Genomic DNA, 70,341 nt, shown 5'->3' with positions numbered 1-70,341 from the left:
CAACCTAGAAATAGAATACCTTGAAAAGAGTCCCCAGACTTGGCTGTAACCGAGGACTATCTGAATACTTGAGGCTACGATTAAAGCTCCTTGTATAGCTCGCATTGTATGTATAAATCTCTGCAAACCAATCACACGGCAAGATCTCTTTCAATACCCTACCAAATAAAAAATTAATAAGTATATTTCTAAGAAAACTCATTATTAAGATATATGCATATCCCTTAGTTATTTTAGGTTGCCATGCCAAGGTCATCTAACCAAAACTCATTAAAATATATAATCAGATCCCTGAATCATTTTGACATTGAAATCACGTTTCAAGATTTGGGACTTACCTAATTACATTTTGCATAAACCATTGGATTCTCCCCTTTTAAATTCATTTACCAGATCATAACATGGATCTAAAGTCGGTAAAGGACACTTTTCCAATTGATCAATAGTTAGCATATCTGCAACCAAAATCCTCCTATGTTCCATTCAGAATTATTATTATTATTATTATTAAAGTTTGTCCATAATATTTAATCATTTTTACAATGGTTGTTTCCCTAAAAATGCTAGAGTAGGTAAATCACACATCCCAAATTTGAATGTTGTCCTATATGCACAACAATGAAGAGAAGGAAGCATTAAACTTACTTCGTGAGGATCGTTAATTTGTTGCAATGACGAGTCACCAATAATATAAGCAACTGGAATTACATATGCAAATGAGCCTCCAACAACTGCAGGTAGTCTTGTTCCAAAAAGTGCTTGGAGAAGTGTGTTAATTCCAGCTACAAAGAGAAGGGTTTGTATCACCCTTGCCTTGTCGCCCTGGTTGAAAAATAAACCAAATCATCACCAAAGGACTGTCAAAAGCAACAAGTGCACACATGGTGATATTAACATATTCTTCTGATAGAGGTTTTTCAGAGTCTCACATTAGATGAGATATGGTATGAAAATGTGTTTAAAAGTGGAAGGCATCCATCACATTAAACTCGGCCAAAATGAATTGTTCAAATACTTTTCATGATAAAAAATGTCTTAGTGAACGAATGAGATCTAAATATAAGTATAAAGATTGGCTCTTTGTGAATGAAGGACATGATATCTAAACTAAGTATAAACTTTTAGGTGATAAATAAGAAGTCCAATGAACGTAAGAACATAAGGAAACCGAAATTCAACTTACAGAACTTCCTCCCATAGCTGGAACGAGCAACGAAGGTATCATCACACTTGTGCCAAGCATCAAAATGTAATTTTGAAATGCTAATAGAACAGTTTCAACTGCAAGACGACAAGGCATTCACAGTGAGGGGAGAAAATGATAGATAATGTACGACAAAATATGGATATGGTTATACAATAATCTACACCTGCGCATACTGTCTAAATACACAATGTTCTATATTTCCTTCTTTAAACATAAATTATACACTTTGTTCAATGTTAAAGTAGTTGAACTTAGACGATATCAAGAAAATAACACATGTAAGATAAATCCTTGAAACTCATAACCTATAAAGCACCGATACAAACACGACCAGGACACAGACACATAGACATCGGTAATAATTTAAGAAAATGGAAGTAATTGAATATAACTACATAGGTCATAGCTTTCACAATATATGCCATCTAAATCATGCAGAAGATTAGCTTGACAAAAAGTTTCTCTTGCAATGCAGAAAACTTCAATTCCTCACATTGGAATTGAAATAATGAAGAAAATGTTTACAAACCTCTAGCACAAAATTTAAAGGCCTAATTTCCAAAATCTGAAATAGCACTATAGACTTGCTTCTTCTCATTATCAAGATGTCATGGCACCTTAAGTTACACCAACTTGTTGGTCATCATGCAATGATATCAATATCATACAATTCATACCCCCCACAATTTTTACTTTTTTACAGCTAACAAAGTATATTAAAATTTATATTGTACAGTATACAAGCAAAACAAATGTAAAGGTGCCTAGAATTTAGTGTAACAACTGTTTGAAACCAATGTAGGACATGTCAAATGGACCCGGATTCTCTTATTTAGTGAAAATAGCAGAAACCAGATAGGGTCCTCAGAGAGAAAGACACAAAATTCTAATGTATAAAAACTGTTGTTGGACCCCAACATTATTAATATTTAATAATGGTGGGTCATATCACCATAAAAATTGTGCCTTTATATCTTGTAGTGTAATAATTGAGTAAAAAGACGTTACTGCCTATGGAGCATTTAATAGTAGAGTTATACAAATTAGGGCGATGCTCATCCAACCCCTACAATTCTCAGAATTTTCCTACGTTCTAGTAGTGAAAAAACTCAATCCAATAGTGAAAAATGAGATTAATTATGATACCAATGTTTTTTACATATTTTGAGTAAAAGTTAATATCTTCATCAAATATAGTGACAGTAGCACAGCAGTAGCAGTGACTATATCATTCAGTTCAGTTCCTACTAGTTTCTCTCAGTTCAAACAACTAGCTTCAGTTTCAAACACACTAACTCTTTATTAAGCCTACGAACTAGTATTAACTAAACAAGTTGGTTGGAAAGACATTGCCAGATAATAATTCAATGACCCCAGAAAAATAAAATATAAACAGTAGTAATGGATGTAATTAATTCAGATAAATTATGAAGTGAAAATTATAAAATATTGTATGTGGGACCAAATTTTTTGACCATTAATATTGTTATTGCAAATTTCCTTTTTAGGAGGAAAAATTAATTTATATTTGCATCATAGTATTAAGTAAAATAATTATGAAAATGTTGGTAAATAAATAATTAATGCATTTAAAAAATTAAAAAGAGACTATATTTAGGTAGGGAGTGGTAATTGTTACTAGTATTTGAGTTGCCACAGAAGAAACTATAAGTGTTACAATGACATGTTATTAAAATGGAAAAAATTAGAAGAACAAAAAAAAAGGTAAAAATCATATAATGAAAATGATTACTAGCCTTGTTGATTATTGTTTTTTATTTTGGAATTTTTGCTATGAATATTGTTGCAAGTAGAAATGATAATAAAAGAAAGACACGTCTATTAAAAAAATGATTTTTTTTTTACAAAAATATTATTGTGTATATTTTATTTTCAAATAAAAAATTAAAGTCGTTGGGAAACAAAACCAAAAATCAATGAAAAAAGTTTTTTTTTTTCAAAAAATGAAGAAATTAAAAAAAAAAAAAAAAAAAAAAAAAAAAAAAAAAAAAAAAAAAAAAAAACTAAGATTTGAGAGTCCCACATTATCTCAACAAAATAAAAATTTTGAACTTTTAGTCTCCATTTTCGGAGCCAATATAACAAACTAGTCTCACTCTTATACAAAACTTTAGGAGCTAAACAAGTAACAACCCTATAGAAAAACCAATCATATTAATACCTTATAAAATAAAATAAAAAACCTTTTGTTATTTTGTTAAACCCATTTGAATGTGATTGATAAAAGGAAACAACTTAAAACAAGAGAAATGCCAAAACATTGTACATAGTACTTCAAAACTAGAAAACAAAGCTCTTTAATTTTTTTGCAGATAGAGACAGAAGAAGATTGAAAGGAACATAAAAAACAATAAAAAGTAATAACAAAAAAAAAAAAAAGTGGAATGAGGAGTGATGAAAGAAGCTTTGAAACAATAGAAAGACTCATAAGCCCTTTATGCATGTGTGTGGATTAAGAAAAGTTGAAAACAGAGAAGAAAAAAACAAAATGAGAGAAAGAGAGAGAGGGTATACCCCATGGAGGATTAGAGTCTATGCAGTATTCAAGGTCTTGAAGCTGTTCCATAGGTGGATGAGTAATGTCAGCCATTGTTGTGTTGATGACAAAGTGTGTCTATTAGGAAGAAAACTGAGAGAAAAGAAAGAAAGGAGGTGGAAACAGAAGAAGAAGAATTCAGAACAAAGTAAAGTGCAGGTATATATATAAAGGGAACAATTAAAGCATGAATATATATTTATTAAAATAAATAAAGAAACAGAAGGAAAGAGATGTGCCAGTGTAACGCTCTCTTCTTATTCTCTCTTCTATAAGCTTTTTTAACTTCTTTTTTTTTATTTTTTTGTTGCTTTTTATTATTTGTTTTCAGTTATAAACATGGTTCATTTACTGAACTATCCCTATCCCTTCTAGTACTAACGAACAAAAAAATAGTAAACGCCCAATTTTATAGTACTGAATGTGTGAGTGCCGATAATAGCGATTTAGAAAAAATAGAGTGCAAATGTATGATTAAACCAATATCTCAACTATATCAACATTAATCATGTATTAATTCAAAAATATTTAATATATTTTAAAGATTATACCAAAATTCAATAATATATTTTGTAGATGAAAAATTTATATTTCGTAATTTTTGATCAAAAATTACAAATCATACTTAAATGTGTATTTTGTTATTTATTTTGATTTTTAAATATTAGTATGTTTTTTGTTATTTACTTTAATTTTTAAATATTAATATGTATTTAATTATTCAATTTAATTCTTTAATGTATTTTTATTAATTAATTTAATTTATAAAATTATTAAAAAAATATTAAATATGTATCTATAATTTCAATATATTTTTAGGTTATAGCCACAACACAATGATTATTTATTAGAAGAATTACTTCTTTTTTGTTTTTTTAAAATGATGTACTTCTTAAAAAAATATAAACTACTACTTGTTGTACTACAAGTAAGTAGGTGGGACCCCATAAATTCTCAACTGGTGAGTGAAGCAAGCAATTAAGTGTGGAAGTTCTTGTTGGGAACACAACAAAATACACTCGAAGGAGTTACTATGTTATTGGATTTCTTTAAATTAAACAATTCACTTTAATTTTAAATAATATTATTAATAGTCAAACTTATCATTAATATTACATATATATGTATAATCAATTAAGGTTGAGTACAATCCCAAGTATTAATTTATTGACTTTGAGTCAAATTTTATATTTTAATATTTGTTAATTAAAATTAAGGGTTATTTGTTACTGATTGTAAAAAAAATAACTTTTGTGTTCAATAATTTAAATTTTTTAAAGAAAAACATAAATTATTTTTAAAGTAACAATGTCGATTTATAAAAAAGGGGGGTTTGAATTGTAAATATACATTTTAAAAATTTATGTTAAAAACTTAAGAAAATAATTCAAGATTGATCTTGGATGTGAAAAAAAAACGGAGAACGTTCTTGGTTTTAACCAGAAAACGAAGAACGTTATTGGTTAGTTAAAATCAGTAATTCAGTTTATGTATTTAACTTGATAATCAATCAAACTGAAAGTAAATAGATAAGAGAATAAATACCACACAACGATATATCCTGATTCATCCAACCCGGGTTACATCCAGTCCTCACAACCGTGAGATTTTCCACTAAGTGTTTAAAACAAAGAACCTTCTTGATTTTACATCACCTAGTTCAGATCAACCTTGATCTGCTACAAAGTTAAAACATTTTCCCCCAGAAAGGAGTTCAATCAAGTCACTTATCAACCTTGATAGGATTTCTTATAATCTACCCAAACTATATTAAACTCTTATAGTTTGAGTTTTACAATAATGATGAGATTGCTTTGTTAGAATTTGAGAAGACGCAACACTTGTTTGAGTTCTGATTCTTTAATAGAAAAATACATGAGAATGATTCTAAGAATCCAATGGGAAAAATCAGAATTAATTCAATGTATGTGTGTGTGAGAAATTCAAGTATGATTGAAATGAGTAATGAATTTTCTTAGTACTTGAAGCTCTGATTTTTCGTTGAGCTTGACCTTCCTTTTATAGGCTTTTTGGAGCATTTAATATTGGTCAAAGAGTTGTTGATAGTGCTCTGTCAGATTTGACCAAAACCAATATATTTGAATAAAAATATTCCAGCATTTGAATATAATTTAAACTTTGTTGACTGGGCTGATTTCTTTGTTCTTGATCAGATTTATCTTGTGTTTAATGATCCTTGAAGCTTCATATGTAATTATTGATGTTACAACTTCGATCTGAAGCCTTGATTTTGTCCAAAACAGCTTGGTGAATGATTATACATTTCTATAGAAATAAGGAGATCAATGCTGAAATTCTGCATAAATGAAGATTGATAATCAATCTGGAGACTAGTCTGGTCATTCTGGAGAAAAATATTTGCTGCTGAAGATCAAGTGTAACAAGCTGGAGAATATTTATCAATCTGGAGACTGATATTACACTGCTGTCCAGAATGATCAGAATGTTGTCAAGAATGTTCAGATCTGTCTGGTCTTGCTAATTCGTGATCTTTTCTCTTTCTCATTCAAATAGTTTCTTTGAATCTAATCATCTCAGTTTGTTCCTTGTCAAATGTTGATGATATAGATGTAAAATCCAGATGCTGAAACTTCTTTTTACTAGTCGAGATTGATTGGTTTTGGAGCTGTTATGATCATTCTGAAACTGAAGAACATTCTCCCTTTTCCAAATTTTGTTGAGAATGTTATCAATTCTTGTCTGTTCAGTTTCTTGCCTTTTTATGCTGATTTCTTTGTTTGTTTAAATCATATCTTTGAATTAATACACTCAAAAGCACAAGTTAAATTAACATAACATTTAGAATCATAATTAACATTCTTAATTAACTTTTTGTTTGTTTTCATCAAAATATTAAATTGAGATTTTATCTCAACAATTTTGTGTTGATCTGTAGTAATAAAAGTCATATTTTTTTTTTTAAAAAAAAATCAATTATGAAACTTGATTTTTTTTTTAAGATGTTAAAAACAACTCCTCATTTGAATAGTTGTTATACTTTTTCTTCCAACTTTTAGTTTTCTTTTAAATTATAACAAATAGACTAAAACTCGCAAAAGTAATTATTTTATTTAAATAAAAATGGTTCTTTTAGAAAGAAAAAGAAAATAACATTTTTTTCCAGCTATTTTTAATTTTATTTGAAATCTATTCTAAATTTAAACTTAAAAATGTAACTTTTAAAATAATATTTTTACTTAAATTTATTATTTAATCTCACAATTAAATTAATTTTTTATTTTCCTTTTATTTGTATCAATCTATTCAAAATCAATTTATCACTTGCAAACACAATAATATATCAATGTAACTAATTTTGCTAGCGAAGGGAGGGAATTGTTTTATTCTTTTTATATTAGAACTATTTTATTCTATTCAAATCTTAAGGAATGTTTTTAAATATATATTGAAAGTGAAAAAAAAATGTAACAAGCAATAATAATATATTTCTGAATTGTCAAAAAAAAAAAAAAGAATATACTATGAAATGTTATATTTTTTAGAAGGTTTTAAAGTGTTTTTATGAATGTTAATTGCAAGTTAGAAAAAATATATTATTTTTAAGGTGATGAATTAGTAAATATGTTTTATGTTTAACTTTGTAACATTAAAAGATTCAGTTCAAGTCCCCACATACACTTATAAAGTAACATTAGTATTAATTTAATAATAATTTTTTTCTTCTTTTAGTTTTGAAAATTAAATATTATATGTTTAATAAAATATTTAAGTACTTATTAAATATTTTTTAAGATTAACTTTAATCGTTGGTCTATTCGTAAAACGACAAGTAATGATTTTAACAAGTTGGAGGTTTGATCTCCGTTAGTGTCATTAAAAAAAGAAAAATATAAAATCTCTAAAAGTATTCAATGAGTCATAAGGTCTTTTGTATCTTAGATTGATATACCATCATTTTGCCCTAAATTTATTTCAATTTTTTTTAAAGATATTACTTAACACAGTGTACTTATTATTAAGTATTAATTATTTCTCATTTTATATTACATGTTTTTTATATATAATTTTAAATATAAGGTTCTTAAGATATTATTTGTATTTTTATTTTTTAAAATATGTGTCCATTTTACTTTGATATGATACTTTTTAAGTTAATAATTGTTTTTTACCTCCTTGATAACAAGTAAAACTCATGCAAACTTTAAAACTAAAAATAGAAAATATTTTCACAAAAGAAACATGCCCTAATTTTTTTTATGAACGCGAATGGATATATTAATTAGAACTTAAAAGAGGGATTTAGTCACATGGAATGAGTTTGCAACAAAATGCTAAAAAGCAGTGAAATATCATCAATAAAAGATAAAGTAAAATTGATACTCATGTCTTCTTTAGCAATGTAATGTTGTGTTGGCTTCACGGAACACAAGACAAAGAGAAGTACTTCAACTAAAAAGATGGAGAATAGAGTAGACCTCTTTTAACGAGAGATTTTAGACTCGATGGAGTAGGAGAGACACGTTTGATCATATTAATCAGGGTTCATACTTCGAGTGGTCCTGACACTGTGCAGAAGAACTCAAGTCTCATCAAAGTATGATATTTTCCATATCAATATTTTCATAGAAACTCATGAGGATATTCCTTTTATTATCAAGAATAAGACCGTCATACGATGAATTTTGAGTAAGGTGTTGGAACACTCCATCAATTTTAACCTTAAAAACACCCAAAAGAGAAGGTTCCCATATAACATCTTTAGGATGTCTTCTATGCTCCCCAAAATTGGGGATTTTAAGTTTTCTTCATCACCATGTGAATATGGTGTTGCACTTTTCCCCAAAAGTCAGAGTATGGCTTAGAAGAATTAGAGAACACTAATTCATTTTTATCTTTTTAGAGTAACCAAATAGTAATACCAAAGTATGTAGACCAAGATTAATTATGCACACAACTAATGTCGTTCAACTAATGTCGTGATTGGTTGGACTAAAATATTACAAAGAACGACGTTAATTCTGTATCTTAGATTAATTATGCACACAACTAATGTCGTTCTTTATAATATTTTAGTCCAACCAATCACGAGTACTTAGGTTGAAGAAACGACTCCAAATGGATGGTTTAATAATTTCATTCCAAAACTCAAGAACTTAAGAATATGGAAAATGATTTCGAAGACTAAGTATCCTAATTTTTTATTTTGCTTGCATATCAAAGATATACAAGGTGATAAATAAGCAGGACCGATCCAACATAATGTGAGACCTAAAACAAATATTATTTTATGAAATTTATTTTTTTCGCAATTGTACAATATTTATAGACAAGTTATTAAATACAAAATTTATTTCAAGTTTATAATATTGTTTTAAATAAAATAGACAACATAATTACATAATTGATGCTAATAGTAGAAAATTTCAACATAAAAATAAAGACACGGTAAACTTTCATTTTTCTTTTATAACAATAGTCTAATTATTAGTTACTAATTTATAGTGTAAGAGTTTAATACCGAGAAACAAAAGAGGTCTAAAATATTTAAAATATTTTTTTTAAGATAAAATAAATTATACATAAAAAACTGATCTATCGGTAATATGAATGATGAGTTATTTGGGTGATGACTCATTCAACCTCCTAAATTTACTATTTTTTCTTTTAGTTTTTCATCGAATTTTAATTTATCGTAATGTGTTTGAGACGGAGAAGCAAACACGGGAACAGAGTAATTATCATGTTTTTAATGCAATATTTATTAATCCATCATAAACAACAAAATATAATTTTTTGTGGACTAGAATATAAACAAAAGTGAATTAACTATGACATACTTAATGCTAGTTTTTCTAAATCACATTTTAATCAATTAGCATTTTAAAAAAATAAACAATAATAATAATTAGCATTTTAGTCTCATAGAACAAATTTCCACGAGAAGCAGTTTAGAAAATGCAATTAATTTTTTATTACTCTGAGAAACTTGAATCATATCAACTATTTTTTTTTTAAAGAATACAAAATAGTTTTTTAAATTATAAATGAAAACTGAGGTAGTATTTTACTTCAATTCCACCATGAGATTAGTATTATGTGTTTCACTTCTAAATTTATTACACTTCATTGTGCATTTATGACGGTAGTTAGTATCAATTGATTAATAAAGATAAAATTTATAAATTAATACTCTATTTTATTAATTTATAATCCTTTTTTTTTTATATTTGTGCTAATTTTTATAAAAACACTTAATATGAAATGAAAGAAATATATTATTTATTATTTCATTTGTTGGATAGTAAAATCAATTAAAATTTATTTATTTGTATTTAGGTGTTTGATTTTGTAATGATAGAAAACTAATTTTAAATCAACTAATTCCGTAGAGTTAATTTTAACTAAAAATGAATTGGAGGTAAAATAATTGAAGACTAAAAATCAATTGTAAGAATAAAAACAACAAATTCAAATTTTAAATAAGAATTTTTATCAAATTAAAATCTATTCCATTCAAGAACAATCAAGTATATTAACATATTAATTTTATATGCTACAAAATTTAAAGCAAACATAGGCTTATATTTGAATTTGGAGAAAATAAATTTTAACTAAACATTAAAAAAAAAAAAAAAAAAACCCTACATACTAGCATTTCCCATTGACTGAAGTTTGAATTACGGGTAGGTAGGTGAAAAGGAATGGGAGTAATGAATGAATTGATGAATATATAAAGGGTGTTAATGGTATTAAATGAATTAGCAGGATGTCGAATTGGCACATTGAATGAAGTAACCTTTTTGGTATGGCTTTTTCCTTGCAGTTTCTTTATGAGATGGTTCCTTCTTTCTTTTTTGTTCGTGAGAGGGAAAGAATATGTTCTGACCAAGTGGATGGAAACTCTTCATAGTGGGGTTGCCCACTTTTTTTTAACTTTGTTGGTTCAGGGTAATTTTGGTAAATAAGTGGATAATTCCATACGAAACATAGGTCAAATGATACCAGACTGTACTGCAGCTTCATAACAATTTATTAGTATTAATAATAATAATAATAATATTTCCAAAGTTTATTGGAAAGTATTGGAAAAGTTATGAGTGTAGGTGCTTCTATTTTGTTAAACGAAGTTGTGATCATGTGGAAGACATTGATATCCAGTATTTGCTTAAAGATGTTTTGTTAATGGCAATGGAATGCCAAGATCCTTATACCCATGCGTGGTTGGCATGCTTTGTTAATCAGTTGAATTATCTATGTTTTTGTTGCCCAATGATTTCAATTGTGATTTTAGTTGAAAAGCCGATGAGGACAATAAGACTTGATATAAACAAATTGAGTATGACAAATGAATCACAGCGTATTAGCTGCAAATTAACCTAACACAAATACATCCCCTCAAAATCTCAATTCATATCATTCTATCTCCTTGTCAGGTCCTATGTACATTGTGCAACATACAGAGACAACAATAAGTAAAATCCCTGCTAGGTGATCGAAAGCTGGAGTCAATAGTGTCAAAGCAAGGCTCCAAAATTGAGTTAGTGCTGCCTGAAACACACAAACATAGGTTCATATATCAGTCCCCGTATTGAAATTCAAGTACCACAGAAAGGAAATAATACTCCAAAAACGCAGTAATCAGTTAGTTAGTTACTTAGTGAAACCGGTGCATACGATTTGACAAAAAGACACATGGCAGAAAATAACCGATCAGATAATTTCATATCTAGTAGACTATGATCCAGGGAAAGTACAAGATGCTCAAGACTAGTTCCGACATGTTTAACCAGGAAGAAAGCACTGCAACATACAAGATAGTTTCTTTCCTAATAACCTCATAGGAAACATTACTAAGGGTTAAGTTGATAAAAAATAAAAACTTTTCTTGTTTGTAACATTGTCATGAAAAATTACTAGTGGATTAAAAGTTAAAACCAATAATTCTTATTAACCTGTTTACTTTCTGAAAACATTTCTTGTTTTCATTTTCTAAGATTTGTATTAAGTTTACATGTTAATAAAAAGTTAAGAGACTTTTGAAAGTGGAGAGTTGTTTACATTTCTAAAAACAATGAAGATGTCAAAAAACTGTTTTCATTATTTCTAGAAATGCATTTTCATTAACTACCACTTCCTCTTATCTTTATAGCAATAGATTACTACAAGAGTCTCTCACAAAGTAAACAACCCCTAAATTATCTTGTGCATACTTTTTAGTTCTCTTTCCAATTGCAAAAATGCTACACTGTCACAGTCAAGATTGATCACAGAAAGCCAGGATAATATGAAGATGATATTACATGCTAGTGACAAAATGCAAACTTTGCTGATGATTAACCAACTAGTTAGGATCTCAAATGCTACATAGAACCTAAGTAATCAAAATTAAAATGACAAATGAAAAGAGAACCTCCAGGAAACAGCTGTACAGTAGCCGTGCAAGAACGCGGGGATATAGCAAGTTTACCTCAATGTACTGGATGTTGGCAACTTTACCCATCCTCTCAAGTTGTAGTCCTCGAGCTAACAAGACCTGTAGAACCATGTAGAAACTAAGACCAAGATCAAGTAATTCATTATACCCTATGGTATTCTAAACAGTATTTATTTTCGTCCATCTTAATTTCTTATTATTTGGCTAGGCATTAAGGCTGCCCACTACAGATCCGGAATGGGTTCAACCCTTCTTCAGACCTTGTCATGGTTGGTACTTTATTGCACCAGGTTGCCTTTTTTGGCTAGCCTTGTTGAAGCAAAACTCATATAGTCCTCATTTCAACTACAACACACAGTGACCAACATTTAACTATCATGTCTCTTTCAAATTTTACCAAAAAATGCAAACTGTCATAATCAGCTTAGAGTTGCACCTCAGCAAAGAAGGCCAGAATACCAAGTACAAGCATGAGTAAAATTGACCGAAATCCTGGCAGCACAAAATCCTGTACAAAGAAGACAAAGTATGTTATAAGTAACTTTAAATTTCATAGATATGACATGGACTAATCCTTGATAACATTTGTAAAAGACATAAAATGTTAAACAAAATTACTTAGACAAGCAACATCAGATATCTTACTGGTGCATGCCAAAAAAAATCTTAGATATGCCACACACTAATCCTTATTATCATTTATAAGAAATATAAAATGCTAATATAGATATTCCCCCAACCATTGATTGAAAAATAAATTCAATCATTCCAAGCATAAACTTGCCTCAAAGATATAACTGCATATTCCCATTGCAGGGCAAGCCAGTACGCCAAATGAAAAGACAGTTAACCTGCAATAAAACAAAATTCATAGACCTAAGTTAAAGATATATTTACATCTCTGAAATATACCAGGAAAACAAATTGTGGATTATTTAGCGACTGTGTCACATGCCTGCTCTAAGTTTTATCAATATTTGACTGGTTACAGTAATTATTCTACAATGATCAGCCCTCTGCATTTCTATGTACTAAACTGGAAAGTTCATAATTCTGTGCCAACATCCCAGTTACTTTGATATAAGCACCAATTTACAGATAAACTGGTTGCAACAAGAATAAATTCTAAAACAAAAAGATGGAAAACATTTTGTAGATTTACATATTCTCTCTTATTCTAGCAATTATCTATAAGAAAAATAGAAATAAACAGAGAGAAGAAGAAAACCAGAGAATGAACCGGGAACATAATATTTATGGGTTTGATCAATGGAGCATATCAGAACAAACAACTGTATAATCTTACAGTGGCTGATCAGATGCTTTAGCTCCAGCCCTTATAAGGCAGTAACTAGTTCCACCAATTATTGATGAAAAGATGCCCACTAGGATTTCAAATATATGATGACTTGGCCTAGCATTTGAATCGCTTGCTCCTGCAACTTTGACTGACTGTCCTGGAAAATCCACACCCAGAAATTAGGTAATGTAGTTAAAGTATATCAACTATTCTTCCCAAACCTAGATAATGCAGCTTACATGCCTTGAAATCATTCAGAAGCAAAAATTTAACATGAGACCACCTACAACCAATGCTTTCTTTATTGTAGATCTTTTAAGCAATTATAAATGAAGGGGAACAAACAACCAATAAATTATACCAATGATATTGCACTTCAAAGAATATGAGAGGGAAACTACTATACCTTGTGTAGCAAGCATTTCTCGGAAGAAGAAGAGAACGCCGAAGAAACTACAAGCAAGACCTGAAAATATGCAGCATTAACTAAATTAATCAGAACTTGCAAATTGTAATTGATAGTGAATAATGAAAACACATTTTTAAGTTTGGTTGTTTGTTGTTTGAGTTGCATATCTTATTCCTAGTTGATTTAGGATTCTATTTCCTAATGTAGCATTGCTTTAATTTTTATGTTCAAGTTTCTTGTCTGGGTAGTATGAGGATTACTTGGGTAGCCCATACAAGGTTTAGCATGCCGTTAGAGTTCAGTTGTCATTGAAACCACTCATAATATCTTTGGGTGTTTTGAGTTTACTGAATAAACATAAAGATGGCGTAAAATAAAAGATCTTAAATGGTAGTTACAATTGATGGAATACAGTTAACAGCTCACAAACTACTTTGCCTTTTCATCATAATTTTATAATAGCAGATAGTTTAAGAACAGAACTATTCATAAATCTTACATGCAATATCTGCAATTTTCAATTTCTCACGCAAAAAGAATCGCGCAATTATTGAAGCCATAATTGGAGTTGTTGAATTCAACACAACAGCCTGAGAAAAAGGCAACCTCTGAAAGCTGAAAAAGAACAGATTTCTTTTATAACAATAGATAGATGGGATTAGTTGGGAATGAAAGGTGACAAAGGATAAATGAGTTGCACATAAACTCAGGTTACTAAAGCGAAGAATTGATTTTGTCGAATTGCGAACCAAGGTTTCCACTTAATATGAAGAATATTGTAATTTGTATGTATGCTATAAGAATTCTTGTCAACATGGAGTTAGTTCCATATTGAAAAAAAAAAATACAATATTAAATCAATATTTTTTACAAACTTCATAGTTACACGAAAGTGCAATGTAAATCACATTTCTAAAACCTTCATTACTGATCAAACCAGAAAGCTTTATAAAATATGCCCTATGGAAAAAACTATCAACATTAAAACAATGTTATCCAGCAATATCTTAAAACTGTGATATTTTACAAACATACATAAATAAATAGTGAAGGGAAAAGGTCCACTAGATAAAATACAATTCCAAAATGACAAACTAAGTACTGAAAATATTGGGTATTGAGACAAAAAAACTCAAAGACTACTTACCAATATACAAAACTTGACATTGATACACAGCCTGCAAGGGCCCTTAAAAGTAAAATGATTCTAACATTGGATGTTCCAAACAGTGGTTGTTCACTCCTTCTCAACCACAAATATGACAGTATCAAGATAATTGTACATCTTGTAAAAGCAGTCTCAAACAAAGGAATTGCCTGAACTGCCAAGTCAAAAATGTTATTGCAAAAAAATTAAAATGAGACAAAAAAAAAAAAAACAAGAAATGAAAAAGATAATTGTAGATCTTGAATTTTTCTAAGATATAACTGAACATCGATTATACTTAACGCACAACAAAATAGAGAGAGTAATCTCCCTGAAATGAATGCGAAGTAACCAATTCAGTCTTTAAGGACCATTGTATGATTGAAAAATTTAGCTCAAAACAAAATTTGACGGTTTCTATCAAATAATTGGCAAATTAAACCATTAGGTTGAGTAGTTTGCAGGAGGTACTAAGCTAAATAATTTACATCCCTATGCAGTCCAACCAATATTTGACATATACAAACTATCAAACTCAGAGTAACTTCAATGCCAATGCAATGAACAGGGGAGAAAATTCTGAACCCTCTCTTTCCCCTACCTAAAAAGAAAACATAAAAAGTTCAACACCACAGAAATTCATAACATCTAACTCCAACCACTACCAGAATTGCTTTCCAACTAAAGCTTTTTCTTAATCGGTTGTTTCCATTATTCTGCAAATGCATAATGCTAAGCAAAGAAAATGATTTACTATGCAGAATAAATAACAACCATTACCAGAAAAAATATTGGAAAGAACTCCCATGAGAAAGTATATGACGGATGAAAAAGCCATGCAAAGTAAACCAGAGTATCTTGACTCATTCCACACCCACAATATAAACTGAGTACAAGGAGATGTTTCAGACTCAAGTAGTTTTGTTACTTCATCCTGCACAATTAGTTCCACTCATCAGCTTCCATTTGTTTCAAACAAATCTATTGCTTCCTCCAATGCTAAAAACTACCACCCTCCTCAATTTAGTTTTTGGATAAAGAGTTTGATTAAGCAATTAAGCGTGTATACTGTAAGTGCTTATGTATAAGCTATTTCTATAACAAAAGATAAAATAAAGTCAAACTATTATCATATATGCTATCTTAAAGAACTTAGGGAATTAAACTGAAAAGATATCATAAGTTGTTTCTATAAATTCTCTCAAACAATCTGACAAGTAATTATATCAGCAGATAAACTAAAATAAATAAATCAATCCAAACAGGCTCTATGATAAACTTAGCTTGAGTTTTATGATATCTATATGAAAACACATAAGTAATTGAAAATTATGATATCTATATATTAAAAAAAAAAGAATGAATATTTCGTAGTGTATTATAACATAAAAGGAGTTGACCGGGAAAGTAGCAACACAAAAAGAAGAACGAGGCTTGATTCCAATGAATGGAAGTAATTAGTAGAAATGATATGAAAAGGAAGTGAAAAATACTCGTGGTTTTCTTCGAGGATAAGAAGCCGTGAAGATGTTGATCTTCGGTCTCTGTGTGCGTGAGAGAAGAGGGGCATTTGGGTCATTAACGTTATCACGAGAGTCGTCGGAAGAAGAAGGTGGTGGTGGTGGTGGTGGTGGTGGTGGTATGTCGCGAACAATGAGCTCGACGACGTGATCTGGACCGTTGGATTCAGAGAACGCCATTGTGGATTTAGGGGAATTCATTCATCAGATTTGGAAAAGTCACGAAACGACGTCGAATCGAAGGAGGCTGAAAGTGACAATGAAACGGTCAGAGACAAAGGTGGGAGAAGGACTGACTGAGAAAGAGAACCCAATTAGCGAGCTGTGTCTTTTCCCTTACTTTTTTCAACACAATCAAAATCATTTCTTTTGCACTGTTTAATTTGTCACGGCTCAACTAATCAATTCTTATTCAAACAATTTGTTTTATCTTGAGATAAATTCATTTTTTAATTAATACTATTCTTTTTTGACTATTTCTTTTATTAATATTAATATTAATATCTTGATTTCAATTCCATCCAAGATTAATAAGTTGTAGTTTACTTCTTTTTTTTTTTTCTTTCTAAACTTAAATACTTTTAATCAAACTTTTTCTTTATTGATTTCTACTTTTCATAATTAAAACAAATGAAATGCAACAAATGTTGATAGTATAAAAAAAAGTCATCATGGTTCAAATTTTTAAATAATGAACTTATAGAACTGAAAATCAGCTATTTTGTAGATTGGGTTGAACCACTAGAACTTATTGATATTGCTATGATTAAATTCTTGCTTAAATATGTTTTTAATGCATGTGAATATAGGGATCTAGTTTTTGGTAGAATATCTCATTTTATTCTCTCTGTCGTCAACCTCATTATAAGTACGTAGCTAACAGAAATACATTTCTGGATCCATTTATAACAATCAAGATTCATAACAATCATCCAACACATCTCTGGATCCATTTATAGATCAAGTCGAACAATAGCAGTTTACGACCCCAAAAAGAAAAGTTGCTTTATTACCAAAATGGTACACTTGATACAAGTTCAAGAATCAAGATACATCGTTTCTACCATATAAACCAACAATAGTAGTTAAGGGAAAAAAAGAAGAAATACTACAAATTTACATACAGCAGGGAAACTATTCAAGAATCAAAATCTAACTATACATTTCAGAGATGCAGATTCATGCTGCTTTTTTTGAGGATCCCAGGTTGAATGGAGTCTCCCTCATCCTGTTCTTTTGATTGGTTATGCTCTTATTGATGCTTAACCTCAAAACAAATCTGATAGCTACACCGATTCAATGACTGGTCCGGTTTTGATTACCTTGGTTCTATACGCAGTGAAAATTTTGATATGTTGTAATATTTATCACTGGCTTAAGCTTTCGGGTTTAAGGACCGTTCAATTTCTTCTAGAGAGCGCCCCTTGGTTTCTACCAGGAAGTAATGGGCAAATGCAGCGGCCAACAGGGAAACTGCTCCAAAGCTAGCATATACCGGTGCAACTCCAAGCTTCTCCACCAACTCAAGGAAGAATAATCCCACCACAAAGTTGCAAACCTTTATGTTAAGGATAAAAAATTAAAATTATTAGACCGGCACTCCATCACAAGTTCCAAATGCAAAGTGACACGTAATAAGAGCATTTCATACAGAAAAAAAAAAAAAATCACTGAAGATGTTTCAGTACCCACCCAATGGGTAGAAAAACTGAACCCCATGATTTTCCCTCGTGTCCTGGTGCTGCTAAGCTCTGGTATAATAATGCCAGTTACAGGGCCAGCTCCAATTGCAAAAGAGAATATATACCTATAACATTGTATAAAGGGAAATTGAATCATCCATTTAAAAGAATATATAAAATACTGGAAGCTATCTTATAATATCTTCAAGTTATTATCAATGGTGATGTTAACAATGAAGGAATGAGAAATGTTGATTAACACACTTGAGTATTGAGTGAGATTCATGAGTTCCACTGGTCCATATGTTTTAGTGCGATTCACATAAATTTCACCCAAGTACAGTCAATAGCCAAGCAAATGGACATATTTATTGAAAATATTAAGTAGTTTGAGAGAGAAAGAGAGAGGGTTGGGGGATATCGATCTGCACAACAGAACACGCACTTAGCAATGTCACCTAAGTTAATCGAGAAGAAAAAGCAGTTGCTCTTGTAGAAGGCTTGATAACAAGTAATTGCTTACATGATAGTTCCTAATATTGATAAGTTGTTGCTGAGTTGCTCATCCAATGGAAAGGTGACAGCATAGACCACAAGAAACAAAGAAATTGCCTACATAGAAGCAAAAATGAAAATCACGAGTTACTAGGAATAATCTCTAAATGAACTTTGTGTGTGCGCATGCCCGATATAGCTATGTTTTATATGTAATAGAAGGGTCTTGTCTACTACTAATGTGGTGGACAATTCAGTACAGAAGAAAGTGAAGATACCCTGATTTAAAGTTAAATAACAGAGAAAAGAATTAAAAAATGCAGAACTTCAAGACAGGCTCCCATTCTTTTCAAGACTTCTTCTATGCAATAACTTCAAGACAGGCTCCCCAATTCCCTTAACATTTTGTCTCCAAGAAAGGCTCCCACTCTTTCCATGCCTTCTTCTCTCACATCTTGCTACTGACCTTTCAGTTATGTTACGCTTCTAAGCATGAACTTTCCCCGTATTTCCACATTCTCTCCCTCTTACCCCAAAGTGTTGATAATCTCTTCCCATCCTTTTCCTATTAGTGCACATGTGCTTGTATCTATGCATCCTTGTATGTGGGTATGACTGAAAGTTGAATGTGATGTTGTTTAAATACACCGAGAAAGTAGTTATGGACATCTTGTACACACTCACCATTCCTAAGTAGCTTCCTATAAGAAGTTTCTGCCTCCCTTCCCTATCGATTAAATATAAAGCACAAAGTGCACCTGAAGAAAAGAATCAGTTACAACAATCAGGATCTGAGTCCAAGACGAAATTTATAGAGTTAAAGAAATGCAGTGCATACTGCGAACCTGCAAAGTTTGTAAGCCCAACAAGCAAGCTTGCTAAAGCACTGCTTTGAATTCCAACACCTTGAAAGGTCAATGATGAAAAATAAAGAACTCCATTTATGCCTGCAAACTGCTGAAGTACAAAAAGAGCGCCTCCAATGAAGGCAACTGTAAACATAGAAGAAAACCCATTGTGAATTTTTTGCTTCAAGTGGCATGTAGGTAATGATTATAAATATGTGCTTGTATGAAAGAATAAGATCAATTTTATGAAGTTAAATTAATCCCAACTACAGCAGAAACCATAATGTGCTTATATTTCTGCTGACCTAGATTTTCAATCAATGAAGATATGGAAAAGAACAATTTTCCATGTACATAAAATTAATATTGTCTCAAAGTAATAGCCAAAACCACCTTGATACAACCTCTAGAATGTGGCTGCTCAAAGATCTCTGACCATCTGCTGTCCAAATCACTGCCATCATTCTTGCTGACAGACTGGAACTCTTCAATTGCCCCCTCAACTTCAGATGCACCCCATAGCTCCCGTACTACTTTTTTAGCATCATTTATCCTCCCAGCCTGAGTAGAAATGTCAAAGCTTTAGAAACAGCGGAAAAGAGGAGAGCTAAGGAAACAAAAAGTCCTACCTTGCAAAGCCAACGTGGGCTATCAACAGCAAATTGCATACCCAGACCAACAATTAAACCAGGGATGCTTGCAATATACAGCATTGTCCGCCACCTGAAATATATATTTGTTGGTACCGAGGTTAGCCATTATTTGGAAAATAATTTTCTGTTTTAAATAATATAACATACAAAAGGACGGATCATAACAAAAGGATTCCCAAAACTAATCCAATGTGAAATTATAAATGCAGGTTTGATTTCGGTGAACATTACAAAAGTATGTTCCTCTTATATTAAATTCAAAGTGGATAAAGTATTGGAATTCAGAGTGTCTTAAGGAAACATTATTTCTGCTAAAGTTGTCTTGAAAACTACAAAGTAAGGCTACAAGCCTGTGGCTCTATTTATATGAAGTCCAATTTGAAATGACAGAAAGGATATGGGCCATATTCCTGGCATTTTTCATTTAAAACTATTGTATGAAAATTAACAGAGGTGATAAAAGACACTCATGAGATAATACAAATATGGCAAAAAAATTATCAAAGAAAAAAGATTACTGTTGAAAAAATAGGGTTTCAAGAATACAGGGAACACAAGGAGAAAACAGAAACTACTCTGAAATTCATATTTAGTTGATATGAGATGAGGTACTGGATGTGTTACAAAGGACAAAACTCCAATCCTTATTTATACTCGTAATAGACTCTTGATCTAAATTAAATAAGGAAATAAATCATGAATTTTTAATGACAAATGCTAATTGTTAGTTGTTATTTTGTTAGTGAGGAAAGTTGCAGTCATGACCTCCTTATCACTGCAACTCTTGTGTTCCTTCCCCAAACCACATTATCGCTCCTAAGATGTGTTTCAAGTAATTACATGTAAGCCAAAACAATGTAGGGAGATCAACACCAAAATAAAAGATGAAAACTTCACAGACACACATCTACTGCAGCACATCAATATACAATTTCTGCAGAAAATCTGAAAACCTATAAAAATCATTTATCAAATAAACCTGTCATCCTTGTTTATCATGCCACATATTTTATATTCCCAGTAAAACTATTTATTTACCTCAGTATAACATAAAACACAAGTGAATATCTCTGGATGAAATGCCAATTCCAAGAGTCTAGGAGTAAGAAAATACAAAGAAACTCACCAATGTGGATCTTGCTCAGAAGGAATTCCAAGAGATAGTGACGCAATAATACCAAGGCAAGTGCCAATTTGACACAAGGACCCAAGGGCACCCCTATATTTTGTTGGAGCAACCTACACCACATATGACAGTGAATAGATGTGAGAGAAAAAGACTTTCTGTTGTTGTCCTAAAATTTATTTCCCCTCTCAACATGGGAGGGCACCCCATGAAGAATGCTTACAGTAAAGATAACAACAATTAGAGTAAATAAGCACCACTTATGGAAAATATTACATGGATTTGGCTTCTTAGGAATGAGATACGTCAACCTATAATAATTGGAGAACAAGAATAAGAATTAATTAATCATAAAGTTAAAGTTGATATCAATAAGTACCTCAGATATATATATTGGAACAAGAACAGCATTCACACCTATACCAAGACCAACAAGAAATCTTCCCCCAAGGATCTCATCCAAGGAGTGGGCATTTGCACTGTCATAAATTGGAACAGATATGTTTAATAATATACTTTAACAAAGCAACATTAATTTTATCAAAAGTTTAAACAGTCTGGGCAATACAAGCATCGATGATCAACAAGAATGTAAAGCCAATCCTATTATAATTATAAACCATCTATGCATAAAAGTAACATAATTCAGAACAAAAGGATAAAAATAGCATAAATACTACAGTAGAGAAAAATTGTGCACTAAACACTCTTCAACATATTAGAATTAAATAAGTTTAGACAATCAAGCTACCTAACAAAAGTTTAATTATTAGAAACATGTTTGATGCTGAACAATCATTGACTATAGATGCAAACAACAAATAAACACAGATAATAAATCAGCTAAAAGGAAATACAAGCCTTTTGATTGATTTTTCTCTACAGTCCAGGGTATAATGTAAGTTACAAAATTAAGTTCAGAATCAGTGGGGACGGTACAGTACCTTATTAACGCCCCAATGATCAAGGGTATGGTATCAATCTGAAATGTGAGCCGACAACCAAGTTTGTCTACCAAAGAACCAGTGCTTATGCTCCCAATAAATGCACCAGCAACAAATATACTAACAACAAGTCCCTCAAGGAATGAGTTTCCCGAAAAACCAAGCTCTCGGGCAATGGAAACAATAGGACCATTCATAACCCTGCAAAATATGCAATCCAATTTGAGAACAGTTCACAAGAGGCTAGAAAATGAAAAACCAAACCACCATGTAGGTTTCAAAAGTTCATCATCAAGTTGTACCTCAGCTCATCACATGAAAGAACCCCACATAATCAGCCCCATTATAATAATAATAATAATTTATTCTTGCTTTAAAAAATGGAATATCATTTTGGGATGTAGTTCCACGATCACAAAGAAATACACTAAACCAGCTGTATGAAACTACAACTATATTTATGAACAGTTTAATTACAGACTTTAATGGACATGCAATATCGGTGTAAAATAGTTTTACATTGACATCCAACTATAACGGCAAAATGTTGTATTTTCACTAGATATGAGTGTAAAACTAATTTATAAATTATAATGAACTCTACAAATTATAAATTTATAATCAGTGTGTGCCCTTTCACATAAAATGATGAGCATCTTAGAACACAAATTCATTAATACAAGAGTAAAATTAAATTTAAACCTCATTTGGACAAAAAGAAGCACAGAAATGGAAAGAGGAACTGACCCAATATGATAACCAAAGGTGAAATTGGACATTGAAGCAACTAGAACGTGAGGAAAAGCAGGCAACCATCCAAGGTCAAATCCTGCACCACCATTTTCATCTAATGGATGCTCTGTTACTTGATCTGAAACATTAGGAGTCTGTGACTCGGGATTCTGATCCTTGATGGTAGCTGAAACTCTGAGCTTAGAATGGCGAAGGGAACAATTGAGAGAGTAAGGCTTGGTTTTAGTTTTGATTTTGATTTTGATTTTGGGTTTGGAGAAGGAAACAAGTTTGGGGTTGAAGTTAGTGGAGACGATCGCTGAGGATACAAAATCAATGGAGTTCATACTTCAAAACTGAAAACTCAAAAACATAAAATGCACCCTCAATCCTTGATCATCAACATCGGATGATACAAATGATACTCTCTATCCTTCTACGTGTCTTTTTTCTCTCACCATTTTAAATATAATTCTCTCTCTTATTATATCACAAAAATCAACTACAGTTACTTTATCTTTTCAAATACAAAGCTAGATAATTCAATTACATAGTTTCTACAACTCTTATAAATCTTTCTAATACTATTATCATATTTTTATCTCTACATTTTTTATTTTTGTTAATCTCATATAATTTTTTATAATAGACTTTCTTTTACTCAATAAATCTCAAATATACTTTAGTAAAGACAAATTATTTAAAAGAATTTAAATTTAAATTCTACCAAAAATAATAATTAATTATACTTTATTTAAAAACTTCAAATTACCAATATATCTTTTCCTTAGAGTAAGAAAACTTAAAAGTTCTACAATTGAAACGACACAGTGTATAAAAAATATGCTTGCATGGGTACATCCCATAAGTGATGGTCACGCTTGTCAATGAGAAACAACTTGCAACAACGTAAAATAAAACAAACATGATCATTTGGAGTGGCGCGTGTGAGCCACGCAACACTCCAATTTGTGTGAAAAAGGCATCGTTGAGATCACCCCAAACAACAGTCCTTGCTTCAAATGCAACAAATTTGGGAGCAATTCCACTTCAACATTAACATCAACAACACAATACTAATCATAATCAATCTCCCATTAATAACAATTGAAAAAAACGACTATGGGAAGTGCCAATGTTGCATCAACACTTGTCTACATGGCAGAGAGGTGCACTTCCATGCGATACCTCAAGCTCATCCACGCTCACGCCTACCGCACGTGCCTCCACCAACACACGGTTGTTCTTGGTAAGCTCTTCCGCTTCGTCGCCGTGTCTCCATTCGGTGATTTATCCTACGCCCACAACATGTTCGACCAAATGCCCCATCCATCCACCTTCTTCTACAACATCCTTATCCGAGCCCATTCTCACTCCACTACCCCATCCTTCTCCACCCTCTTCTTCAACCGCATGAGGCAAAATGGTGTTGCCCCAGATGAATTTTCCTTCACCTTCTTGCTCAAGTCACGCTCTTTCACTACCCCTTTCGTCTACGACACACACGGAGCCGTTTTCAAGTTTGGTTTTTCCCGCCACTTGCACGTTCAGAACACGTTGATACACTTGTATGCCGTTGGAGGAGTGACCCTTTCGGCTGGTAGGGTTTTTGAGGATGCACTTAAAGTTGGTTTGGATGTCGATGTTGTGTCTTGGTCCGGGTTGCTTGTTGCACACGTACGAGCTGGTGAATTGGATGTTGCACGGAAAATATTTGATGAAATGCCTCTGAGAGATGTGGTTTCATGGACTACCATGTTGTCGGGTTATTCGCAGGCTAAGCGGCCCCGTGAGGCGTTGGCATTGTTTCAGGAGATGAGGTTTGCCGGAGTGTGGCCAGATGAGGTTACTGTGTTGAGTGTGATTACCGCTTGCGCGGAATTAGGTGACGGGGAAATGGGTAGGATGGTGCATCGGTTTGTTGATGAGAATGGGTTTGGATGGATGGTTGCACTCTGCAATGCTCTCATTGATATGTATGGGAAGTGTGGATGCTTGGAGGAGGCGTGGTGCGTGTTTCATAGGATGAAGAGGAAGAGCTTGATCACGTGGAACGCAATGATGATGGTGTGTGCAAATCACGGGAACGCTGATGATGCATTCAGATTGTTTGAATGGATGATTGATTCTAGGGTTGTGCCTGATGGGGTGACAGTGCTGGCACTTCTTGTTGCGTATGCTCATAAGGGGTTGATTGACGAAGGAATCAGATTGTTTGAGAGCATGCAGAGGGACTATGGTGTGGAACCTAGAATTGAGCATTATGGTGCTGTGGTGGATATGTTAGGACGTTCGGGTAGATTACAGGAGGCACATGATCTGCTTACAAGCATGCCAATTCCAAGCAATGATGTTATTTGGGGAGCATTACTTGGAGCCTGCAGGATTTATGGTGATGTTGACATGGGGGAAAAGGTTATAAAGAAGTTGTTGGAGTTGAAACCAAATGAAGGGGGATACTATATACTCCTCCGTGATATCTATGTCGCTGCAGGCAGGACTGTAGAAGCCAATGAGATGAGGCAAGCCATGTTAGCTAGTGGAGCAAGGAAAACTCCTGGCTATAGTTGGGTGGAAGCATGAACTTTAGGTGTGCCTACACATCAATGATTATGCTAGGCAATATGATGCCTCAGTGCAGGGTGTGCACTTATGCAGTATAGGTGTCTGCAAGGAATCTTTTACATCTCTGATTTTGTCACTATATTGTTGATACAAAGAAGAAAACCATGGAGCAGTTTGTTTGGAATCATTGTTAGATCGCTTTAATAACTTATATTGTCAGACTTTGTCTAGTGACTACAGATGGGTTGTCGGTTGACAAGCTTGCAAAATCACGGTGCTGATCGATGTGTCAGGAAATCTGTTCCATCTCAACTGTTGAATTTTCCTCTTCCCTCTAAGGTACTACTCTCCTTCATCTTGCATTGTATTTATATGTTTTTCTGCTTCTGAACCTTTTTTTCAAGCTTAAAATTGGGACTTTAACCCGCTAGGGTGAAAGATGCAAAGAAGTACAAAAAAATGAATTATAATCAAATTCCGTAAAAAATAAAATAAAAAGAGAATTATAACAAAATATACACACATGATGAATTACACTATTAATTTATTAATGTTTATATATATTGCCTTATATTTTCCAAAGATGTCGAAAAATTGTTTCAAATGTGAAAACAGTTTAACTTATTTGAAATATGTAATGGTTGAGTAGTTTATTCTTTTTGATAAAAATATCTTTGTATTTCAGTGGAAATGCAACCTCTGAATAGTTCTGGTCTTGACAATCAAGGTCAGAAGGGTTTCTTTTCAAATGACTTTTCTGGACTGCATAATCTTCAGGTGTGCCAGCTGCACTACATGGATTATCTGATTGTTGTATTATACGAATTCCCTTTTACGCGCTATTTTGCTTCTTGGTACTTACACACCAAAGCCATCTATATTTTTGTGATGGTTTTGTGTACATTCCTTTATATGTGTTAATTCATGAAATTTTCTTTGATGATTAATTGATTATTTAAAGAGTGCGGAATAGCAAGGCATTCAATATCACTATTTCGTTATTATTTTTTTTATTCTGTAGGATATTATTTTCTTTCAGGCTGTTTATTACACAGCTATACTGATGTCTGGTGAGCTAAGCTTTCACAATTGTATTTGACCTTGGATTTTTGTACTTGAACCTAAATATATAAAATTACCTTATCTGAGCTTGAGTTAATGAAACATTTCTATTAAGAATGATTCCTTTCTAAGACTAAGAAGAATTTATTAGTTTGAAAGGAAACACTTGCAGATATTTTTGTTGAAAGGTTAAAAGTATAGGGTGCATTTTGCTTTAAAAAGGCATTGTACAAAACATCTTGCCTTTTTCAAGGTAATTCTGCATACACTACATTGCATTTAGTATTGGATAATTGATATAAGGATGTGATTCCTTTAACAAGTACTATAAAATTATTTGATTGGATATTCTTATAACCATTAGCCAGTAAAATTCCTTATGTTCTTTTTAATTTTCGATACTGTAGGATGAACCATATTCATGTGTTATTGTTTAGTCTATATGTTTTAGTTATATTGGATTATTGTGTTTGCAAGTTGTTCTTGCTGAGCTTCTTAAGAACTTTTGGTTGTAGATACTGAAGACTTAAGGCTTTTTTTGATAGACAAATGTTAGAAAATTAGTAGTTATGTTTGATACCAACCTCCTTTGGCGTCCCTTAGCTCATTAAGGTCACTGGTGGCTTCATCCAGTAGTAATATTTTTGGATTCTTCATTATTGTGCTTGCAAATGCCATGCGCTGCTTCTGTCGACAAGATAATCTAGATCCTCACTCACCTACATTAGTGTCATAGCCATGCATATATTTTTATTATGAATTCTAATCTATTTACGTTTGGTGTTAGGGTGAGTGTAATAGTATTCAGAAATTTGAAATGTTAATTATTTGCCTAATCTAGTAGCCTTTTATGGAAGGTTATTGATCCCACTGTTTCCCTAGTTATTTACCTGCTGCAAACTACCAATGAACTTGTGTGCATTTGCCATTTTAGCTGCAGCAATGGTGCCTGCCTTTGTTGCATATTTCCCTTTCCATATGCGATATTAGCTCGTGTGTCATTAAACAACACAGGCTCTTGGCTTACCAAGCACATTTTCTGCCTTAACCATTTAAACTGAAGCTTTTGGATTTCAATTCCATCAACTGTAATGTGACCTGAATCTGGATCATAGAATCTTTGTAATAATGCGATCGTAGTAGATTTTCCACTTTCATTTCTCCTACCAGTTCAACTGTCTGATTTTCATCAGAAGAAACAAATTGTTAGTTTTATTTTTTGACATTCAACAATAACTGAAGCATGGGACATGTGCCAAAGCATAAGAATTTTGAGAGAGCAAAAAAGCTTGCTGCATGGCTTACAACTTACAAGGAAAATATATGAGAATGATGTTTTATCGTCCCCTACAAGTTTAGCTCCAGCCTAGAAACTGCACGCATAGACCAAAAACAACAAGAATGACACTACAAAGCCAACTCAACTTATTAACCCTTGCCTTAATTGGCGCTTCACATTTTTTTTTTGGGTATAACTCCGTGACCTTCTCTTCAATCACAGAAAATAGAGATATCAATAGTTAGGTTTTGGGTAGGGTACTACACTATTCGTTCTCATATCTATGATTTAAAAAAATGTTCATATATGTACTCGTATCCTATTGGGTATCAATTTTAATAATCGTATTCTGTATCGAAGTGCCCTTGCCCATTACTCACGTTTTAACTAAAATAGATTGATAAATAAATGATATTGTTGTGATTAAATTTAAAAATTATTAAATATTTTAAATTCAATCATAAAGTATTATAAACCAAAATATTTTTTAACTCAACATTTCAAATGGACACTCGTTACAATACACATTCAAATATCCATAAGAATATTTTATGAAGTTGCAAGTCCTACGATAATATTATTCGAGATCTGTAAAAACAATTGATAGGAAATTGCATTTATAATTATAAAGTCACGATTAAAAAGATATAACTCTTAGTTATAAAGTCACAATAATTTACATATTCATCATAATCACATTCTTAATAAATTTGCAAACGGTTATAAATAGTTAAAAATATTGTAGTGGTCAAATGATATTAATAGATGTTAAAATAGAAAATAAAATAATTAATTAAACTAAACACTAATATAATAAATAAATAATATATTTATATAAGTGCGAGTATGGTACTATAATATTCGTACCTACACCCATACCCGCTTAATTTTGCGGGTAATTAGTCGTCTCCGTGCCCAGTTTTTTATCTTATTCATTGTGGATTTTTTTTACAAGTATCCATTGAGTCTGATTTTAATTGTCATCCCTATAAAAAAAAAAATAAAAAAAAAAAACCGTTCTGATTTTGCTAACAGCATCATCTGCCACTTGCTTCCCCATGCAATTTCTGAAACAAGAATTTGCAATCTTTGATTCATGTCCATGCATCAATATGAGTTTTCCAAAGTTTTGGAAAGAGAAAAAGTTTCCAAAAATTCCGAATATGAGCTTCATTTGAGTTTTTTTTTTCTTCAAAATTTATTTTGAAAAAACCCAAAATTCGACTTTTCTAAAATATTTTTGCTTAGGAAAACTATAAAATCCAAAATTTGGAAAAATTAACTTTTTAAAGATGTATGAGGGAGAATTTACGTAACACACCAGCCAATTTGGGCCTGAGTAATTTTCAACTTCTAGATTTTGCCGAGTCAAAAAAAAAAACTTCTTGTTTTTGCTTTGACCAAGGCATGTAAATCTTATCTCTGAAGGTAATGTTCATCTAATCTCCCATATTTATTCATTTTTATTAAATTTTAACTTTTGATAGTTTAAAATACATGTAAAATATAGTATCGAATTTTAGCTTTTGATAGTATATTGGGGGTGGATATGCAAAATCGGAGGACGGATAAATATTTTTCATATCTAAATAGCAAACACATCGTTTTTGATGTAAAATTGTAACCAAACTTTACCCATAAAAATGTCATTTTCTTTGCATGAACCTAAAACTTGTATCAATGTTCCTTTCCAAAACAAACTTGTAGTAAGGACTGATTAACTACCAAATCTAATTCATCACGCCGTGTGCTGTATTTATGTATGTACCAATTATTCCGTCCGTCCTTTATTACAAAAAATAAATAATTACTTAGAAAAAATTTTAGTATTAAAAAAAGTAACCGTAGCAATACATTTGTATTAACTCTGGTATTTTTCATAATCACTCTTGTAATTATTGATATTGTAAGAGAGATAAAATTATACTAGTAATTTTTAATTGTAAATTAAATAGTAGTATTTTTATATAAAAAAATCATGAATGCATGCATAAAAAGTAACTAACAAATTTCATTTTACACTCCATCTAAACTCAAGTATAAGAAGAAAAAAACTAGTTAACACACACTAATTAGTAACTAATTAATTTTTGTTAATAAAAAATATACCTCTTTATTTTTATTTAATTTTTTATATGAACTTTGTTTTATGGGATTATTAGTTGAAGAATATTTTGTAAAGTATAACATTTAAGTTGGATAAAAATTAGCCATGATGTGTTTATATTTGCACCACCAAATATATTTTTTTTTGTTGCTGCTAATATTTGAGTCCAGGTAGTACGTTATAAACCGTAGATTACACATTCGTCTATCCATCGTTTATCATAAATTAAGCTAATGGTTATAATCTAAAAGCAACACATGAAAGGTTTATGATGCACGTAATTGATAAGATATCAAATTACAAGGAATTACATAATTTCCGCATGATACTCCATTCAATACATATTTCACAAATCGGGTTTTATTTGGACTTTGTTTATTTCCCTTTGTGAAATGACTAGTTGAGGGAAGGGATATTGTTCATCAATGTAAATTTTTAGGTTACTTTAAAAAGATCTTATGTGATCATGAAAAATTACTACTCTAGGTTGCTTTAAAAAGACCACGAGATCACGATAAATTACTACTTTATAATTAAACATAAGTAAAAAAATATTAAAAAATTGTTATATTTATTAAAAATTAAGATTAAATATATTCATTTTTTAATAATAATTATTATTTATATTTTATTTCGAAAGGATTAGGTTAAAACTATTACTATAAACTAATAATGAACTAGTAATAGAAGACTGAACTTGGAGAAGGGTTCTAAAGAAGTAAGAAATACTTAAGATTGAAAATTAAAGGCTAACACTAATTGAACAATAAATACTTTATCCATCTATTTTAAATGTTTTATTTGAAAAATTATTTAAAAAAATAATTAATTGAATTGATTTATTTTAATGATAAAATAAATTTTATCTATTCAAATATTTTTATTAATTGTAGTTAGCAGAAAAATTAAATAGCTTAAAATATATTAAATAAATATATATTAATAGAATAAAATAATTAATAAAATATTATATTGTAAAATAATAAATATTTTGAAGAAAAAAAAAACAAATAAAACACCTGTTGTGACATGTGAGAGAGAGAGGTGTAGCATATTTTCCACATTGTTTAACGCACTCACATTCAACTCATTCCATTTTTGATCGGTGCTGATAGGTCAATTCATTTGACTACACACCAACCTTTCTATCTCGCAAATTGTGGCGTGTTAGAAGTTGGATGGTTTCAACTTATTTTGGTATTTGTACTTCTATTTTCTAATTTCTTAATTAATTAAAATTATAATAATCACCATTTTCCAACCTCGATGAGAACGGGTCAGTTGCCATGGAGAGTTAAATATTGAATCCGACGGCAAAATTCTTCTCATCCCGTTTAATAATTATTAATGTTTAAATTTTTATAACCATATATAAGAATTATTCTCTGATTTACTTATATTGAATTGTTTTTGACATCTTATCTTTCATTTCATTTTTTTAAGAAGTTTATAATTATAGTTTAACATTATTTAACTAAATTAACCTACCAAATTGAGTAAACATAATAATTTTATTGATCTATATTTTAAAATAAATTAATACACTTGGTGATCGAAGATAAGTGATTAAGATCTTTTAGTTAAAGTTAAATTACTCAAAAATATTTGAATTTATTCTTGATTAAAATATATATTGTCAAATTTTACTTATTTTTCAATTAAACTTTATAAAACTATACTTTTTCTCTTAAAAATCAAAAAATTAAAAAGAAAAAAGAGAATAATCCACCTACATCCGACATATATGCCAATAGTTAAACCTAATGATTAATTTAATTTTGTAAAATTATTATATCTTAAACAATGGCGGATCTTGTACAAGATATCGAAAGGAGACAATAAACGATAAGTATTAACTAAAATATTATAATTAAAATTCTTAAAAGTTATATAATTTTTCTTGAAGTTTCACACAATTCATATATAGTCGATACGTCGAAAAAGCTATCATTTTAATTATTACAAATTTTACAATTTTCAATCACACAATTCACACAAATTTTTAGAATTTCACACAATTTAATAAAATAAAATATATCTATTTTACGATTTTCGTCTTTGTTGAAAATTTTCTTCTTGAAAAATGCATCAATTTTCGTATGTTTAAACATCGTGTCACTTCTAAAAAAATACAAAAATTTATTAAAAAAATTCACAATTAGAAAATAGTATTCCACTATATCATACATCAATTGTTAACATGTAAAAATTTATTAATATACAGTAGTTGAGTTGTTAACTAAAGTGTTAGAATTTGTCTGTTCGTTATTAATTAGTTTATCTTTTGATATTAGATAGTTTATAATTTGTTGTATTAATTTTATTAGTATAAATTTTAGAAGAGAGAACGAATTAAGAAGAGAGGTACATAGTTGGAGAGGAGAGAGGTGAGATGCTTCTCAAAACAACAAAGGACGGAATATATTTTAATAATTTATCACTATTATATGACCTATATAAAAAAATAATAATTTAAAAAAAATATAGGGGATATCGTGGCTCCTGTCCACTCCCAATAAGATCAGCAGCTGATCTTAAAGAAACTAACGTAGAGAAACGAACTATTGCATATTTAAATGAATGTCCTAAGAAATTAAATGTTCCTACCATTTTTTATTATCTGAGTTATATTTACGGCACAATTAATATATTTGATTTATTTAAAATAGTAGAAGAGTACATGATAAAAAATAAAAATAAAAGAGGAAATTTGGATTTATAACGGCACATGATATTAGGATTTGAATATGTAGCGGTATCTGTGGTTCCATGTAATAATAATAAATAGAGAAAAAAGGGTAATTGAATTCCCAGTGGAGTTGCTATGCGTTTTCCTTTTCCTTATTTGCCAAATTGAAATTCACTAACTTCACTATCATAAAAAAGTGTTACTTCTAAAATGAAAATTGAACATCGTGTAGTAAAAAACAAACATAAAAGTACCGCTTGAATTTCTCACCTGATATTCTCCCAACCAAAATTGTTACATATAAATAGCTACATAACTTTTCAAACCCATTTTTGAACTTCTCTTCTCTAGTGTAGTAGTGTGGAGATTATACCCTCAATTTCTCCAATTTTCTCTTCACTCCTAAAAAAAGTACTAACTTGTTTCTTTGTTTGTTTAGGAGGGAAGTGACAATGGAGAATGAGACACAAACACAACAACGTAGAACTCCCAAATTTCTACATCATTGTTGTTACCTTATTTTTCTCTTCATTTTTTTCACCCTTTTTTCCATTACTCAAGCTTTTCATTATGGTGATGCACTTTCAAAGAGTCTACTTTACTTTGAAGCACAACGTTCAGGTAGGTTACCCTACAATCAACGTGTTACTTGGCGTCACCATTCTGGTCTCACTGATGGTTTAGAACAAGGGGTCAGATCAATTTCATACCTTTTTTTTTCTCTTCATTTTCTTGATTTTGGTTAAATTATAATAATTGTGTGATTCAAAGTTGAGATTTTTATTTTTCTTTTTGGTACGTGTGTATAGGTGGATTTGGTTGGAGGGTACTATGATGCTGGTGATCATGTGAAATTTGGATTACCAATGGCATTCACTGTCACAATGTTGTCATGGAGTGCTATAGAGTTTAGACAAGAAATTGTAGAAGCTGGTGAACTTGGTCATGTAATGGAAGCAATCAAATGGGGAACTGATTATTTCATCAAAGCTCATACTAGTCCAAATGTGTTGTGGGCAGAGGTATAATTATAATTTGTGAATTTCTGACAAAGACACACTGATACCGGCACATCAACAACCATTGTAATTTGAAGAAATATAAGTGATTGAATGTAACAATATGTGTGTCTGTCAGGCACCAACACTAGACACATTTTTAAATCAGAAGTGTAGTTATATGCGTCGGACAACAAATACCTCTTTTTTAATCAGAAGTGTTATGCTATACTGATTTCAATTTTTACAGTTGTTAGTTGGTGTGGTGATTAATGGATTGAACAAACAAGATCCTAAAATTAAGGTTTTCTGGTATGTGTTTGTTTACTTAGGTGGGTGATGGAGACACAGACCATTATTGTTGGCAACGTCCAGAGGACATGACAACTTCAAGACAAGCATTTAAGATAGATGAGAAGAATCCAGGTTCAGATCTGGCTGGAGAAACTGCTGCAGCTATGGCAGCTGCTTCCATTGTGTTTAAGAAAACTAATCCACATTATTCTCAACTACTTTTGCACCATGCTCACCAGGTAGTAGTAGTAACCTCTAATTGTGTTTTATTCACTAGTAGTACTTGTGTTTGGTAGGTTAGTTTTAAATATAAACAATAATTCATTAATTATGTTTTGAGTAACTTTGCTTTACCCTCTCCCATGTTAAGAGTACCTTTAACTTCTTTTTTTGAAGTTAAGTGTACCTTTAACTTTAAGAGACTAGTTAAGTATGCAAAATAATGTTCCTAATTAGTGTGTATGCTGATTTTTCTTTCTAACAAAACTACTTACTACATCTCAATTTAAAGGCAATGGTGGGGTATATGAAGTATGAACTGAAAGTAGTTAGAGCTACCACTTTATTTTAAAATAACAAAATTACTAGTTTAAATTAGCTCTGCTTATAACCAACATTCCATTGAGCAGAAATGGAATAAGATCTTTAAGTAAGGTCTAATATTCAAAAAAATTAATAGTAGTTAAGATTCTCTCCGATAAAGATTTATTTTTTAAAATTGAGAAAGAATAAAATTACTATTAATTAAAAATTATACTAATGTCTATTTTTATAAAAGAATTTGAACTTCAAAACTTCATCATCTAAAATTATAAAGTCAAGCTCTTACTACTAAACTGACGTTTCATATATCATTTGTGAATTCAAAACAATATGTTAAGACCGACAAAGATTAATCGTGTACACAAAGTTGGTAGATAGATGTTTTGCACCAATATAACTAAAAAAAAATATAGGTGTTCTCATACAAGAGTATTGTGACATTTTTTAAGTAATTGAATTAGTTGTATGTGTGTACATTGTGTAGTTGTTTGAGTTTGGGGACAAGTACAGAGGAAAATATGATGGAAGTGTTGGAGTAGTGAAGAGCTATTATGCGTCGGTGAGTGGATATATGGATGAGTTATTGTGGGCAGCTATGTGGTTGTACAAAGCCACCGACAAAGAATATTATTTTGATTACATTATTTCCAAGGCTAATACCTTTGGTGGTATTGGTTGGTCCATAACAGAATTCAGCTGGGATGTTAAGTATGCTGGTCTCCAAGTCTTGGCATCAAAGGTAAATAAAACAAACACAAAACTAAAGTGTTTTCCTTTAATCACTCTTTCTTGTCTCATTTCACGTTCCTCAAGGCCTTGAAAAATGTCAAATTAAATATAATGATCCTTTGTGCTTTTTGCTTTTATTCTTGTTTTTTTTTTATTTATAAAGTAGTTTTACATTTACGTTCAATAAAATTTGTGTATATTTTTATAACTATCTTATTGGTATGAAGTATTTATCAACTTTGTCAATAATTAATTTATATCGAAAAATTTGACTGAACTTTTTTTATTTGAAGATTTTATATTTAATAGTTATTTTTAAAAGATAATTACAAAATAAATTTACGTAATAAAATGATAATTTTTTATTGGATACTGATGCAAAATTAATTTATACTGATATTGTAGTCTCATTAAAATCTGTTTTTTTTTTTCAAACATTTTATTTGTTTTTCTCTCTTTCAATAGCTTATTTTTAGCTAGCATTGCCTGGATATTGTTTTACTGACATAAAGTCAAAAATTAAATGATGGGTTTAAGACTTAATTCTGATTCTTTTCCTTTACTTTCAAAAGTGATTAATCATTGATTTGATGGAGCAATCTAAGATATATTGTCTATAAGGTTGAAAATTTGAAAAGTATATCCAAGAACAATGCCATGTGCAATTGATGCAATTTATCACAGTTCAATTAAAGTGGGCAGGCTATTGTTTGTGCCAAATGTTGAAGTTTCAATGGTGGCAACAATGCATCCATAAGAATATGCTATAGCTAATATTTTGTGTGAATAGTGCTTATAAACATTATAATTAATTAAATATTAAAATACACTAAAATAACAATAAAAACAACAAAATCTTTATTGAAATTACCATCTTAAATTTTTAATTGATTATATCTGTTGATTATGAAGACTGAAGAGCATGCATGTATAGATTTCACTAATATTCTACATGCATTGACTGTGGAAAGTGTAATAATGGATGCCATTGATTGCTCATCTGATTGATAGTATGTTTCAATTCTCAACCCTTCAACTCATCATGAGGCAGGCTATTACTGTGGTGTGTGCCCCACATTCAAATCAATACTTTATTGTTTTCTTCCAGAGTTCTAATAAATCAGTTGAACATTGTAAAATTGCAAGAACACTTTGGTTACTTGGGTTGGGGTAGTAGTATTTTCCATATTTACAAAGGGTTCATCCATTATGTTGCTAGTAATGCACAATAATTTGATGTTGGATGGAAACATGTAAAACATTGTTCACATGTCTTGCCCTTGAATTGATCCAATTGTTATTTTGTTCGGATATTGGGCCTTTATTTTGCGCCTTAAGAAATATTTTAAAATCGCTTTTCAGATGGATGCGTATAAGGAGGAATTTATCACAACTCAAATTTAAAAAAATATGAATTTTGTGACGTTTAGAAGTACACTTCCGAACAAAATATGCCGTCTGAAAATAAATGTCATAAAACATTTGTAGTTATTTAGAAATGTAAGGCGGAGAAAGTTGATGCATGAAAATGAGACTTAATGAACATTGAAGAATGACTTAAGTAGTAACTAACTAACAAGATATCCTTAAGTTACTAATTACTGTAGATTTTCTTTTTTTGGTAATTGATATGCTACTTATGGTAGAGTTGTCTTATAAAGAGATTGTGATGATCTAAATATAATAATATTCTTTTGCAGTTTTTGATGGATGAAAAGCACAAGAAGCATGGTGATATACTTGAAAAGTACAAATCAAAAGCAGAGTACTACATTTGTTCATGTCTCAACAAAAACAATGGTAGCAATGTGGAAAGAACACCAGCTGGATTACTCTATGTAAGACAGTGGAACAACATGCAATATGTTTCAACAGCAACATTTCTACTCACAATTTACTCTAACTTTCTCCAAAGTGAGAATCAAAAGCTCAATTGCCATGATGGGCTTGTGGGCCATGAAGAAATTCTAAGTTTTGCCAAGTCACAAGTTGATTACATATTGGGCCTAAACCCACTTAACATGAGTTACTTAGTGGGCTATGGGCCAAAATACCCCAAAAGGGTACATCATAGAGGAGCATCCATTGTATCATATAAAGAAAATAAAGGGTTCATAGGGTGCACACAAGGATATGATAATTGGTATGGTGTCCAAGAACCAAATCCTAATATTCTTGTTGGGGCTTTGGTTGGAGGACCTGATAATGAAGACAATTTTGAGGATCAAAGGAACAATTATATGCAAACTGAGGCATGTACTTATAATACTGCCCCATTAGTTGGAGTTTTTGCAAAATTCTTGCAAATAGAGGATAGAAGGTTGGTGCATGATTCTGATTCACTTTTAGTTGCTTCCTTTTAAATACTACTATATAGTGATAGAACAATAGTATATTATTGTCAAAAGTCAATTTAATTTTTCATAGTTTTTTTCTTATTATGTGAGTTGCATTTTGGCTTAAAACGAATGTATTTATTGATATTATAGTGGAAAAGATTTGATGTTAGTCAAGTTTTAGACTTGTTAGTATGAGCCAGATCGCGTTGGACCCTCATTCAGATCCAAATGCACTTCGGCCCAACAACTCTTTAGTCACTGCACCTATGGATCCAATCAATTGATAAATCATTTATGAAACTTATTCATAATAATATTCTAGTATTTGTTAAAATCGAGATTTCAATTTTCCACCACCCATAATTTTGTTATAATGTAGGTTGATTTTTCATCCAAGGTTGATGTTACTCTTTTTTAATCAAATATTGACATTATTCTCTTTACTCTTTAAAGTGATTATTTATTCAAAAAAGTGGGGGATCTATTTTATATCTATATAGATTAACAAAATTAGAATTTGACTGCACTAAAGTGAATAGTGAAAAATTAAAATCACAATTCAACTACTATGATGTGTTATACAATTACATATAATATAATTCATTCACTGATTTATTTATCTGAGTTGCTTGTTTTAGATGACACATAAAAAAATTAATGGGTTTAATGTGTGCCTTAAAGGTAGATGTTAAAAAAAATTAAAAGTATAATATTTTTCTTGTAAAAACAAATTTAAATTTTTAAAAAGTTGAATGCAAAATTTTTAAGATATATCCTTTATTTTTTAACATATGGCTTTTAGTCTTTTAAGGGCACATTTAAAAAAAATTAAACTAGATACACAATTTATCATCATGGGCTAATTGCAGGTGGGGAAAGACCTTGTCTTTCCTATTAACTAGTGAAAACAGACAGCACATTTGAACTACAATTGGAGTTAGAGAATATAGGAATTCTGTTACTGATATTATTATATATTAATTATTTGTAGCAAACAATTTCATTTTAGTTAAATAATCAAAATGGATCTAATATTTGAAGTACAAAGAGGGAGAGCATTCTCAATTGAAGTGGGCTTCTTCGACACAATTTTGGAAATCAAAGAAAAAGTTCAAAAATACCAAGGAATTCCAATCTCTAAACAAACCTTACTCTTCAATGGCCAAGTTCTCCAGGACGACGGCGACATTTGGAAATGCGAGATTTTTCAAAATTCTCGCATTCATCTAGTTGTCGCCGTTGCAGAATCTGACCATCACAGATCACCTTTGGTAGAGGAAACCAAAATTCACCTCAACATCAAAACACCTTCATCAAAATCCCACATTCCGGTCGAAATCGACAAAAACCACACCGTTTTAAAGCTTAAAGAGAAAATTCATGACATTGAAAATAATGTCCCAATAAACAAACTCATTTTGCATGTGCATGCAACAGGAACAGAATTGCATGAGAATCAATTATTACGTGATTGTGACGTTTCGGATAACAGTGAAATTGAGGTGAGTTTTAAGCAACCGGCAGCGGCGGCTCCGGCGGTGGTTGGTGGTGGTGGTGGTGGAGGTTCAAAGAAGTTGAAGCTGTTGGTTTTACCCAAGAGTGGAACAAAGAAAATACCCGTGGAAATGAATGCTTCTGATAATGTTGGTGAGTTGAGGAAGGAACTGAATAAGTTGAATCAGAGGCTTCAGTTTCATCTTCCACAAGATGGTTACTTTTTCATTTATAAACAAAATGTTATGGATGATGACAAGTCTTTTCGATGGCACCATGTTTGTCAAGGTGATACCATTGAAATCTTTAATGGAAGTGTCACTGGTGGATCATGAAATTAATTTTTTTTGTCCTTATGTCTCTTTATTTTAATTTAGCTAAGGCCTAAGTGTACTTTGAGATCTTAATTAACTTTGAATCTTTGTTTTCTTTATTTATTTTGAAATTTTTTGTTGAGAAATGTTAATAGTTAATTTATTGGTGGTAGGAATTAAACTCTAAACCTTCGTATAACTTATTCGGTGTCATAATTCAAACCAAACATTTGGGACCAATATTTATGTTGGAATCTGTGTGTGTGAAGGATCATACATACACATACACACACACAATCTTATTGACAATAGAGGCAAATTGAAGAAGAGTTCAAAGAGATCGAGGTAGATCACTGGTCGAAATAACTTTTTTAAAAATAAAACTAATTTTATGAATGATTTATTGAAACTATTAATTTATGCATGCTTATATAAATATTAGATATATATTATAGTCTATTTGTAAAACAGTTTTTGTATTATAGCACACTTGTATAAACTTTTCGTATTTTAATGGGAATGGTTAAACTTTGTTCACGGCAATAAAACAAGATTGTAGAAAAAGATGAAGAAAACTATCTACAAAAGCAAAGATGAAGAGGTACTAGGAGACCCTTGTCTGTCACATATACAACCTCAAAAGCACATCTATTTCCATTCTCGACCATATCACGCATCACATCCCTTAATTTTTCTCTCATTCCTTTCTCTTCTCTTTCTATTCCTTTCTTATACATCTCACTACCCAAGACAATCTTTATCCAAGCACAAAATACTTCTACATTGAGCTTTCTTCATATTCAATGAGTAAAAAATTAGTCTGAAAGAACTTTATAATATGGGGGAAAACTTGTGATTTTTGGGCTAATGAAGCATAGTACAAAAATAACATGCATCTATATTCTTTTATGATGATTGTGCTTGGACTGAAGAGCTCAATCAAGGTTGATACCCTAAACAGAACTATCATACAAAGTATGATTTGTGCTGAAAATTTCTCAGTGATCCACACAATGACATGTCTGCATGAAGACCATCCTGATGTAAAAATATTGACTCGGCTTCCTTCATCAGCTACCTAAATTTCATGTTCTACTAATGTGATAACATGACAATCAATACAAACCCTGTAGCCATTAGCTAATAATTTTAATGTTATTCAGCGACAGACAAACATAAATTTGTTAAGGCAAATTCAATTTAGTGCCTGTTTAAGTGTCCAACTCCGATGTCTGAAAATCGAGGAACTACAACAGGTCCACCACGGACCTTGTCGAGGGCAAAATTTATTCTCAATGGTCTACCTAACAGTGCCTGCAAAAAGAACACAACCATTAGAAGGAACTTCAATAGACAATGATAAAATAAAATATATAAACAGTGTAATTAAATTAAACGCTTACAGAATAAACAATTATATTTCTTTTAACATTTCATAAACTCAATAGTAGTAGATAGTATTAAATAAGTGAATCCTAACAATGGATATTCTAAATATAGAGACCTTTCCGTCCATTGAATCCTTTGCAGATTTGGCATGTTCTTCATTTGAAAAGATGACAAATCCAAAGCCTCTAGACCTACCAGTGTCTTTATCATAGACTATCCTGACTGAAAATAAACAAAAAAAGGAGGGAATTATAAATAATAAGAAACAAGTGAGTTAGGCATAATGTCGAACATATGGAAGGCATGAAATGAATGACCTTCAGTGACATCTCCAAAGGAAGAGAAAGCATCTTTGAGAGACTTCTCGTCCACTGACCATGACAGCCCTCCAACAAAGAGCTTGTTAGAGGAAGGTGAAGGTGAAGGTGAAGGTGAAGGTGAGGAAGAGTAGAATCGGCATTGAAAATGAGAAGGAGGATGCTGTAATTGTAACTTTGTGAAAATGGTTGAAGCAAAAAATGTGGGAGACTTAACAATCATCAACGTCCGTAGCCGTGACTTTTCAATACGGCAGCGCCCGGAGAACAATGATATCAATCTCGCTCCTCTCATCCACTCAATTCTCGCGGGATAAATCATATTTGCTCCGTCAAGTTTGGGTATTTTCCCCTCCTATTTTTCCACTTATGTTGCATCCTAATAAGTCAAAATTAAAATATTATATTAATAAAATCAAATAAAAATATATTAAACAAAAAAATAAATTAAATTTTAATTAATGATGTCTACTGAATGTCTGTGAGTTTCACTCATAAATTGTTGTCAAACTCGTCTAATTTTTGAACAATTTCTAATCATTCTGATTGATTATCATTTTATTTTTATTATTATCTTGATTGTCGTTCTTATTTTATAGAAGAGTTCAACATACTATATGTGAAACTAGATGACATTTAGGTGAATTTTAGTTAAAATTTTGATTTTTTTTTTCAATGTAGTATTTATTTTCTTCTATTTAATGTATTTTGTTAAATATATTAAGCTACAAAATAAGAGTTTTTAACAATGGAATTGCTAATTTATTTGCAACTTACTACAAAATAAGAGAAAAATATTAAAATATTTTAGCACTTTTGTTTTTTGCATTAACTTTTTTTCTTTATTTATTGTATTTTGTTTGATTTTATTAATATAATATAATTTTTTTATTTATTAATTAAAGATTTCTTCGCTTGTTAAAGAAAAAAATTAAGTCAAGTCACATCCTCACTTTTATAGGAATTTTTTTATTTTTTTTTTGCATTTTTGTATACAAATTTAAATGTACAGTATAATATAAAGTTTTTTTTTTTCAAAAGAGAATATAGTGAAAAACTAACCCTCAAGTTTTCCTCCTATTTTTTCATCATATTCACAAAAATAGTTTTCTTTTTTAAAAAATTTACCATTTATGTCCTTTCAATTTTATAGAATGTTTGATCATGCTTTTAGAGAAGGAGCCGAAATAAATTTTGAAAGTGTAAAAATGATTTTAATATATTTAAATATTGTTAAGTATTATTGATTTTGACTCGACAATTGATTTTAGCTTAATATTAGGATATATGAGTTCAAATGTGATTTTTATATTGATATTTATTATTCAACTCACTTGAATATATTCAAACATAAATCATTTTAAAATTTTAACTCACTTTATATTCAAGTCATTTTTAATTAAAATCAATTTTACAATATCAATTTAAACAAAATCAATTTTAATTAGCACATAACCAAATACAAATAGATTTCAATTTATTCCTTTTAAAACATTAAAAAAAACATTTTCAAAAATATTTATTCATTTTTATAACTTGATAAATGTTGAATTTCAGAAAAATATATAAAAAAATCCCTTAATCTTTAGAAAATAGTATAAGTGAACGCTGTACTTTATATGTGTTAAAATTTGTTTAAATAACATTTTTCTTGTTAGAAATTAGAAATGGATGTATTGCTTTATCATTTTGCACAAGCATGTCGCATATGTATAGTTTCGTGAGAATGAAGAGTAGCTTGATTGTTATTTTTTGCTTTTGCAGGGAGGATTTCTCCACTCTAGAGGGGACGTGTGCCACAATTGACAGCTTATATCACGCTCAATATTTATCTTAAATTAACATGGGATATTATGCAACTCAAGTTAAAGACGATGAATTCACATCTTAAATTTTTACACATGGAACGCAATAATATTTACCAAATGGTCATATTCTCCTCTAACAATATGAATTAAGAATTGCTTAATATCTATTTGGCTGTAAGTATGTACAGGAGCAAAAACCCTGTCATCTATATTTATAGAACTGTTTGACGAAGATTACATATTTCCTCTTTTCACAACTCTAACTGTTGTGGTCAATTTCCTGATCAAGTGAAACCCAAAACAAATGAAACCTGCACTTATGAACAAGAGTGTACTGTAATTTAACGCAGGAAATTGGACAAGCATAGATTGAAACTGCAGAGCAAAGTAGCTAAATTAAAATAACAATATTTCAGTTCACCAAGTTCAGTATATTCATTAGGGCTTCGTTTAATTCATCCTTGTTTCAAATAGAAAACCAGGGCCTGTAAGCCTCAAGGATGGCTGTTGCAAGACTGCAGCATACTTGGAAGGTTGAACATATGCATTTTACAACCATTGAAATAGTGAGAAAACAGGTAAAATACATGCAAGCAAAATACAAATCTAACCTTCAACCTGAGCCCAACTTTGTGGGCAACCAACAAGCTAGAAGATGAAAACAAAACAGACCGTAGAAATCACTGGCATAGCCATGCATGCATGGATATCGCGGTGCTGTATTCTATAGCAACTGCAGAACTATTTGATTGCTAAAGATGCTGAGGCAGCTGCTGCTTCTGCTATTAAGGAAATAGGTTGACGTCCCTGGAGGCAGGCACCTATGTCAAACGGTTGCAACTCGGAACCATCAAAAATAAGATTTACTCCAGGATGAATTACTTCTTTACTATCATTTTCATCTGTTTCAGCTTTTATTGTGTTGGTTGGAGTGTTTTCATCAATGGTCCTTGTGGCAGCTTCGTAAACAGGAGTTAAGGCATAAGATCTGCATGCACCATTCAAAAGTATGAAGTTTCTGAGAATTTGGAATGATTAGAAACCAAAATTATGAATAATGAACAGATGGAAAGGATCAATATTGGATTTCTTATTTTAAGGTCCAGAGATTGTATAAAATATATTGTCGATATAATTTTCAGTTACAAGAACCAAACTCCAAACAACCACACAAAATAAACAGGTATAAATGTTGGTACTAATGCTGGTGGCGGAGGAATCAGTTTCACAGGAACCTAAAACACCAGAAATGCCTCACACGGCTGAAAAGAAAATCCACATAGTTAATAAATTGAGTTTCAAATTCGAAATCAGAAGACCTATTCTTCGAATTGTGAATTGAATCTTATTATGAACCGTAAGATACAAATGGCTTTTTTGAGTAAAAACAAGTGACCTAGCAAAAATATAAACTGATACATCATACGCAAACCTCAAAATAATTCAAGATTTAAGTCATAAATAAAATACGAAAAGAAAAGTGGCTCAGCCTGGATATAAAAAGTCGATTAAAAAAAACAGTGGTCGTGATCTATGATAGTGAATCAAGATTATCATAATGAATCAGGATGCAAACTGGGATTCGTGTCAATTGGGTTCATTCAGTTTTCTATCTAATTGAGATACGACCCACATTATTGTTACAAGATACGGATAACCACACCAAGTAGGCAAGAATAAGATTGTCTCTTGTCAAGATACCATGTTAAGAAAAGAGGAAATAAGTAATACCAAAAACATAAGAGATATTCTATCTTTTTTTTTTTGACTAATCTAACATTATTTTCACAAAAGCACCGTCCCTTTGCAAAATTTTATACTTCTCTAAATTTAGAATATATACGAAAATCATCATTGGATCAGATTATAAAAGAAGATAAGCGATTGTTTGTGAAGAAAAAAAATAATTTTTGTTACGACAATGCTGAAAGAAACGACTTATTTATCTAATAAGAAAATCCAGAAATCTTCATGAATTGAGTGTTTAAAAGCTTACAAACCTAAGAATACTGCCATCAAAGCTTAAAACTTCAGTTCTGGAACGTTGTCGTTTTGCAAGTTTTAACCTTTGATGCTCACTTGATGCCCCTGAAATGGGAGAGGAAGGGTCCACAAGTGGATTCCATCTTCCACTAGCATAGTTCATAAGCTGTTGTGAATATTCCTTAACTTGCTCCTTCTGGTAAAGTACCTTAGCAGCAGGACCTATTGCTTGGTATTCGGCACAAATGTCATGTAATTTTCTCCTTAAGCTTTGCATTGAATTATGGTGTTCACCAAATGATCCAGATTGAAGCAACTCAGACGAAACCACTCTTCTACATATATTATTACACAACCGTGGGCTAAATAATGGCATCCCAAACTCAACACTCAATGGAACCCAATCATACTTCTCTTCATCGGGTGAAAACTTGTCAGACTCTCTTTCAGTAAACAATCTAAGTAGGCGGATATATCCAACTGTCCACAGTTCCATCTTGTTTGCCAAATCGGTCACTAGAGACTTCAGCTTTGAACTTTCCTCTTCACATATTCCTAACTCTTTTCCAACAGGAGCAATTGAGCCATCAGCATTCTTTAAGGGCAAAGGGATATCCATAGTGATCAATTTTCCAGATTTGTCAAGATCAAACTTACTAAGAGGCAGCACAAGCACGGCTGAATGTTTAAGAAGTGAATTTAAACAATGCAAAAGTATACTTCCTTTCACTAAATTTCCTTCAAGTTTCCCTCCTAACCCTCCAACTGTGGAACCATCCCATGACCATATGAGAGCTTTCTCACAACCAGCCAATGGAGCAGGAAGAAAGCGCAGACATTGTCCTTTCATCAGAACAACTGATAGAGGCCCACTAGCTACAGTTGAATACATTATCAATTTCATCCAAGGAGTCATAAAGGAATATGAGGGGGGACCAAAATGAACTGGACCTCCAGGTCCAGGAAGAATTGACGAATGAGGAAGAGGCACTATAGACACAACTATATCATAGTCGCGAACAAACAAACGATCAAGGGTTGCTGATGAAAGAGAAGCCAAGCTTTCACAGCGGAGAATATCTACACGATATTTCTTTTTTGTCTTTAGCATTTCTGTTCCAACCATTGGTTTCTCATCATTTTGGAGATTTTCATCTTTACTGGATTCCTGTATGTCATTGACATCACCTTCCAATGTAACAGAACTGGTTCCAGCATTTGGAACAGCTTCAGAGGAAACCAAAGCCTCTGCAGACTTCTCCAAATCTAAACTCAATAAATCATCATTATATGTCTCAGCTTCTGTGATGCCAGAGTCTCCTGATTCTTCAGCCAAAGATATTTCAGCAGTTAGAGAGCTTGACTCATCATTGCTTGGAGTAGCCTTAATCATCTTATCAAATTGTTCCTCAACTTGTACATCAGAAGCAACTCCACCTGATTGCAGACATTCTAATACACAACGCAGGCTGAATGCATGATTGGCAAACTCCTGCAGTTCTCCCTCAAATTTTGCACCTTCTAAAGTGCTAAGATCCTCGCAAAGATCAGCAATGCTGGCATGACCCAATTTCCCTGCTTCATATAGCGTAACAGCATGAGATTTTAGACCTGAAAGTTCAACAGGAAGAATAGTTTTGGTCAGACTATAGACAGATATAGTCATGCAAATCAATGATATCAGAAAACTAAATCATAATGAACAGACAAGAAGAACAATTATACTGCTTTAGCATAGAACTAAAACACACATGGATTTATTGATAAAAAAATTATAATCCCATAAAATAAGTAGTGAATGGGCTCAATATGATCTTCTTTGCAAGGTTCAGGCATGATGAAATTGGAGGCAAAGATTAAAGAACTACCACAATATGTGCAACCAATGACTCGGTCTCAAACCTCAGTGCTCATGTGATGATACCTACAGATGCCTGTTAGTAATTACAAACATCTCCATCAAATATAATTGATCGATATAGTTTGCTCATCCAAACAATCAATAAAAAGGTCCAAAGAAACCTCAGCCATGTTTTCATGTGACCTTTTATGTCAGCAAAACAAACTTTTCAACAATATCAAAAGCATATTTCAAAATATTTTAGCAAATAAATTTAAGATGCAAGAAGTGGGGACGTATGAGGTATAAACCTGGTGAAACAGAACCCATCATAAGATAGGATGTTATATTGGCATCAACTATGAAGGCAACACGAGTATAGGGCGAACGAGGGCCATAGTTGCCTGAACCTGAAGCATCCCCCTGATTATCGTTATCAATATGCATACTGTCAAAACCATGACTAGCAAGAGAAATATCTTCATCACTAACAGCACTTCTAGGAGACCCAGGTATACTTGTCTCTTGAAGAATAGATGATGGATCAAAGACTTTTGTTGCCCATCCCAATCGACATACAAATGATGCAGCAGCCTGCAGTTGTGACAAGTCAGCCTGTAGGGTTGTTGCCAATTCAGCAACAGATGCATTTTCATTTGAAACGACAAAGACTGCATACAATAACCTGGAAGAACAAGGATACAGTGTTACTTCCAGTCACTTTTTGGCAACAACATTTTGAATAAAAGATAAGGAAACCAGCTGAGTAAAATGCATTACTCTTCAATAGGATCTTCATAAGACTGCTCCCTATTGGAAACAAAACCTTCAAGCCTTGAAACTGAGTCACAATAAATATAAAAATTACTTCAGTCATTTAAACGGACAGTTTTAATAAAAATGTTGAACATATTATACAGTTGAAAGAAATCCCCAAAAATCATAGGATGTACAGCATCCTACAATTATAAGGATTAAGGAGTAGTGAATTACCTAGTTTTATTTCCAATTGGCTCTTCCTAGTTTAGTTGAATTTCCCAGATAATTCTGGGTACCGCTCAATTTTGTATTTATTTGTTTACTTATATATTTACCTTTATCACCTGAAATCTGAATAAAGAACTAGTAGAGTTATACTCTCCATATTCAGATAATATGGTATCGGAGTAGGTTTTCCTTCACCTTAGATTAAAACACAGCTCACTCAAACACCAAGCTCGACTTCCATGGATCCATCCTTCCAAACTACTGACTTCAACCTTTCATCCAAATCATGCAAGACAAAATGAGTTATCTTATGGGGACTACTGCAGTACTGCTCCACCAACAAAAGATCCATTCTAAAAACCTAGGATACTGAAAACCAATGTCGTCTTATGTCTTGATTAATGAAATTGATGGATCCGAAAATAGGCCAAGCCTACCTATTCTACACGACTGCTCATGAAATTTAGACAATAGTTCAAGAGATGAATTCCAATTTCCAAAGTTCTGCACAATTTTTGGAATGTAATCAACCCTTCATAACATTTGGCAGAACAATGGGACAGTCACTGGATACGTATATTTTATACTATTTTGTGGAAATATTCCAACGAGTTGTTTTATGGTTAAATGATGAAAAAGGAGAGGATAATTGATTTTCTCAAGGGTCTTACCGTAAGTTAGATGATGTTCGCAGGGCCATCCCTTGATATTAACTCCTTGCCTTCGCTCAGAAACCTTTGTCAGTTACACGGGAAGAAAGTAAAATCATGTTGGGTCCCAGTTCCATGACTGAGGACACTACACTTAGTTCAGTTCAGTGCTTATCCTCCCAGAAGTGATCCAAATGATAACCCAGTAACTCAACATTCTAAGGAGATAAAGTTTTGGTGTGAACAATGTCATAAACCACAATGGCCCACAAAGAAACATGCTGCTTAGCAAGTGGCTGTACTAAGTGATAACGAAACTAGAGAATGGTCATTCTTCCAGAAAAAACATAAGTTGTAAAATGAAATGGATCTTTACCACATAGACCAAAAAATAAGACTGGTTGTGCAAGACTATACCCTCAAAGCGAAGAATCTCACTCTTCCTTCCTCTAGTTCTCTCATCTCTCTCTCAGTCTCTCTTTTCCCCATCTTCAAGTTTCAACTATTTCCTTCCCCTTAAACCTCTTTCTTTCTCAACCTCTCTCTTTGTTTAATTCTTTCTCAGCTTTGTCTGACCAATCTCTGGCTTACCTTTACAGCTGTGACAAAATAGTTGAAGTTTTGACGTTGTTCCAGATGTCTCTGTCGTTTTTGACCAGTGCCTGAGCATTGAAACCATGTCTAGAAACCTCTAGGCCTGCTAAAAGGCTTCATAGCCCTGCAGAAATGCAAGATTGTGCTAAGTTCTAATTGAGGGTTTTACCTATTGATGTGATTATATTCTATTCATTTTAGTAATATATGCTTAATTCTTGCCAATTGTGTTAGCATATGCAAAATTGGATATCAAACATACTGTGCTACATTTGCACTGATTTGGATACATTTAGTTACATCACTTACCAATGGATGATCTACTTGTGTGCAAAACTGACTCAAAACCCTATGTCCAGTTATGTATGGTTTAGTTCAGTTAAGAAACTATAAACAAAACAGTTAGTTTTAATTTTAGGGATACCGGTATTGTCAGTTGGGTAGATGAAAGTGAAGTGCCTCAAAAGTCTAAACAGACCAAAATTAATTGATGAACAAAACATTAACAGATAACACACCTTTGAACCGATCTTCAGGATACACAGGAACATCAAAATAGATCAATCCACGTCTACAGAGACCCTTTACAACATCAGGATCAAACAGGATAAATGAATTTGCTTCCTCCTTACATACTTTGTCTATAGTGGCCATTTCATCTTCGGAGAGTTTCTATAAAGGAAAAAGACAAGGCAAAAAAATTAAGATCGTTAGAGAAAGAAATATCAAAATTACTTTGTATTGCAAAATTAACACAATGAACAACATTGTTGAAAGTGAACCCGCCTCCATTTAGTAAGGGTGATTCAGACCTCACCTTAAATTCTTCCAAAGTAAAGTTCACCAGACAAACTCCCCACCAAGGTTCAATAGGAAAATCTACAGGTAGCGTAGGCAACATTTCTTTTGCAATTGATTTGTTCAGTTTCCACATGATTTTCTGAATATTCCAAAAGAGGACATGAAGAGTCAGAGAAAAATGATATAAAATCAGTTGAAAATAACATAGAAACTTTTTGTCTCTTAATTGCTTGAGAGTTGACTTTCAGCAGATGAATAATATATAATGGATGAATATAATCATACCCTTGACTATAGGTATTACATCTAAACTAAATCTAAAGGTAAAAGAAATTATAAGCACCGAGTGTCTAACTTTATGAAGCTAAAGATACTCAACAATACTCAAGAAATCATTATCCAGTTCCCAACTTCACTAATTCAGGTCAAGTCAAGGAAATCAAATTCAAATTTATCGGGAATGAACTGAAAGTCTGGTCAAAGACATGTGATTGGAGGAACAAGGGAACCAATCTTTTTCCGCCAAGACTCTCTCTTTTCAACAAAATATCTTCTCTTGATAAAGTTCAACTTTTCCCTTCCTTACTTCCTTGATTATGCAGGTTTTGTTGGGAACCCAAGAATTTGATTCCAGTGATTTAGAGGAAGGACACTAATATTTAGAAAAAATATAAGAAATAATAGGAGAGAATCTCTCCAAAGAAAATGATACACAAGAGGATTCCTTGATTTAGAGGAAGAACACTAATATTTAGAAAGAAAAGATAAGAAATAATAAGAGAGACTCCCAAGAAAATGATACACAAGAGCGGATACGCTCCTACAATAGTTTACACCACTCAATTTCTAAATTTGATAAAAGATCTTTTCTAAAGGGGGTGGAAGCCTCTACTGAAACTTAAAGGCTTCTAATACATTAGGATAGGGATTAGGTCCAAGGTAACTAATAACAGAAACACCAAAACAGTTACTCCTATACAACTACTAACAAACTCTTAATTGTCCCTATTTCTATATCCGGACAATACACTCCTGTTCACAACAACCTTGTCCTCAAGGTTGACATATACTAAATTCCTGTTCAATGGTTAAAAAATTAAAAATTTCCTACAGGATCCCATTGTTGAGGACTTGATGACTCAACTTCAGTTTCAGGCAGTTTCATATACCCTTTTTCTGCCCTTTTCTGCCATAGCTGCAAACCCGCTAAGTTCCTAATTGGACCCTATTTGCCTTGGGTTAAACCCAACAAAGTATAGCATCTACTTAGATTATCCAAGTTCCTTGTTTCCTGAACCAGAAGGCTATTATCAGATTGGCCCAAGCCCATTAAGTCTAAAGTTGGACCTAACATTGACGAGGCCCATTTTGCTTGTTTCTCTCTCTTCTTCGTCGGACTCGGACCCTCGAACCAACACGTCCTTTATGCTCCCCTCAGCTACGACCTCAGGGAAAGCTCAAACGGATCGGCCAATCTGGTTGTGTCGGATTTCTCGAGCACGGAATTGGACATACCAAAGGTGGTGGCAGAAGGCAAATGTTTGAGAAGTTTTTCAGCCACAATTTCGAGTGTGAGGAACAAGGAGACGAAGTTTGAATTGAAGAGAACATTTGCTGCGTCTAGTATGGCTTTACGGGGGAAAGCTCCGCATAAAGAAAAATAGACGATAAACAAGGACAAGAAGAGAAAGAGGAACAATGCCATTGATGAACCTTGAGATGTGGCAACTCGTTGCTGCTGTCCTTCAGGTCTGGTGGTTTTGGTGGGGGGGGGGGAGTCACAATCAGCAAATAAGCATCAGATGTAGTTCCTGCGTGGTCAGTTTCCCTATAACTGCGATCCCTGTTGTTTTTTATTGCACTTTCCAATATGACAACAGCACAAGGCTTGCCAGAACCTTAAAGGACCAAGAGCCAGTGCCTTTGCACATGATGCAGTGGCTGCTTCCTTCTTCCTCTGCCACAGTTGTTTGTTCGATAAACATTATTTCCTCCATATCCAAGTTTCCAGAATTTAAGTTTTTGATAGAATGTGCATCTTCTTCATTAATTTTCTGAATCGAAAATTCCTAGCACTGTTCCTCCAACAAAATGGGTCATTTAATGCGTGTAATCTTTCCTTCCTTGACCACAAACGTGAGACTGGATTTTCTTCCTTTTCTGAATCTTTCTTCATCGGTTCTTGCTCTGTTAACTTCCCACTCTTTTTTTATTTTGATTTTTCTGATGGTTCTTGGTTTTCCAACCGCAACCCCTTGCATTACACAGCAGATTTGCTGATGTGGCTTCTTCAACGGCCTGTTGTACTCCCTTCTTGGCTTTGTTTTCTAGTTCTTGATTGCCAAATCTATGGATCAGACCTATGTAAAAAGATTCCCAGGTTGGATTTGGGTTTTCTTGATCCCAAGAACGAAACCAAAACAGTATCCATGCATCCAAGCTCATGAACACCCACTGCACTTTATCGAACCCGTGAATTTCATGCTTCAAAAAGAACCTTTCAGCCTTTGCAACCCACCCAACAGGATCGGTCCCTGAAAACATGGGCAGCTCCACCTTTTAAGCCCACCAATCCTCCATTTCCATGTACACTGGCACCCCCTCGAGATCCGGCAGGTCGGACCAATTGTTAGGAGCCCAAGAATTTGATTCCAAGGATATAGAGGAAGGACACTAATATTTAGAAAACATATAAGAAATAATAGGAGAGAATCTCTCCAAAGAAAATGACACACAAGGGCGGATACACTCCTACAATGGTTTATACCACTCAATTTTTAAATTTGATAAAAGATCCTTTCTAAAGGGGTGGAAGCCTCTATTTAAAGACTTCCAATACATTAGGATAGGGATTATGTCCCAACGTAACTAATTAATAACAAAAACACCAAAACAGTTACTCCTATACAACTACTAATAATCTAGGAACACAACTACTAACAAACTCCTAATTATCCCTATTTCTATGTGCTAACAGGTTTCCTATTCCACAATAAATACGGATGAAAAATTACAAACAAACAAACCTTCCTAAGTAATGTCTTAGAAATTTGATTAAAAAAATGTTTGTGTTGCATAGCCTTCAAACCTAAATGACAGCATTTGTAGATCATAACAGAGGCATTTTTGGAGGTGTCAAATTAAAAAGATGGTCAATAACAAATACTTGGCTAAATATATCTAGAACCAATTCCTTTCCTGCCTATAGAAAATAAACCTTAGAAGGTACTATTGGTACTATGATTGCAACAAGTAATGAAACAAAAGACATGCACGTTATATTATTATAATTATACAGGAAATCCAAGCCAAAAATATTTTTATGTAAGCCATACAATCAAATTTAACCAGTACCTTAGATCTGCACTTGTTCATTATATCAATAAATTCATTTCTCCCAATTCCTGTAAGTCTTAAAGCATCCGCTGCACTAAAATTTGGGATGCTGTCATAAGGTTGCTCTGCAAAATATAAAAACAAGCAGGAAGTGTTTAGCGCAGCTTATTTTCAGGTGGACATTTATTACACTACATATTAATCAACCATAAATCACATAAGGAGGTCAGCACAAGTAAAAGATGCAGTTCCTTGATTAATAAATATAAATTCTAATAGATTAACCATTTGTGGTGATGTAAATACAACAACCAATAGATAAATCAAATCAAATAGAAATCGATAACATCATCATCTACACCTCCATTATGTGGTAAATTAGCATAAGGCTCCATGGCATAAGCAGTTAGAATATGAAAAAATATTGCCTAATACTACCTTCATCATTATATATAGGACACTTGAAAATTTTGTTTGTCCCTTTTGCAACCCTCTCCAAACTCTGTCTTGCATTATTTTTTTTACCGAAATACTCTTAATTACTTCATCATCTCTCTCATGGTAAGATTGGGGATAGAGGTGGAGTGACAAGTCTTGATACAAATTAATTATGTGGACAATTAACTACGTTCTAGAGTGGGATAATGAGTAGTGGCAAAATGGGCTGGACTCAATCAGATTGATCCGTTTCACCTGCCATTTGACAGAGCAAGTTGGAATTTTCAACCTTCCAACTCATCTGGATCAACCCTGCATAACCCATCAAAAAAACGGGATAGGGTGGTTGAATTATATGAGTTGTATGAAATTTTATGTTTTCCCTACTTTTTAGACTATTCTTTCCAGGTTAACCCGCATAAAAGTCAATGCATTTCATATGTTTTTGTTATTGGTGGGTCAATCCACCAACTCGTGGTGGGGCGAGATTTTCAACCCACCTTCCTAAGTCAACCTGCCCCATTTAAAGCAAATTGGTGTAGGGTCGAGCTGAAATGGGCTGGAATAACCTGTTTTGCTGCCCATACCAATAACTATAATGATAATTTTTTAAACATAATGCAAATCATAAACAAATTTAATATCACAAACCAAATTAAACAACTTTCTTAATTTGTGTGAATTTATCAGAGGAGTCTTACATGTAGGGGACGGAGGTAGTATTATTATTGCATCATAATATTGACAAAATCTTAGATGATCTATAGGATTGGTTTCCTTATTTTATTATGTTTCAATTTGGTTGTGTTCTTATTTAATTAGGTGCTCTGGTATTAGTGCAAATAAGGATTAGTGCTTCAGATTTTATAAAAGTACTTCTAACAACCCCAAATCAATATCAATTTCAAATCATTCGGTCTCTATCTCCTATTTTCATCATTCTCCATCTAAAAACCTTATAATTTCAAGGTAATATCAAGTGATACCGTCCTCCACAACTCAACTGCCGAGTAATCCAAAATATGAAGTAATATTTTGTTTCCAGAATTATTTCATTCCTTCTTCTAGCCGTTGTCTCTCTTGTCACTTCTCCATTTGGAACCTTCTCTCCATCTCCACCACACCTATCCATCTATCTTCTCTCTTGTCAATATGCATTTCACCTCACACCACTTTCCTCAGCTGCAGCAAGTCTAGATTAACTACTACCCAATCATAGCATTTTCTTAGCTTCCACTGACTCTTGAAGGTGAATCCCCCAACATTTTAGGTCACTATTGCCCCCATCTAATTCATTGTCTCCTCCTTTATCAAGACCGGCTTCACCTAGTCCAACCGGTTACTTGACTCTGCCCCACCATCCTTTCTCAAGGGCACTAATTTGGTTCATGGATCCACATCAGGTTCATAAGATATTGTGTAGTATACTCTCAAGGATCTAATCACTTCTTTATACCTAATTTTCAACAGACGTGATTTAGCTTTCTGTAACACTATATATACTTGCCGCTGCTAATTACATTTTAACCTGTAGCACAAACGTGCCCAGTGCCCGCCCTATTTAGCCTAAAATAAAATAAAAATGTTGGCGGGTATTGTTGTTGTTGTAAGCGCCAACCTCATTGATATAGTAATTTCCTATAGAAGTGTTTTCACAAGTCAGCAATACATTAGATATGTCTCACTCTCAATCTGTAATTCTTTATTGTATAAACAGATTTAAATCCAAGAACAATGCAAATGGCCAGCTAACTCTTCTGGTTCCAGCCATTCAAGTTACAGATGAACTCATCATAGTAAAAAATATCCATACAAACACTAGGCATTTGGTAATCAACAACCAGTTAATAATCCAGACCATCATGGGGAGAAAATTCATTAGAGAATTAAGTTACCATTTTTCATTACTTCAAAAATCATATCACAATAATATCTGAAAGGTGATACCCTCATTACACGGCAAACATATTCCGCTAGATGATAAGGAAACAGCTGCAAGTAAAAAACAAGCATATTAAATGCCTATATCTAAAAACAAAAGCAAAAGATAAGGTCGCTGATCGGCATCCATAAAGTGGTACATAGTAATTACATCTGACATTCATTAAGAGTGCAAAATAGCAGGTGAATTCTTTTTTTTTTTATAGAACTAAAAGATAGTTTTGGTTAAAATATTTATTACTTATCAAAACTGATCCTAAAACAAAAGCAAAACAAAAACCAGTTTTTAATTCCAACTTTGCAACTTCAAGTTTAGAAGCATTAACTAATACTTCAATTTTCTCCGAAAAGTTTCCTAGCATTAAAGTTTCTGATCAGTGAACAACGTATTTGATATATAAGTTCAGAAAGAAGAGTTACACAGTCCTCTGTAAACAACATACAGCAAGATTCTTCCGCAAGTAACGCATCATATCTTCATAATATTCACTTTCTTTACAAACTTTACGGGCAAAACAGCTATTCCATTGAAGTCTCTTCTTTATGCAGCATTCAATTATCCTGCATGCAATTCCCATGGCCAGCAAAAAGAAAAAGCATGTTAAGAATATGTATCTAAAAATATATATATTTTCAAGACATTAACACAATAGCATTGAAATTCCTCAAAAAAAAAAACGCAATAGCATTGAAATAGTCAGAATGTAGAACACTGCAGATATATACTAAATTATGCAAACTAAAATACTATTCAAAATGAAAATCAGCTCACAAAAGTTATTGTTTCCAAAGTTTTCAAATCAAAAGTTAACTCATTCAAGTGCAAATTTATTCTATTCTATTCTACTTTCCATCATTAGTAGAAACTCTATCTCAATAGCTACGTAAACTCTAAACTCTAACCATTATTATTCTTCAATTTCTACAACGACTCATCGGAACGCAAAAATCACTCCTCAAACATCGTCAACTTAATTTGGATAACTACTACTTAATAAGTTCAACAATTACAGAATGCGGATAAAACAAAGAAGAAAAGACTTTGCATAAAAGAAATGGAAGGACGCTAACCTTCGGTGCCATTCGTCTTTGGAAGAAAGAGTAGCTTGAAGTCGCTTTGGAAGATTCTCCCATGGACACTCTTCCTTAACTGCTTTTTGCAATAACTGCTCCTCAACTGTCACTGGAGCACGCTGCATTTCTCACTTCTCAAACAACTAACTCGCTAATTTCTTCAAACAGCACGAAAGTCAACTAAAACCTCACAAGCGATCACACTGCGAAACCGAAGCCAAATATGGCGAAAAATATATGACACTACAAAATATCGATCAGGATCTAAAACGGACTACCACGTTTACTGAGACAGCCGAAGAGGACGATCGGAAAATGAGAGAAAATGTATCCGATGCTCAGAACGGTGGATTATAGGGTTTTAGAGTCGGAATTCGCATATATCGGTGAGATCGTCTTTCTTATGAAGATTAGGTTATCAGAGAAAGAGAGATCTGGCGGAGAGTGAGAATTGTTAGAGATCGCGGTTGCGTTGTGGCGGTCGGTGATGCCTGTTTCCATAATTCATATCACGTTTCCGTTGGTTTTTTTTTCTCGAACCCGGTTCGGACCCTTCTTTTGGGTTTGGGAAAGAGGAAGGTTACTGCCACAAGAAGACTTTAAAAATCTTTTTTGTATAAGTATTAAAGACTTTAAAAATAATAATTCAATAAAATTCAAAATATTTGTTTGTTGAATAAAATTCATACAAAAATTGTCAAATTATGTTTTTTTTTCTTTCTATATAGTAGTAAGATTTGCATAAACTTTTTTAAACAAAATAAAAGGGCTACATTAAGGAGTGTACATTCTATAAGGTCTGTTGATCATGGTGTATAAAATTGTGTTTATTTTGGAGAAATTATTTGATTTTTTAGTTGCACTCCCATTGTCTTCGTTGCACCCGTCAAACATAAAAGATTTAACCATAATACCTAAAAGGGACATTTTTGTCATGAAAAAATATGTATATTCTTATTGATTTTGTTAGTTTTTTTTTTTTTTTCATGTATATAAACTATAGTTTTAAATATGTATACACAATCTTAGTTATAGTCGAATATAAATTTACTTTTACATATATTTACATAACTTTTGTTTAAACGGTTAAAATTAATAATTATTATTTTCTAAGTGTCTTTTTTTCTTGAGTTTGAATTTATATTCTCGAATTTTACGACCCTTTACTCAAATCAATTAAAATATCCACTTTTATACATCTATATTATGTGAATTTTAGAAAAAAAATCTCTAATATGAATGCAGGAATGTCACTCAATGACAAGGTGGGCAAAATAACCGCTTAAAGGCTTCAAAAATAAATAATTATTTACTTAATAATAAAATCTCCAAAACAAAATTATACTTAATAAAAATATCACATATTTTAATATTTTAAATCTAAAAATAATAAAATCTTATTAAAGTTAATATTATCTTAATAAATATTAAATTAATCGACTTAATTATCAATAAAAAAGAAATATATTAAACAAAATTGATTATATTATTTTAATAAATAATTTTTTATTTTAAAAGTGCCTAAAAGTTACTTTCCATAAAATTTTAATATTTTTTATTAAAAATACGATTATAAACGATAAAAAGTTTTCTATTTATATTATAGCCCTTCTAATATCTTAGATCGGCCTTGTATAAGTAAATCGAATTTACATAGATGTATGAAATAAATTGTTGATATGGCTACCTGAATTAATCAATTTCCTTCTATGTGAGATACATTAGTTTAGTTATGTAGACATTCTCTTATTGAATTAACGAAGGCTTATAATTGAATTTCTGGGTGTGAGGGGATTGGAAAGGGGAGTGGTTGAAATTCATGGTGTGTAACTAAAAAATCTACTTCCTATATGTTGAGTGTTCATAGTCTCAAGTCTCGACACCTTTCTACGAGGAGTGGAAGACAACAATATACAAAAAAGTATCCCTTAGAACGTGAAATTATTGATACTCTTTTTAATGCGGGATAAAATCGAACTTGAAAATAAAAACACATTTGTTTTTTCTTGATAGCAACATATTCCCAAATCTGAAATCATTTGAAAAGAAATCACATAGAGGAAAAACTTTTTGATTTAGTGTATGTTTGATGTTTACCAACACTTGAATGTTAAGAAACGCTTTTGTGAATAAAGAAAGCAACTAAAATGATTTAAGGTTAATGAATAATGGTGGAGTGAATGATTAGATAGAGAAGAATCTATAGAAAGAAAACAAAGATAATTACCCTCTTAATGCACTAAAAGTAACTTTACCACATCCCCGTAACACTAACATTGAAAAGAACTTCACATAACGTAAGCTGAAATGTTCACGTCCTTCTTAATTGCACCGTGTGTGGTGTGGTCCCGTTCTTCTTCCTATCCAAAGAAATCACAAACACGACCACATTAGTGGAAAATTACAATACCTTGATTATGGCCCCCTAAATATGCTCTAATATTTCACTGTCAATGTGGTGGGGTTAATGTGTGACGTTCAAATCATATCAAGATTCCATTTGCCTTCATTTTCCCAGCACTTGCTCTTTTTCTTTACTGGAAAAGATGTGGTATTTTGTTTCTTTCTCCCCATAAATTCATTACTAATTAGTTTTTCTGCCTCTCCAAAATAGCCATGTGATACTTTAATTTTTATTTCTATTGTGTAGATAGACAATATAAAATTATTAACTTCCTTCTATTATAATTTATGAGATAACCTTTACTTTGGATTCTGTTTGTTACAGTTTTTTTTAAATGATTTTTATAGTTTTAGTTTTCTTTTAAAGCTTTTTTAAAATAAAATTTTAAATGAAAAATTAGTTTTGCAGTTTATTTTAAAATATCATTTTAAGTATTTTATTTATTTATTACAATTATTTTTTAATAATAAAATTTAAAAAATAATTAAATAAAAAATTATTTTGAATTTTTTTTATAATGAGAGATATCTTTTTTTTTAAAAAATAAGATTTTTATCTTATAAAAATCTCTAATAAGGAATTTTTAAGTTATTGAATGTCAAAAAAAATTAATCAATAACAAATGAGTCAGAAATAGTTTCTATTACTTTTAAATAAATTTTTTTAAAAATCACATTTTTCTTTTAAATTTAAAACAAACGTGCTCTATATATATGAAAGAAAACTACGATTATTGTCTTGTACTATTATATTTGATACAACGAGACTTGGACTTAAGCTAAAAATCATTTTCTGTACATTTAATGTGTACAAAATATTTCACAAAAATATAAAACATGAAAAGAAGTACGATTATTGCTAGGTCCGTAACTTGGTAAAGTGAAATTACCCAAACTGCGGTGACAAGTATGATCTAGTTTAAACTTTTCGGTTCTAGTAATAGCACTAAAATAAATCGTGAGATTAAGGCTATATAGGAATGGATTAACTAAGAATAAGACATGTCCTTTCTTTTTCCTTTTTCTTTTTGGGTTAAAAAAAAGGCATATTGTCTTTTTTATATTTATTCGCAAAAAATAGAAAAGAAGACTGTGCATATAAGAGTACTTTTAAGTTAGACATAAAATTAAGCTTTTAAAAAAAGTTGGTGTGTAGGATCTACCATCGTACAAGAAATTATAAATTAATTATAGATTATTATTGAAAATCGATGAATCGTGTTATTTTATTATAATTTATGATGAACACTTTAACATTAAATAATCTTCTTCTTTTTTTTTTCCTTTTTCTTTTTCTTCTCTCTCGATCTTTTTTTACATGCAAAAATAGTGAGATGTGTCGTTTTTCCTCCATTCTACAACCTTCAAGACATTAAACACAATAAAAATTACAAATGAAATAAATTACAACACCCGTTCAAGAAAATCTCTCAAAATGGTATATCACTTTTTATTTAAAATCGTTCAAGTAATTTAAATTTGTTTTTGTAAATGAAAATTCGGAGAATGTTTGCCGTGTTTGAATAAATTTATCTGAATTTCTACATTTTCTTCTTTAATTATTTTCTTATTTTTTTACATGTAATGTATTTTTTAGTTCTTAAAAACATATCATTTTCTACATTCATTCATATAGAAATTTAAGGTTGTTATGGAGAAGGAAAAATGCAAGTGGAGACGTAGAATGAGTACTATACAATTTTTAATTCTATTTATGTTTTGCAAATTGTCATAGACACGGAGAAATTTATAAGACAAGGATGATTATCCGTTATTTTATTTTAGTTTTGTATATTTCATGATCCATTTTTCAATTACATTTTCTTCTTTATATAATGAGATGGTTAGACTATATCGCAATAAAAGAAATGAAATTACAAAAAGAAATAATTTAAATAGATGTGAGATTTGATTAGATATTATCTAATGAATACATAGAACTTATTTTGATCTAAAGATTTAAAATTATAGTCCACGAATGCTTGATCGAACCCTCACTCTATAAACCACTTTTTAAAAAATAATAGTGTTGTAAATATATATAAAAACAATTTCCACCTAACAACTTCACTTAACATATTTTAATCAAAATCAAATTTTTTTAATCAAAATCAAATTTTACAAAACACATTTAAAAAATTTCCGCCTCTACATAACCAAACACAATCTAAATAGATTGAGTGAAGCAAACATGCTAACAATTCCTATTTTGAAGACACTAGCTTCTCATATACTCAATGATTAGAATACCCAACTCAATGATTAGAATACCCAACTCAATGATTAGAATACCCAACTCAATGGGTAGTTGAATGGAAATCTATAGAATTAGAAGTGTCTCTATTTTTTTTTTCTCTTTTATCTTTATTAGTATGATTATGAAGTATTTTTAAGTGTGTTGAAAAAATTTAAATCTATCAAATGTCACATTATTACATTTATATTTTCAAAATTATCATAGTGAAAGAAATGGAAAAAATGAAGAATGGAGAAGATTATAATCCCATTGATATATAGGGATATGAGATCCAATTTAAGATTGTTAACTTCTTCATATGTGATGTAATTGTGTGTAGATTTAACCATTGAATTATTTGGAAGAAAAAAAATATTTAGTCACAAAAATTTAAAAATAACGATCCGACCTCTATATATATTTGTTTTTATTGTCATGTAAGCAAAAACTTTGCTATATCATCAAATTTTAAGAGGTCTTCAATTTTAGAAATTTAAAAAATAATAGATCAAAATTTAAAATGACATGACAAAATTTTGGATGAGATAAATTAAAAAGATCAAAATTATAATTAAATCTAAAAAGTTATTGTATGAAAAAAAAAAGTAATAGAGGTACATGCACACTCATTCCCATTTGATTAATTTTAAAATATTATTAAATTTAAAACATTTTTTTATACACAAATTTAGTGAGTGTGTGAGTATGCAAGAGGAAAGGTTAGAAATAGAGATCGAATCCCTTGCCCTATTTTCAATACTCCTTTATATATTATATGGATCACACTTAACAAATATCTTTTTTTTTTTTTACAACACACTTCGCAAACATCTAAATCTTAAATTTAATGTCATTTTAACATACAAAATTTAAAAGTATCTTATAATAAATATATTCTTAATATAATATTGATTATTTATTTTCTTATTATATTATCGTATTAATATTGCATGCAAACTTTCAAGTAAGAGTGGAATGGACATAGTTGAATTAAAGTTTTGTAAAATTTAAGTCTAACTAAATAAAAAGAAAGTTAAGATATAAGTCTGACTTGTTATTTATCTTAAGCTAATTTTTAAACATGACTCTCTCTTAAACAAAATTTCCACCGTCTAAATATGAAGAAGAGATAAAATTCTATATTTTAATATGTACACCAACATATCAAATATATATATATATTTACAACTATCATGAACTATATTCACTGGACTATTATTTTATTTTATATTATTTTTGTCAATCTACTATGTAGTGTATATTTAAAAATAAGAAAATTACAACACTATCTATTCAAATTTTAGTCTTTTTATTTATTTATGAACTTAATGGTAATATTTCTTCTTAGTTCAAATTTCAAGATATTATTTCTCCACTCTTCACTCATTTCAAATTTCAGCCTCTTATCTTTTAATTCCCTCTTTTTTTTTTTTTTTTTCATTTCAAACTCTAAACCTCTCTTCTCTCGTGATTTCCTTCTTTTTTATTTTTTTTATGTATTCCAATTTCTCATCCCCTCTCCTACACAAAATCACTGCTTACTAAAAAGCAAGTGACATCTTCTCATTTTCGGCTTTTGTTTTAATCTTCTCTTCTCACTTAAAATTATATGGGATTTAGGTTTTGGGTTTGTTATTTGATTTTGGTTATGAATTTTGGATTTAAATTATCTACTTCTAATGTTCAATGGTTGAAGTTTATGGACAAAACAAAATGATAAATACAAAAAATGCGAGATAAATATTTACAACTACTGCACACAAAAACACGAAACAAATACTTGTGAATAATAAATATAAAAAATTATGAGACAACTATTTGTCAATTATATATTAAAAAAATATTAGATAAATTTTTATAACTGATGTATAAAAAATATATACAAATATTTAATAGTGATACATAAAAAAATACAAATCAAATATTTTTAATTGATTAATATTAAAAAAAAAAAAAATAAGATAAATCTCTATCATTGATAAATATTATTAAGAAAACACAACAAATATTTATAAAAAATAAATATAAAAAATTACATAATAAATATTTATCATCGTTACATAAAAAATACGTAACAAATATTTTTAATTAATAAATATTAAAAAAAATACAAAATAAATATTTATCGTCAACAAATAAAATAAAACTTTTTATTTAAAATTTAAAGTAAACACATATAGAATACCAAAGACTTACCAGCAATTGGGATATGACCTGTTTCTAGTTTGTGTAAAGAAAAACGTAGGAATAGGCTATTTTGGAGGGATGCAGTAAATAGTTTGGCATAACTTTGAAATAAAGTAAACATGAATAACCTAGGAGGGCAAGCTAATTTTTCAGTTTTCATTCAAACAGTATTACTAGGTTAGTGCATTAATCAACCCCCCAAAAGAGCACAATTATTGTGTTGTGAGCATTATAAATTTACCATTCCACATCCTAGTTTTGAGTCACACACATCTGAATGAATAGCTAAACAGTGAGTCTGGTTACAGTGTTTGTTGCTCTGTCTGAGCGTGTGTGTGTGTGTGTGTGTGTCTCTTTGATTAGTTAATCATTAGATAGACAAATTATTTGTTTGCTTATCACATTTGTCCTATCCTCTGAATTTACCTTTAATTTGTTACATAGGAATCCACCCTATGGAAAAACATTATAATATAAAATTAACTGTGTATGTGTGTGGGTGTTGAAACCACCAACAAAACATTTTTTTAATATATATATATAATCTTCTGTTATCTATCCCAACCTTGGTTCTATTTTGCAAGCACACAGTGGAAGATCTCAAATAATGAAGAGGTTCAATAACTCAAACACTATGGCTTCTTTGCTTTCCATATATCCATCCAAAGGTATAAACAAGTAATTAAAAATTAAAATTCTTTTTTTATTTTTCCCTTCAATTACACATTCATTTTTCAGAATTTAAATACCCTTTTTTCCATTATTCTCAATCAATCAATTGAAGCCTAATTGAGCAATACCCATATAGAAAAATCAAACCTTTTTTAATTTTCTTTAATGTGTGTGTTTTTGTGTTTCAAAGCTTTGCATTATTTTTGTATGCTTTGCAAATGCAGGGGTGGATGAGAGGAATGAAACAAAAGGTTATAGTGAAGAATTTCAAGCAATGTTAGATAGATTGGAACAAGAAGATAGTTATGAAGATGCTAGTTTAATGTTAGAGAAGAAAAGAAGATTGGGTTTTGATCAAGTGAAAGCTTTAGAAAAGAGCTTTGAGTTGGACAATAAGCTAGAGCCAGAGAGAAAAGTGAAACTAGCTGAAGAATTAGGCTTGCAACCTAGACAAGTTTCGATTTGGTTCCAAAATCGTCGTGCTCGTTTGAAAACTAAACAATTGGAGAGAGATTATGGTGTTCTTAAGTCCAATTTTGATGTTCTTAAGGTTGAGTATAGTAATCTTCAGCAAGAGAATGAAGCTCTTACTACAAAGGTATTGAGAATGCAGAGGAAATTCGTAGAAAAACAATCTATGTTAGTTACTATTTACAATTTGTTGTGTTCATTTAAGAGGTTTAATTACAATTTTGGTACAAAATTTATGTGAATATTGTTGATGTATAATTTTTTAGTTAGTTTTTTTTATGTGTGTGAATTGCAGGTAAGAGAATTGAAAGCAAAATTATTAAGAGATGAAAGCAATGAGACAGAGAAAGAAGAATCTCCAATTTCAAGTGGTGTGGTTAAGGAAGAAATTAGCAATGTTGATGATTCATCTTTGTGTTTCAATGGATCTTATGTGCCAAGTACAACAAGTTCAATGATAAATTTGGTTCACTATTATGATTCAAGAGGGTCTCCTGAAAAAATATTTCAGAATCACTTTATGAGAATGGAGGAGCAAAATTTCTTTAGTGTCAGTGAATTATGCAATTTCTTTTCTGTAGATCAATCTCCTACTTTGTGATAAATTGGATTTGGTAGTTTAAGAATAATGTCACTACCAAGAGATCATATCTGTTATGATCATTGAAGAATTAATACAAGTTTTGTAATAATAGAATATAAGTAAATCATACTATAAGATTTAAATAATTCCTTATTAATATGCATCTTTAGTTTATGTTGTAGTATTTTCTTATTTTGATTCTTTTTTTTTTCTTTGGGTCTATTTTGATTATATCTGCCAAAAAAGTGAATATTGGCCACATGTGTCTAATATATATTCGTTTAGATCGAAAGGGATAACCTTTTTTATTATTATTTCATTCTAAAAAGCCAATAGTGAAAAAAATAAGGGAAAGAAGGAGTTGAGTTGAGTATAGTGCCTCCACTAACAAAAAAGTACAGAAATAGGCCAAATCATATCTCACATTCTAGACTTAAATCACATCATACTTTTTTATTGAATAAATTAGGTTAAAGTTAGTTTAAAAACATATTCAGTTAAATATAAACAATATTTTTTAGAAGTATTATTATCAACTATTGTTAAGCTATATATATACTTCTATCCCCTTAAAGATTTAAAAATATTATTTATGTATGTAGTTAGAGTCTAAAAATTTATAAAAAATGCTATTTCTCCGGAAAAAAACTCATGAATGAATCACGAAAAGTAAAAAGTCAATGAGAGAAATCCACTAATCATATATGAGTGATTTAGTGAATCTAAATAATTGATTTTAACTATGCCATATTATATATTTTGTGTTTTGTGATGTTTTTGTACTAGACAAATTCGAGATAGAGATTATTTCTGAAAATTTATTTATTAAGTTTTATAATTTATTTCAAATTCTTATTATGAAATAGACTTATCAAGCACATTAGACACTTTTTAAGGATTTTTAGTCTTAAATAAAAATCTATTTAACGACAAAAAAGAAAAATATATATTCGATACAGACATATAAACTTGACATTAAAAAGCTATGCGTAGCCTAACCTATTTTCAACGCCTCTGGTCACAAATGTCAACAAATTAAAAGATTGAAATTGATTTCAAATGCTCCTAAAAGTGCATTATGCTTGTGATTCTTTCACCACTTGTAACACGTTTTTCACTTTTGATTTTTAATTGTATTCATAACTTTTAGTAAGTAGGGTAATATGTTTCAGAACTTCAAAAAAATTAAGTATTACTACATATCTATTTTTTATTTAAGAATGTAATAACAAAACTGACATATATTAAATTAAAGGCTAAATTACATTTGTGTCCTTTAACTTAATTTCAGGTAACGTTTTAGTCCTTTATTTTTTTTTTCCAACTTAGTCTTTTATTTTAATTTTAAGTAACAATTTGATATTTGATATTTTAAAATTTCAACAGTGTTATCTTTTTTTATATAAAAATCATAAAATTAATTATATTCTTCAATATAATACAAATTTCATCAAATTCATAACGGAAATCTTCAAATAAACTCATATTTTCATACTTTATTTGATATTGTTAGGAATAATGGACTAAATCGAGAAAAAAAGATAAATGACTAAAACGTTACCTGAAATTAAATTAAAGGACCACAGATGTAAAGAAGATCAACATTGCAGGTTCAGTTCCAATTTGCAAGGTCACATATCAAAGGTGCACTTAGTCATTTACTAAAAGAGTTGTACTTGTGGGAACGCTTGTGGCAGATCCAGAGCGTGTGCACATATACACCATGAATTTTGAAAACAAAAATCTGATATTCTATTTTTTCATCTATTCACCTTAAAAAAAATTTAAGATAAACACACTTAAAATTTAAAGGTACGTTCGTATTTTGTATTTCTCTAACCCTGAGTCCTACTTTTATTATTTTTACGGCTGCAAAGATGATTTAATTAGTGTTTATTTGACCTGTTACACTTTAAAAAGATGCATTAAATTTTTATTTTTTTTATGGAAGTAACATTTGTCAAATTATTGTCTCAAATTTAAATACTAAAAGACTGCTAATTATTATTAATTAGATTGATTTGAAATACTTATGTATCGACCAAGTAGTTTATAGAAGTGAGTAATAGGTAACTTGTATGTTTGTATTCCATGAATATTATGTGGCATTGCTTTCACATTCTTTTTACTCATTGTCAGGCACCCCCTGAATCCACGCATGTGGTTGGTGAAATCACCCGCATTTTTTACCAATTTTTCTTTTTTGTTCCTACTCTTACCGAAATTAAATTAACATTCAATTTTTATAATCAAATATAGATGCAAAAAAGAAGATTGTGTGTTTCTTAACCGACCTAAAATTATATTGTGGAGGAGTTAGGAGTAACTCGTTATTTTCATTTCCTCACATGCTTTTGCAGGTTGCAGCTCACATCTACGACATCATGCATGATCTGTTAAAACACACACGTTTTATGAAATAGATACTGTTCAATGTATCTCTGGCAGAAAAAAAAAAAAAAAACTATTTATTATTTCATTAACATTTTACGGCGGACAACTGTTGTTTTTATATGTAGTCCAAAACTCTATCGTTGTACAAATTTTTTTATTATCTTATCTAAATAAAAATTATTTTTATATATTTATAAAATAAATTAATAAATATTAATATTATTAAGTTAAATATTATGTTCAAATTTGAGATAAGTGATAATTAGACGGAAAAAAAGAATTCAAATACATGTGAGTAAAAAAACAGTATATGTTAGTTGTTTTTATATATAAATATTAGTTATATTTTAAAAATATATAAATATTTTAAAAATAATAAGAAGATGTGTATAAACGAATATATGTGAACACCCTACGTGACAAATTATCTTTTAATTAACATTACGAATAGGATTTAATTTTGTAAATAGATTTATACTGATAATTAGTGTCTCAAATAATTATATATATATATATATATATATATATATATTATTTTTAAGAGTTAAATATATTTTTAGTTCTCGTAAAATTATAATATTTCAATTTTATTTTTTATATAATAAAAATATAATTTTTAATTATAAAATTTTATCTAATTAACGGTTTTAGTTCAAGTTAAAATGAAATATATTTATTCGTTCTTCAACTTAAAAAATTTGAATAATTTTTTTAACATATTTAATGAATTAAATATAAATTTATTAAATATAAAAAATTAAAGATACAAATAACAAAAATATGAAACTAAAAATTGAAATTCGAGCTTATTTGTTGAGGAAGAAGTTTAATGTTTTAATAAATCCAAAATAATATATATATATATATATATATTAATTTAATAATATAAATTAAAATTGAATATATGATAATCTTGTAGGAATTAAAAGTTATATTTTTATTTTACATAACTAAAATTAAAATATTAAAATTTATAGGAACTATAAATATATTTAATCTTATTTTTCAATAATTACAATTATAATTCAATTTAAAGATTTGCAATGATATAGTAATGTATAATTAGTTAACATGATATGTTTCAATTAATTTCTCATCTTATACAAAAATTTAAAAATTTACTTGTTAGTTTGATTATCTTAAAGTTGAGTTGTTTTGATTTTTTATTTAAATGAGTGGCAGGGGCTGCCACACGTATATGAACCACAAACCATTGAACTTTATAACTATTTTGTAGTTAATCGACAAAATGAATATTTTATACATATATGTGAATGAGTTACCCTCAAAGTTTTTAACAAATTTAATTCCGTGCGTTTGGTTTAATAATAAAAGAAATTCCGTGCGTTTTTTTTATTATAAATATTCAGTAAATTATAATGTTTTTTAATATTAGATTGGAATATAATTTTTTCACTTTAAATTTTTAATTTTTTTTATTAAACTCACACTTAATTAAGTAAATATATAAAGAATTCTAACAAAATTTAATATTGAAAGTGATATATATATATATATATAAATATAACATTAAAAATGTATAAAAATATTTGTCTTTAATTTTTAAAAGTTGATGTTTGTTTGTTTTTAGTATAATTTTTTTTAATAAGTATTTTTAAGACATTTTATTTTTTATTTTTTATGTGTACTTAAGATATCTACAATCAAAATATTATATATAAATAGATATATTAATTACAAGAGTTTAATAAAGGGATCTCTATTCATATATCTACTAGCTGGATAAAAACAACATAGGTACCCTATTCATATTCGTGACTATCAATCCGACAAATATTTAATTTAAAAAAAAAATATAAGTAGATATTAAGAGATATTTATTAATACATCTTTTAAGTAAAAATAATAATTATATATTGAAATTATTAATTTATTGCAATTATATAAAAAAGTTCTCCTATTTTGTTAAAAAATATTAATACATAAAAATATCTAATACAAATAAAATATATAATAAAATTATATCATAAAAGTATTAATATACAAATAAAAAACTTTACAATATAACAATTTTACTATTAATTATCGGATACAAATATTGACATATCCATATATATACTATTTTATTCACATTGGTAATCTTTAACTATGCGCAATTAATCTTTTCATTTATTTTACATGCAAGTACATGTCATGTGGTTAGAGTTGTCAATAAAATTTTAAAATTTAGAGTTTTCTCTAAAAGATTTTTTATTAAGTTCATTATATTAGATCTCTTATTGAGGCATAACATGGTTTAAACAAGTAAAAAAAATGACACTTAATCAAATTTTAGACTAAAATTTTGTTTGATTGATCAAAACTAGAAAAAAATAAAATAGGATGACTGTTTTCGTGATTCAACAACAATAAGAAGATCGAAAGTGTAATTAAACCACTTTTTGGTTATGTGAGCTTTTATTTTTTTAAACTATACCATATTTTGACTCATCGCATAATGAAATCAATAATGAATGAACTTGTAAAATTAAGATCTATAATCATGGTTATTGCATAGTATCTCTAATTTTCTTACTACCGCATTGTAACATGTAGGTGTTGTAAGGAATTTAAGTCCAAAATTTGATGATCTATAATAAATCCTCAATACCTCAACCTTTGGCACCTGACTTAATAAAATGGAAACATAATTATGATTTATGAAGACGATAATATTCCATACTCCATTAGTTACAAGAAATAATTAGAATTGGGACTCTTTTTTTTTTTTAATATCTCTTTTTATTTTTTTTTTCATCAAGATGTCACACTCTTAAAAAATAATATA

The 70,341-nt window shown here is 30.7% G+C and overlaps 9 protein-coding genes across 19 annotated transcripts in view; 4 read left to right on the top strand and 5 right to left on the bottom strand.

The window, feature by feature from the left end:
• LOC101505560 (nucleobase-ascorbate transporter 1) overlaps nt 1–3,991 on the bottom strand; it is a 6,871-nt gene extending 2,880 nt beyond the window's left edge. Inside the window, exons 1-4 of the mRNA XM_004501987.4 lie at nt 3,743–3,991; nt 1,184–1,281; nt 646–822; nt 20–120 (exon numbers count right to left, since the gene is read on the bottom strand). Coding sequence (XP_004502044.1) covers nt 20–120; nt 646–822; nt 1,184–1,281; nt 3,743–3,818 — 452 coding nt within the window. The 5' untranslated portion in view covers nt 3,819–3,991. The remainder of the gene's footprint in view (nt 1–19; nt 121–645; nt 823–1,183; nt 1,282–3,742) is intronic.
• A 7,058-nt stretch (nt 3,992–11,049) lies between these two features.
• LOC101505035 (uncharacterized) lies at nt 11,050–16,955 on the bottom strand. 3 transcript variants are annotated; one of them, XM_004501985.4, is made up of 10 exons: nt 16,530–16,954; nt 15,817–15,970; nt 15,037–15,211; nt 14,389–14,504; nt 13,887–13,946; nt 13,487–13,637; nt 12,965–13,031; nt 12,617–12,688; nt 12,214–12,279; nt 11,050–11,294 (listed from the first exon to the last, which is right to left on the bottom strand). In XM_004501985.4, the coding sequence occupies exons 1-10, from the start codon at nt 16,755–16,757 to the stop codon at nt 11,160–11,162; spliced, it is 1,224 nt and encodes a 407-aa protein (XP_004502042.1). In that variant the 5' UTR covers nt 16,758–16,954; the 3' UTR covers nt 11,050–11,159. The 3 variants fall into 3 exon arrangements, with proteins under 3 accessions (XP_004502042.1, XP_004502043.1, XP_073225426.1); XM_004501986.4 differs by having other exon boundaries at nt 15,037–15,206; XM_073369325.1 differs by lacking the exon at nt 15,817–15,970 and having other exon boundaries at nt 15,037–15,206; nt 16,530–16,955.
• A 580-nt stretch (nt 16,956–17,535) lies between these two features.
• LOC101504181 (probable plastidic glucose transporter 1) lies at nt 17,536–23,570 on the bottom strand. Of its 5 annotated transcripts, XR_189905.4 has the most exons (12): nt 23,052–23,569; nt 22,305–22,505; nt 21,740–21,839; nt 21,361–21,473; nt 20,211–20,304; nt 19,986–20,142; nt 19,579–19,725; nt 19,418–19,491; nt 18,762–18,850; nt 18,503–18,663; nt 18,249–18,363; nt 18,090–18,114 (listed from the first exon to the last, which is right to left on the bottom strand). XR_189905.4 is itself a non-coding variant. In XM_004501983.4 (11 exons), exons 1-11 carry the CDS (start codon nt 23,381–23,383, stop codon nt 17,932–17,934), a joined length of 1,605 nt encoding a protein of 534 aa, XP_004502040.1. In that variant the 5' UTR covers nt 23,384–23,563; the 3' UTR covers nt 17,536–17,931. The 5 variants fall into 5 exon arrangements, 1 of the variants encoding a protein (XP_004502040.1); XM_004501983.4 differs by lacking the exon at nt 18,503–18,663 and having other exon boundaries at nt 17,536–18,114; nt 23,052–23,563; XR_012163237.1 differs by lacking the exons at nt 18,090–18,114; nt 18,503–18,663 and adding an exon at nt 19,012–19,348 and having other exon boundaries at nt 18,313–18,363; nt 23,052–23,570.
• Nucleotides 23,571–23,776: 206 nt separating this feature from the next.
• LOC101503864 (pentatricopeptide repeat-containing protein At5g06540-like) lies at nt 23,777–26,749 on the top strand. Its single transcript, XM_004501982.4, has 2 exons — nt 23,777–25,940; nt 26,287–26,749. Exon 1 carries the CDS (start codon nt 24,159–24,161, stop codon nt 25,617–25,619), a length of 1,461 nt encoding a protein of 486 aa, XP_004502039.1. The 5' UTR covers nt 23,777–24,158; the 3' UTR covers nt 25,620–25,940; nt 26,287–26,749.
• A 6,147-nt stretch (nt 26,750–32,896) lies between these two features.
• Nucleotides 32,897–37,815, top strand: LOC101503532 (endoglucanase 11). 2 transcript variants are annotated; one of them, XM_027334410.2, is made up of 5 exons: nt 32,897–33,430; nt 33,548–33,760; nt 34,069–34,269; nt 35,058–35,312; nt 36,215–36,609. In XM_027334410.2, the coding sequence occupies exons 1-5, from the start codon at nt 33,191–33,193 to the stop codon at nt 36,308–36,310; spliced, it is 1,005 nt and encodes a 334-aa protein (XP_027190211.1). In that variant the 5' UTR covers nt 32,897–33,190; the 3' UTR covers nt 36,311–36,609. The 2 variants fall into 2 exon arrangements, with proteins under 2 accessions (XP_027190211.1, XP_004502038.1); XM_004501981.4 differs by lacking the exon at nt 36,215–36,609 and adding an exon at nt 37,003–37,815 and having other exon boundaries at nt 32,903–33,430.
• An 829-nt stretch (nt 37,816–38,644) lies between these two features.
• LOC101503213 (ubiquitin domain-containing protein 7SL RNA1-like) lies at nt 38,645–39,570 on the top strand. The gene has a single exon (XM_004501980.3). It carries the CDS (start codon nt 38,664–38,666, stop codon nt 39,468–39,470), a length of 807 nt encoding a protein of 268 aa, XP_004502037.1. The 5' UTR covers nt 38,645–38,663; the 3' UTR covers nt 39,471–39,570.
• Nucleotides 39,571–40,279: 709 nt separating this feature from the next.
• On the bottom strand, nt 40,280–41,531 carry LOC101502883 (uncharacterized). The gene is made up of 3 exons (XM_004501979.4): nt 41,156–41,531; nt 40,954–41,060; nt 40,280–40,763 (listed from the first exon to the last, which is right to left on the bottom strand). Exons 1-3 carry the CDS (start codon nt 41,475–41,477, stop codon nt 40,650–40,652), a joined length of 543 nt encoding a protein of 180 aa, XP_004502036.1. The 5' UTR covers nt 41,478–41,531; the 3' UTR covers nt 40,280–40,649.
• Nucleotides 41,532–43,373: 1,842 nt separating this feature from the next.
• Nucleotides 43,374–57,207, bottom strand: LOC101502568 (uncharacterized). 3 transcript variants are annotated; one of them, XM_004501978.4, is made up of 10 exons: nt 56,605–57,207; nt 55,977–56,094; nt 55,488–55,584; nt 53,173–53,279; nt 49,835–49,957; nt 49,536–49,689; nt 47,567–47,627; nt 47,098–47,471; nt 44,964–46,557; nt 43,374–43,951 (listed from the first exon to the last, which is right to left on the bottom strand). In XM_004501978.4, exons 1-10 carry the CDS (start codon nt 56,730–56,732, stop codon nt 43,705–43,707), a joined length of 3,003 nt encoding a protein of 1,000 aa, XP_004502035.1. In that variant the 5' UTR covers nt 56,733–57,207; the 3' UTR covers nt 43,374–43,704. The 3 variants fall into 3 exon arrangements, with proteins under 3 accessions (XP_004502035.1, XP_012571751.1, XP_027190271.1); XM_012716297.3 differs by lacking the exon at nt 56,605–57,207 and having other exon boundaries at nt 55,954–56,089; XM_027334470.2 differs by lacking the exons at nt 55,488–55,584; nt 55,977–56,094; nt 56,605–57,207 and adding an exon at nt 53,593–53,955.
• A 6,430-nt stretch (nt 57,208–63,637) lies between these two features.
• On the top strand, nt 63,638–65,340 carry LOC101502254 (homeobox-leucine zipper protein ATHB-5-like). Of its 2 annotated transcripts, none has more exons than XM_004501977.4 (3): nt 63,638–64,101; nt 64,330–64,703; nt 64,872–65,340. In XM_004501977.4, the coding sequence occupies exons 1-3, from the start codon at nt 64,041–64,043 to the stop codon at nt 65,175–65,177; spliced, it is 741 nt and encodes a 246-aa protein (XP_004502034.1). In that variant the 5' UTR covers nt 63,638–64,040; the 3' UTR covers nt 65,178–65,340. The 2 variants fall into 2 exon arrangements, with proteins under 2 accessions (XP_004502034.1, XP_073224392.1); XM_073368291.1 differs by having other exon boundaries at nt 63,658–64,101; nt 64,296–64,703.
• The last annotated feature ends 5,001 nt before the right edge of the window (nt 65,341–70,341 follow it).

This window comes from Cicer arietinum, chromosome 5 (assembly GCF_000331145.2).
Source record: "Cicer arietinum cultivar CDC Frontier isolate Library 1 chromosome 5, Cicar.CDCFrontier_v2.0, whole genome shotgun sequence".
Lineage (NCBI taxonomy): Eukaryota > Viridiplantae > Streptophyta > Magnoliopsida > Fabales > Fabaceae > Cicer > Cicer arietinum.
The sequence above is the reverse complement of the archived record's forward strand: the minus strand, read 5'-3'. Positions and strand labels throughout refer to the sequence as shown.

Bases quoted from the DNA above. Each gene is read 5' to 3' on its own strand.
- LOC101505035 (XM_004501985.4), bottom strand. From the start codon at position 16,757: ATGAATTCCCCTAAATCCACAATGGCGTTCTCTGAATCCAACGGTCCA. The intron at 12,280-12,616 runs GTGCAACTCTAA...ATGGTTCTACAG, and splicing joins TTCTGGCCTTCTTTGCTGAG to GTCTTGTTAGCTCGAGGACT. The intron at 11,295-12,213 runs GTAAACTTGCTA...TGTGTGTTTCAG, and splicing joins CCAACATCCAGTACATTGAG to GCAGCACTAACTCAATTTTG.
- LOC101504181 (XM_004501983.4), bottom strand. From the start codon at position 23,383: ATGAACTCCATTGATTTTGTATCCTCAGCGATCGTCTCCACTAACTTC. The intron at 18,851-19,417 runs GTGAGTGTGTAC...GCTTCTATGTAG, and splicing joins TAGGAAGCTACTTAGGAATG to GCAATTTCTTTGTTTCTTGT. The intron at 18,364-18,761 runs GTAAGCAATTAC...ACAATGTTATAG, and splicing joins TCAATATTAGGAACTATCAT to GTATATATTCTCTTTTGCAA.
- LOC101503864 (XM_004501982.4), top strand. From the start codon at position 24,159: ATGGGAAGTGCCAATGTTGCATCAACACTTGTCTACATGGCAGAGAGG.
- LOC101503532 (XM_004501981.4), top strand. From the start codon at position 33,191: ATGGAGAATGAGACACAAACACAACAACGTAGAACTCCCAAATTTCTA. The intron at 33,761-34,068 runs GTATAATTATAA...TTGTTTACTTAG, and splicing joins CAAATGTGTTGTGGGCAGAG to GTGGGTGATGGAGACACAGA. The intron at 34,270-35,057 runs GTAGTAGTAGTA...TACATTGTGTAG, and splicing joins TTTTGCACCATGCTCACCAG to TTGTTTGAGTTTGGGGACAA.
- LOC101503213 (XM_004501980.3), top strand. From the start codon at position 38,664: ATGGATCTAATATTTGAAGTACAAAGAGGGAGAGCATTCTCAATTGAA.
- LOC101502883 (XM_004501979.4), bottom strand. From the start codon at position 41,477: ATGATTTATCCCGCGAGAATTGAGTGGATGAGAGGAGCGAGATTGATA. The intron at 41,061-41,155 runs GTCATTCATTTC...GTTTATTTTCAG, and splicing joins CTTTGGAGATGTCACTGAAG to TCAGGATAGTCTATGATAAA. The intron at 40,764-40,953 runs GTCTCTATATTT...TTCTTTTTGCAG, and splicing joins AGGATTCAATGGACGGAAAG to GCACTGTTAGGTAGACCATT.
- LOC101502568 (XM_004501978.4), bottom strand. From the start codon at position 56,732: ATGCAGCGTGCTCCAGTGACAGTTGAGGAGCAGTTATTGCAAAAAGCA. The intron at 55,585-55,976 runs GTATGTTGTTTA...TTTTACTTGCAG, and splicing joins ACTTGCGGAAGAATCTTGCT to CTGTTTCCTTATCATCTAGC. The intron at 49,958-53,172 runs GTACTGGTTAAA...TGGAATATTCAG, and splicing joins TGAACAAGTGCAGATCTAAG to AAAATCATGTGGAAACTGAA.
- LOC101502254 (XM_004501977.4), top strand. From the start codon at position 64,041: ATGAAGAGGTTCAATAACTCAAACACTATGGCTTCTTTGCTTTCCATA. The intron at 64,102-64,329 runs GTATAAACAAGT...TTGCAAATGCAG, and splicing joins TTCCATATATCCATCCAAAG to GGGTGGATGAGAGGAATGAA. The intron at 64,704-64,871 runs GTATTGAGAATG...TGTGAATTGCAG, and splicing joins ATGAAGCTCTTACTACAAAG to GTAAGAGAATTGAAAGCAAA.